Source organism: Leucoraja erinacea, unplaced genomic scaffold, assembly GCF_028641065.1.
Source record: "Leucoraja erinacea ecotype New England unplaced genomic scaffold, Leri_hhj_1 Leri_700S, whole genome shotgun sequence".
Classification (NCBI taxonomy): Eukaryota; Metazoa; Chordata; class Chondrichthyes; order Rajiformes; family Rajidae; genus Leucoraja; species Leucoraja erinaceus.
This window is the reverse complement of record NW_026576620.1, coordinates 389-72,477: the sequence shown is the minus strand read 5'-3', so window position 1 is coordinate 72,477 and position 72,089 is coordinate 389. Positions and strand designations below refer to the sequence as shown.

General features: G+C 47.3%; 2 protein-coding genes across 3 annotated transcripts in view; one reads left to right on the top strand and one right to left on the bottom strand.

Moving 5' to 3' along the window:
- LOC129694539 (tyrosine-protein kinase-like otk) overlaps positions 1-4,068 on the bottom strand; it is a 12,296-nt gene extending 8,228 nt beyond the window's left edge. The window contains exons 1-2 of the mRNA XM_055631266.1: positions 3,888-4,068; positions 2,078-2,186 (exon numbers count right to left, since the gene is read on the bottom strand). Of these exons, the coding sequence (XP_055487241.1) occupies positions 2,078-2,138 (61 nt within the window). The 5' untranslated portion in view covers positions 2,139-2,186; positions 3,888-4,068. The remainder of the gene's footprint in view (positions 1-2,077; positions 2,187-3,887) is intronic.
- Positions 4,069-15,092: 11,024 nt separating this feature from the next.
- On the top strand, positions 15,093-42,724 carry LOC129694538 (uncharacterized). Of its 2 annotated transcripts, XM_055631263.1 has the most exons (11): positions 15,093-15,150; positions 17,954-18,114; positions 23,610-23,939; positions 26,666-26,923; positions 27,914-28,030; positions 29,478-29,582; positions 31,992-32,117; positions 32,206-32,301; positions 33,878-33,976; positions 39,147-39,193; positions 41,677-42,724. In XM_055631263.1, exons 2-11 carry the CDS (start codon positions 18,057-18,059, stop codon positions 41,725-41,727), a joined length of 1,287 nt encoding a protein of 428 aa, XP_055487238.1. In that variant the 5' UTR covers positions 15,093-15,150; positions 17,954-18,056; the 3' UTR covers positions 41,728-42,724. The 2 variants fall into 2 exon arrangements, with proteins under 2 accessions (XP_055487238.1, XP_055487239.1); XM_055631264.1 differs by lacking the exons at positions 15,093-15,150; positions 29,478-29,582 and having other exon boundaries at positions 17,364-18,114.
- The last annotated feature ends 29,365 nt before the right edge of the window (positions 42,725-72,089 follow it).

Genomic DNA, 72,089 nt, shown 5'->3' with positions numbered 1-72,089 from the left:
GGGTATAACCCCATTGATCCCCCCCACCTACCCCCCACCTCACTGAATCATCCTACCACAACCAGAGAGCAGTCCTGAACTACTATCTACCTCATTGGTGACCCTCGGACTATCCTTGATCGGACTTTGCTGGCTTTACCTTGCACTAAACGTCATTCCCTTATCATGTATCTGTACACGGCTGTACATATAAATGGCTCGATTGTAATCGTGTATGGTCTTTCCGCTGACTGGTTAGCGCGCAACAAAATAATTTTCACTGTACCTCGGTACACGTGACAATAAACTTAAGTGATGTTTGGGATCGGGGTGCTGATGAAGGGTTCTGACTTGAAACGTCACCTATCCACGTTTTCCGGAGATGCTGCCTGGCCCGCTCAGTTTACTCCAGCACAGGATGGTGAGTCTACTCTGGACTTTGGTGAAGTTACATTTGCTCGGCTGGGTGGACCAGCGGTGATGTTGCTGCCTCACAGCGCCAGAGATCCGGGTTTGATCGCGACTACGGGTGCTGTCTGTACGGAGTTTGTACGTTCTCCCCGTGACCTGCGTTGGTTCTCTCCGAGATCTGTGGTTTCCTCCAACACTCCGAAGACGTGCAGGTTTGCAGGTTAATTGGCTTGTTGTAAATGTAAATAGTAAATAGAAGATTGAGGGGGGAATCTTATAGAAACTTACAAAATTCATAAGGGGTTGGACAGGCTAGATGCAGGAAGATTGTTCCCGATGTTGGGGAAGTCCAGGACAAGGGGTCACAGCTTAAGGATAAGGGGGAAATCCTTTAAAACTGAGATGAGAAGAACTTTTTTCACACAGGGAGTGGTGAATCTCTGGAACTCTCTGCCACAGAGGGTAGTTGAGGCCAGTTCATTGGCTATATTTAAGAGGGAGTTAGATGTGGCCCTTGTGGCTAAGGGGATCGGGGGGTATGGAGAGAAGGCAAGTACGGGATACTGAGTTGGATGATCAGCCATGATCATATTGAATGGCGGTGTAGGCTTGAAGGGCCGAATGGCCTGCTCCTGCACCTAATTTCTATGTTTCTATGTTTCCCTCGTGTATGTAGGGCAGTGTTAGTGTGTGGGGGTCGCTGGTCGGCGCGGACTCAGTGGGCCGAAGGGCCTGTTTTTGTGCTATATCTCTAAACTATATGAATCCAGCCACAAACCTATATCTGCACCCTCTCCAGAGCCTCCCCTTCCCTCCTGTAACGGGGGGGTGCAAAGATCGCTTGTCGGCACGGACTCGAAGGGCCTGTTTCCGCGCTGTATCTCTAAACTAAACTGTAGTAATACTCAAGGAAAGGTATTTCAATGCTTTAGTCACAACACGGAGACTATCGGGCCAATTAATTTGCTCATCCAGCTCATCCAGCGACGACTGGCCTCATAGTCAAACTAGGAAACAAATTAGAGCCCTTGGCATGGAACACTGTGTGCAGGTATTCGGTGGGAGGTTTGCTGGATGTACGCTGAGCCTTGCACAACGTTAAGGAATAAAACCTCGTGTACTAAAGTGGAACCACACACGTTGCCCAAAGGGTCCAGGTGGCAGTGTGGGTGGATGAACTGAAGAGGGTGAGAGAGGGGGGGGGGGGGGGGGGGGGGGGGGGGGGGGGGGGGGGGGGGGGGGGGGGAAGGGGGGGAGGGGGGGGGGGGGGGGGGGGGGGAGGGGGTGGGGGGGGGGGGGGGGGGGGGGGGGGGGGAAAGGGAGGGAGAGGGACGAGGGAGAGAGGGAAGGAGGGAAGAGAGAGAGAGAGAGAGAGAGAGGTAGAGAGAGGAGAGGAGGGGGGGAGGAGAGGGGAGGAGAGAGAGGAGAGGGGAGGAGAGGGAGGGGGAGGGAGAGAGAGATAGAGAGAGAGAGAGAGAGAGAGAGAGAGAGAGAGGGGGAGGGGGGGGAGAGAGGGGGGAGGAGAGAGGGGGAGGGGAGAGAGGGGGAGAGGGGGGAGGGAGGGGGGGAGGGTGGGAGAGGGGGAAGAGGGGGAGGGAGGGAGGGGGGAGGGAGGGGAAGGGAGGGGGGGGAGAGGTGAGAGGGGGGGGGGGAGAGAGAGAGGTGGGAGAAGGAAAATAATACTTACGTGTGGTTTTAGTGGGGACAAATAGTACAAACACCAGCTGAACAGCCTTTGGAGAGAACATTCTGCCTTTGGAGAGGAGGACCAGAGGTGAAGATCTGAGTTCTAGACGCTGTGGGTAAAATGGCACGTCAGAGGATGTTAGAGAGGGCAGAGAGAGGGAGAGGAAGAGAGTGTGTGTGAGAGAGAGAGAGACGGAGAGAGATAGAGAGAGAGAGAGAGAGAGAGAGAGAGAGAGAGAGAGAGAGAGAGAGAGAGAGAGAGAGAGAGAGAGAGAGAGAGAGAGAGAGAGAGAGAGAGAGAAGAGAGAGAGAGAGAGAGAAAAAGGGAGATAGATAGAAAGAGAGAGAGAGACAGAGATGGAGACAGAGAGAGACACAGAGAGAGAGAGAGAGAGATAGAGAGATAGAGAGAGAGAAACAGGGACAGACACAGAAACAGAGAGAGAGAGAAAGAGAGAGACAGAGAGAGAGAGAGAGAGAGAGAGAGAGAGAGAGAGAGAGAGAGAGAAAAGAGAGAGAAAGAGAGAGAAAGAGAGAAAGAGAAAGAGAAAGAGAGAGGCAGGCGCTGAATGAAGGCCAGAATCTGAAACAAAGGAACTGCAGGTGCTGGATAATACAACAAAAAGGACACAAAGTGCTGGAGTAACTGTGCGGGTCGGGCAGCATCTCTGGAGAAAAGGGGTAGATGACATTTCGGGTTGGGACCCTTCTTCAGACTGAAGACAGGGGAGTGAGGTGATGAACTGCTGGATTATGCTGCCTGACCCGCTGAGTTACTCCAGCACTTTGTGTCTTTTCTCCAGCGCGGAAACAGGCCCTTTGGCCCACAGAGTCCGCACCGACCAGCGATCCCCGCACATTAACACTATCCCACACACACCAATTGTACAGAAGCCAATTAACATGCAAACCCGCGCCGTCTTTGGAGTGTGGGAGGAAACCGGAGCACCCGGAGAAAACCCACGCAGGTCACGGGGAGAGAACGTGCAAACTCCGTACAGACAGCACCCGTGGATGGGATCAAACCCGGGTCTCTGGCGCTGTGAGGCAGCAACTCTACCACAATGTACCTTTAATGCAGGGATACAAGGAACTGCAGATGCCGGAGGAACTCAGTTGGTCAGACAACGTCCGTGGACCCGACTCGAAACGTCACCCATTCCTTCTCTCCAGAGATGCTGCCTGTCCCGCTGAGTTACTCCAGCATCTTCGGTCTAAACCCGCATCTGCAGTTCCTTCCTTCACGTCCACTAACTAGGCTGGCTGGCAATTACCAAGCACTGCTGGACTTACATTCACCAGCTTCTCGTTCTCACCCAACAATCACCTAACAATGGCCTGTTTCCTTTATCATCGTTACATTTTGCATATCTTTAATTCATTATTCTTTATCTCTCCACATCATCGTCTATATCTCTCCTTTCCCTTATCCCTCACCAGTCTGAAGAAGGGTCTCGACCCGAAACTTCACCCATTCCTTCTCTCCAGAGATGCTGCCTGTCCCGCTGAGTTACTCGATCATTTAGTGTCTATCTTACATTCACAAGCGCTGGACTTACATTAACAAGCGCTGGACTTACATTCACAAGCGGTGGACTTACATTCACAAGCGGTGGACTTACATTCACAAGCGCTGGACTTACATTCACAAGCGCTGGACTTACATTCACAAGCGATGGACTTACATTCACAAGCGCTGGACTTACATTCACAAGCGCTGGACTTACATTCACAAGCGCTGGACTTACATTCACAAGCGCTGGACTTACATTCACAAGCGCTGGACTTACATTCACAAGCTGTGGACTTACATTAACAAGCGCTGGGTCTACATGTTTGCGTCTGCAATGGTTTCTTCGTTGCAATGGTTTAAAAAAATATCCTTCCTGAACTTCCCCAGAGTTCTTTGCCGTGAACGTCCCAGTCACACAGTGAGAAATCCCTGGGCGAGCTGCAAAAATGCGCGCACCCGAGACACACCCGCGCGCGTGCACGAGCGCACTGTAAAACTGGCAAGCGATTGCACACAAACTACGCGTGCACGTAAGCAAGGGCTTACACACGCACACACACACACACACACACACATACACACACACATACACACACACACACACACACACACACACACACACACACATACACACACACACACATACACACACACACACACATACACACACATGCAATTTGTACTGGGCCCCCCCGTCACACATTTGAAGAGAATTCGGAAATAGGTCTGTCAGAGGTTACTTTCGTTTCGTTTCCAGAAACTGCGCGGAGCCAACATTCATCCCACCGAGTTTGTGCCGCCCAGTGACCGGCTGAGTTACTCCAGCATTTTGTGTCTCTCTCCTTGTTACTAATGCCCTTTAAAATTGGGCGGCGCAGCGTAACACTCTGGACAATTTACAATTCTTACAGAAACCAATTAGCCGACAAACGTTTCGGCCCCAAACGTTACCTATTTCCTTCGCTCCATGGATGCTGCTGCACCCGCTGAGTTTCTCCAGCATTTTTGTGTAGCCGACAAACCCCTGTGTTTAAGAAGGAACTGCAAATGCTGGAAAGTCCCAGGTACACAAAATGCTGGTGAAACACAGCGGGTGCGGCAGCATCTATCTAGCGAAGGAAATAGGCAACGTTTCGGGCCGAGACCCTTCTTCAGATCTCCACGTCTTTGGAGTGTGGGAGGAAACCGGAGCAGCCGGAGAAAACCTACTGAGAGAGCGTCCAAACTCCGTACAGACAGCACCCGTGGTCAGGATCGAACCCGGGTCCCTGGCGCTGTGAGGCAGCAACTCTACCACCGTTCCACCCAATTTTAGAGGGCATCGGTAACAAGGAGAGAGACACAAAAATGCTGGAGTAACTCAGCGGGACAGGCAGCATCTCTGGAGAGAAGGAATGGGTGTGACGTTTCGGGTTGGGACCCTTCTTAAACAGAGGGGTTTGTCGGCACACTTCACAGACACTAAGGACCCCAAGCGCCTGTGGCAAGGCATCCAGTCTATCTCCGGCCACAGGCCAACACCCCCACCGTGCGAGGACAACACAGACTTCCTCAACAGACTTAACACCTTTTTCAACCGGTTTGAGGCGGACAACACCACCACACCAACAAAAGCCCCTCCCTGCCCAGACCATGAAACACTTCACCTGGACCCAGCTGATGTGCGGAGGACCCTACTCAAGGTGAACCCCAGAAAAGCTGCAGGTCCTGACAACATACGGGGCGTGTGCTCAGAGACTGTGCTGACCAACTCACAGATGTTCTCACGGACATTTACAACACCTCTCTGAGCCAAGCCATCATACCAGCATGCTTCAAAGCCACAACCATCATACCGCTACCCAAGAAATCCCCAGCCTCAACACTGAACGACTACCGGCCCATAGCACTCACGTCCATCATGATGAAGTGCTTTGAAAGGTTGGTTAAGGCCCATATAACATCCAGTCTCCCCTCTACACTTGACCCATACCAGTTTGCTTACCGCCCCAACCATTCCACTGATGATACCATAGCAACAGTACTCCACCTAAGCCTGGCTCATCTGGAAACCAAAAACAGTTACGTGCGGATGCTGTTTATCGACTTCAGCTCCGCCTTCAATACAGTCATCCCCCAACATCTGGTGAATAAACTCGGCGAAATAGGCATCAGCACCCCACTATGCAACTGGTTACTGGACTTCCTCACTGACAGACCACAGACAGTAAGAGTTGGCAAAAACTCATCAGAGACCACCATCATGAACACCGGGGTCCCACAGGGATGTGTGCTGAGCCCTCTGTTGTTCACGCTGATGACTCATGACTGTAGTGCCAAACACAATTCGAACCACATCATCAAGTTCGCAGATGACACTACAGTGGTGGGCCTCATCAGCCACGATGACGATTCAGCCTACAGAGAGGAGGTTCAACAACTCATCAACTGGTGTGATATCAACAACCTTCAACTCAATGTCAATAAAACAAAAGAAATAACTGTGGACTTCAGGAAGAAACAGACAACACACACCCCACTTACCATCAATGGCAGTGCAGTGGCGTCTGTGAAAAGCACCAAGTTCCTGGGAGTGCACATCACAGATGATCAGACATGGTCCACCAACACCATCTCCATAGTCAAGAAGGCACAACAACGCCTCCACTTCCTTCGATGGATGAGGAGAGCTGACCTCCCCCCTTCTGCCCTCACGACCTTTTACAGGGGTGCCATTGAGAGCATTCTTACCAGCAGTCTCTCAGTCTGGTACGGCAGTTGCTCTGCTGCTGACCAGAAGGCCCTAGAGAGAGTGGTGAGGACAGCGGAGAAGATCACCAGATCACCCCAACCAGCAATCCAGGACCTATACCCATCTCGCTGTCACAAGAGAGCAAGCAATGTCATCAAAGACACCACCCACCCAGCACACAAACTGTTCACCCTCCTACCTTCCGGTAAGCGCTACCACAGCATGTGGAGCAAAACCACCAGATTCAAAAACAGCTTTTTTCCCTCAGGCCATCAGACTACTCAACACACTTAAGTAAATTCCATGAACAGTACCCAAACAAAGACAACCAACTGTGAAAATAACTTTGGCTCAATGTCTCCAGTACGGAATTTGCACTTTTTCTATATTGCACCTTTCATTGTTGCACCCTGTGTAAAATACCTCAAAGATTTTGCTACATTTTGGCATACTGTGAATATTTTAATATTTTAAACAATGTATGTCTATTGTCTATTTTTATTGATATGTTGGTTGTCTGTGTTTTTAATATTACTTGCACATTTGGAGTGTGGGGAAACGTAATTTCGATCCTATGTGTAACTACTGTTGCATAATTGAATTGACAATAAAGTTACTTTGACTTTGACTTTGACTTCTTCAGACTGAGTTACTCCAGCATTCTGTGTCTATCTCCGATTTAGATCAGTGTCTGCAGTTCTTCCCTGCACAATAACATGGAGAAGTTGGACACAGTTGGATTGTTTCCTCTGGAGTGTGGCAGGATGGTAGAAGAATATAAAATGATACGAGGCCCAGATTGGGTCGACTGTCAGAGCATTATCCCCAGCATGGATATGTCAAAGACTAGAGGGCATGGCTTCAAGGTGAGGGGGGGCAAAGGTTAAAGGTGATGTGCTGGGCAGAGGGTGGTGGGTGCCTGGAACGTGCTGGTGGAGGCAGATATGATGGAGGGGTTTAAGAGGCTTTTGGATAGGGACATGGCAGCGCAGGGAATGAAGGGATATGGATCACGGGCAGGCAGAGGAGACATCCTCTGGCACAAACATTGTGGGCTGAAGGGCCTGTTCCCATGCTGTACTGTTATAGAATTATAGAGGCATACAACACAGAAACATGGCCTTCAGCCCATCCAATCCATGCCGACCAAGATGCCCCATCTAAGTTTAGTCTAGTTTAGAGATACAGCACGGAAACAAGCCCTTCAGCCCACCGAGTCTGCACAGACTAGCGATCCCCGCACAGTAACACTATCCTACACACTCCAGGCACATTTTATTTGACATTTATACCAAGTTAATTAGCTTACAAACCTGTATGAATTCTGAGTGTGGGAGGGAACCGAAGATCTCAGAGAAAACCCACGAAGGTCTAGGCCTGGATAGTGGATGTGGAGAGGATGTTTCCACTAGTGGGAGAGTCTAGGACCAGAGGTCACAGCCTCAGAATTAAAGGACGTTCCTTTAGTTGGATGATCAGCCATGATCATATTGAATGGCGGTGCAGGCTCCAAGGGCCAAATGGCCTACACCTCCACCTATTTTCTATGTTTCTATGTTTCTATATTTAGGAAGGAGAGGCCGAGGAATTTCTTCAGTCAGAGGGTGGTGAATTTCTGGAATTCGTTGCCACAGAAGTCTGTGGAGGCCATCAATGGATATTTTTTAGGCAATGGATATTTTTTAGGTACAGACATCTGGGGTTACTAGGAGAGGGCAGGAGAATGGGGTGGGAGGGAAAGATAGATTAGCCATGATTGAATGGCAGAGTAGACTTGATGGGCCGAATGGTCTTATTCTGCTCCCATCACTTATGCACTTATGAGAACTAGTGTATGAGTGATCGCTGGTGGGCACAGACCCAGTGGGCCGAAGGGCCTGTTGCCTCGAAACTAAACTATTTTGAGTACCATTGACTAGGATTACCAGAAATCACCTTTTATGAAATAAGATTTGAATATATCTTTGGAAATAATGTCCTCGCTATTTGTCAGATCACATTTGAATGCATGTGTTGAGCATCAGTCAAGGGGAGGAAGACTGCATTAAATACTTTTGTTGCTTTGTCGGTACCCTTTAGGTGGCTCCTCCTTGCATACTGCATGCAAAACTGAGAATTACATGGTACCAATAAAATATCTATCAATTTAGGGGGCACAGTGGTCGAGTTGCTGCCTCACAGAGCCAGAGACCCGGGTTCGATCCCAACTACGGGTGTTGTCTGTATGGAGTTGGTACGTTCTCCCCGTGACCTGCGTGGGAGTTCTCCGGGATCACCGGTTCCCCCCCTCCCCATACTGCAAAGACAGGCAGGTTTGTAGGTTAATTGGCTGTGGTAAATTGTAAATTCTCCCTAGGATATAGAAACATAGAAACATAGAAAATAGGTACAGGAGTAGGCCATTCGGCCCTTTCGAGCCTGCGCCACCATTCAATATGATCACGGCTGATCATCCAACTCAGTATCCTGTACCTGCCTTCTCTCCATACCCCCTTATCCCTTTAGCCACAAGGGCCACATCTAACTCCCTCTTCAATATAGCCAATGAACTGGCCTCAACTACCTTCTGTGGCAGAGAATTCCGCAGATTCACCACTCTCTGTGTGAAAAAAGTTTTTCTCATCTCGGTCCTAAAAGATTTCCCCCTTATCCTTAAACTGTGACCTCTTGTACTGGACTTCCCCAACATCGGGAACAATCTTCCTACATCTAGCCTGTCCAACCCCTTAAGAATTTTGTAAGTTTCTATAAGATCCCCCCTCAATCTTCTAAATTCTAGCGAGTACAAGCCGAGTCTATCCAGTCTTTCTTCATATGAAAGTCCTGACATCCCAGGAATCAGTCTGGTGAACCTTCTCTGTACTCCCTCTATGGCAAGAATGTCTTTCCTCAGATTAGGAGACTAAAACTGTACGCAATACTCCAGGTGTGGTCTCACCAAGACCCTGTGCAACTGCAGTAGAGCCTCCCTGCTCCTATAGGGTGATTTCACGAAAGGTCACTGGATCGTAGATCCTCACCCATGTGACCGCAAAATCCAACTGGGGTACAAGCGTCACTTCCGGTACGTTAGTGATGCTGAAAACGCACACTTTCACACCCGTTAAAAACCGCGCAAACGGCCCGTTTTTGAGCTGTAAATAACTGTGCCAGTCGGGGTGACCGTGAGGCACAGCTATCTAACTTTACAGTCCAGAAGATAGATAAAAAACGAAGGTAAATACAAGAGGGAGCTGAAGGGGCAACAACAGCGGAAGTGGTTAGCGGACATTCGCCGTGGAGATATAAATATTGAAAATATCGGGAATTATCGCATTTGCTCGCTGCATTTCATCAAAAGTAAGGCATTATTGATGTTTTATCTTTATTCATTTGTTATATGAAAAGTTTTAAAAGTGAAAAATCCGGCAGTAAAATTGCAAAATCGCCCATGGTTCTCAGGTGGGTTTTAACATGCAAAATGAAAACGCTTCTGAAGCTACATTTACCATTTAAATAATCGTAAACTATCAATGTGTTTTGAAATCAATTTTACTCAGTTGCAAGCTAAGGAATGTGATAATTGTCAGCTGTTAATTGGATAATAATAATAAATGTCCTGATTTTGTCCAATTAACAGCTGACAATTATCCCATAAAAAGTCTTCTCACCCACCACTCCACCTCCAGGCCACTCAGACCGGCCGACTTGGGGTTGCTGAATATCCCGCGGTCTAGGCATAAGCTCAGGGGTGACCATGCCTTTGCGGTTGCAGCCCCTAGACTGTGGAACAGCATCCCCCTTCCCATCAGAACTGCCCCCTCCATTGAATCAGCCATGATCATATTGAATGGCGGTGCAGGCTCGAAGGGCAGAATGGCCTACTCCTGCACCTATTTTCTATGTTTCTATGACTCCTTTAAGTTAAGACTAAAGACTTATCTATACTGCCAAGCCTTTCCTGACATCCACTGAGTGAGGGCTACATGTATATATGTATGTAGTTAGTCAGCTAGCTCCAGTGCTCACTACATTATTCAACCTCTCCCTGGACAAGTCCGTGGTCCCTGCCTGCTTCAAAAAATCCATCATTGTACCGGTGCCAAAAAATGCCTCACCAGCCTGTCTGAATGACTACCGTCCCGTGGCTCTTACCTCGGTAGTCATGAAATGCTTTGAGAGGCTGTGAAGAAACACATCTCCGCCTTCCTCCCTCGGAACATGGACCCGTTGCCGTTCGCATATAGTCCGAACAGATCCACGGACGATGCGGTCTCCCAGGTCTTGCACACCGCTCTCTCCCATCTGGACAGCCAGAAGGGGGGCTACGTGAGGATGCTGCTCATAGACTACAGTTCAGCCTTCAACACGATAGTCCCCACCAGACTGGCCGGGAAGCTAATGGAATTGGGGCTCAACACCTCCCTGTGTGCCTGGGTCCTGGACTTTCTCACCGCCAGGCCCCAGGTAGTCAAGATGGGAGGGAATACATCGAAGTCCCTCACCCTGAGCACAGGATCGCCCCAGGGTTGCGTCCTCAGCCCCCTATTGTACTCCCTGTACACACATGACTGTGTGGCTAGGTTCAGCTCCAATTCAATAATTAAGTTTGCTGATGACACTGTGGTGGTGGGCCTGATCTCAGACAATGATGAGAAGGCCTACCGGGAGGAGGTGGCTGATCTAGCACTCTGGTGCCAGGATAACAGCCTCCTCTTGAACATCAAAAAAACGAAGGAGCTGATCATGGACTTTAGGAGGGCACATCATCCGAGGACGTACACTCCATTGAGGATAAATGGGGATCCTGTGGATAGGGTGAACTGTTTTAAATATCTGGGAGTCCACATCTCTGAGGATATGACATGGTCATCACACGCCTCAGCACTGGTGAGTAAGGCAAGGCAGCGCCTTTACCACCTCAGGCAATTGAGGAAATTCAGAGTGTCTCCGAGGATCCTCCAGTGCTTCTACGCAGCGGCGGTGGAAAGCATCTTGTCCGGGAACATTACCATCTGGTTCGGGAATTGCTCTGCCAAGGACAAGAAGGCTCTGCAGAGAGTAGTGCGTTCGGCCGAACGCACTATGGGAACTTCACTCGCCCCCCTGCAGGAACTATACAACAGGAGGTGCAACTCCAGAGCAAATAAAATCATGAGAGACCTCTTCCACCCCTGCAACGGACTGTTCCAGCTGCTACGGTCAGGCAAACGCCTCTGTTACAATGCTGTGAGAATGGAGAGGTTGAGAAGGAGTTTGTTCCCAGAGGCAATTCGGACTGTAAACGCCTATCCCACCAGGGACTAACTCTACTGAACGTTTTTCCTTCCATTATTTATTATGTAAAAGAATATGTGTGTTATGATTGTGTTTATAATTTGTTTGGTAGTTTGGTTGTTTGTCTTTTGCACAAAAGTCCGCGAGCATTGCCACTTTCATTTCACTGCACACCTCGTATGTGTATGTGACAAATAAACTTGACTTGACTTGACTTGACTTGTTTATACTATTCTTATAACAATTTGCACTTTGGCCAATGGGAGTTGTTTTTTAAATGTGACTTGACTTGAAATGGACTCTTTTATCATGGTTACTTTTTTGCACATTTTTCATTCATTGTGTTGTGTCTCTCTACGTCATTGGCTATATCTCTCATTTCCCCTTCCCTGTGAATCTATGCAAGTTTGCAAATCTCAAACAAATGCCCTCATCTTTTAATGCTAATATTAACATATCTACAGTGGTTTACAATTCAGGCTTTGATATCTGTACCAATCGGTGCAGATGACAACAAAGGTAACTTGAACTAGAATTCAGTGATCATAAAAACGCATTCAGGAAATAAGTTAATAAAGTAAGACAACAATATTTCACAATGTCTCTTTTGGTATAAAGTTATTGTAACAGTTGTGGTTTCTGGTGACTGGAACAGACGTCATCATAAATTAATGCGTGGAGTGGAGTGGGGGGGAGGTAATTTAGTTTAGTTTAGAGATACAACACGGAAACAGGCCTTTTGGCCCACCGAGTCCGCAGCGACCAGCGATCCCCGCACACTAACACTATCCTACACACACTATGGACAATTTACATTTTACTCCCAAGCCAATTTACCTACAAACCTGTTCATCTTTGGAGAGCCGAGTTCAATCCTGACTACGGGTGCTGCCTGTACGGAGTTTGTACGTTGTCCCCGTGACCTGTGAGGGTTTGCTCCCAGATTTCCCTTCCCTCCCACACATCCACAGATTTACCCCAGGGGGTACATTTGTTGATTTTGGATTTGTACATGTTTGTTCTCATTGACTGACTGTGTTTGGTTCTGGTATACTGGTACCTGCTCATCATTAGTTGTTCATAAATAAGTGAAATAACATTGTTATGTGCTATTAAAGTTGCCGGGGGTAAACGGGACGAAAAAAGGTTGGGAACTCCTGCCCAAGTGTGTGGAGAATATTGTTAGTGTGCGGGGATCGCTGATCAGTGCAGACCACTACACTAGGGACAATTTACAATTTTTACCAAAGCCAATTAGCGTACAAACCTGTACGACTTTGGAGTGTGGGAGGAACCTGGAGCACCCGGAGAAAACCCACACGGGTCACAAGGGAGAACATGCAAACTCGGTACAGACAGCACCTGTGGCCAGGATTGAACCAGGGTCTCGGGCGTTGTGAGGCAGCAACTCTACCGCTGCGCCACCGTGCCGCCCACAATTGCTAGGAGACCGCAGGTAATCATGTGATGGGCGAGACATTCAGATCACTGAATTCTTCGTGATTTGCCAAGTCCAGTGGTAGCGTTTAAAATTGGAGGAACAGCGCCTCATATTTCGCTGGGGCAGCTAACACACAAAAGGTATGAATATTGACTTATCTAACTTTAGGTAACCCTTCCTTGTTTCCCCACTCTCTCCATCCCTCCCTCACTCAAGTCGTACCAGCTTCAGTCGTCTTGTTGAGTCTCATTGTCTGTAACTCGTTTTCACCCAGCCCACAGCGAACAATGGCCTGTTTCCCTTTTCATCGTTACTTTTTTTGCATATATTTCAATCATTTGTTCTATACCTCTCTACATCACCATCTCTATCTCTCGTTTCCCTCTCCCCTGACTCTCAGTCTGAAGAAGGGCCTCGACCCGAAACGTCACCCATCCCTTCTCTCCAGAGATGCTGCCTGTCCCGCTGAGTTACTCCAGCACTCTGTGTCTACCTAAAAGTAAACTTATACCAAGCATCTTTCGACTCTGTGGGCAGCGACAGAAACAAAGACTGAACCAGCGACCGATTCAAAGATAAAGTTGGGCTGAAGAATGGATGTGTGTGTGTGTGTGGGCAATGCTTCAATGAATCATTCTGATTATGTGTCAGAAATTGTCTTCTCTGTAGACACAGAAGTGCTGGAGTAACTCAGCGTGGTGGAGCTCAAGGCAGGAGAGCCACTATATAAATAGAGATGATCTGAGCAACTTTTATAAACCCGGACATCCATCCACCACCGAGTGATTATTTTTTACTTTCCTCCACGTTTAAAGTCATGTTTCCAGTCGCTAGAATTTGGAAGATTGAGGGGGATCTTATAGAAACTTACAACATTCTTAAGGGGTTGGACAGGATAGGTGCAGGAAGATTGTTCCTGATGTTGGGGAAGTCCAGAACAAGGGGTCATAGTTTAAGGCTAAAGGATAAAGGGGAAATCTTTTTGCACTGAGATGAGAAAAACATTTTTTCACACAGAGAGTGGTGAATCTGTGGAATTCTCTGCCACAGAAGGTAATTGAGGCCAGTTCATAGGCTATATTTAGAATAGAATAGAATAGAATAGTTTCTTTATTGTCATTGTAACATGAACCATGTACAACGAAATTTAAAATGTCAGCCAGTCAGTGCAGCATTCAAACATTTCTAAAAGCTAACGATACATACAAGGTAAAATATTAAAAGATAAACAACTAAATAAATATCACGAACAAAGCACGCATACACACCCAACCCTCCATCCTTCTGTCGATTTCACAGTGTACCACAGTCCCTTAGTCTGTATCGCCCCTGCGTTCCTTGGCGGCTACATTTAGTGCTTTTATAGCAGTGGGGTAAAAACTGTTTTTTAGTCTATTTGTCCTTGTCCTTGTAGATCTGTACCGTCTGCCTGACGGCAACAGTTCAAACAGGGAGTGTCCGGGGTGGGAAATGTCCTTTATGATATTCTGGGATTTTTTGGTGCAGCGGGAACTGTGTAAGTCCTCCAAGGTAAGGAGATGGAGATAGATGTGGCCCTTGTGGCTAAAGAGATCAGGGGGTAAGGAGAGAAGGCAGGTACAGGATACTGAGTTGGATGATCAGCCATGATCATATTGAATGGCGGTGCAGGCTCGAAGGGCCGAATGGCCTACTCCTGCACCTATTTTCTATGTTTCTATTGTACTTGTTAGACGACAAGGAATCTCAGATAGACACAATGTGCTGGAGTAACTCAGCGGGCCAGTCAGCATCTCCGGAGACACAGACACAAAGTGCTGGAGTAACTCAGCGGCTCCCTCGGATGCTGTGTATGTGTCCGTGTGCCAAGTTTGTTCGTTCTCCCTGTGGCCGTATGGGTTTTCTCCGGGTGCTCCGGTTTGCACCCACATCTGCAAGACGTGCAGGTTTGCACGTTAATTTGGCTGGGTCGCCTATTCCTTCTCTCCAGAGATGCTGCCTGATCTGCTGAGTCATTCGAGTACTTTGTGTCTAACCCCGTGTGTACGCTTTTCTATTAAGGCCAGCGTGGGTGGAGCTTAAAGCAGGAGTGCACAATATATGCAACGTAAATGATCCGAGCACATTTTTATCAACCCGGATATCTACCGCCGAGTGAGTATTTTTACTCTTTAATACAAATTAGAGCACTGACTGAATCTATAGTGGGGGGATTTCTGGATGGAAGGACTTATCCCCCGGCGTCTGGTAGTTCTTGTGAAACATTTACACGAGTCCACGTTAAGCTGCTTGTAAATAATGTAGCAGTCTGTCTCACTGGAGATAGACTATCCAGTCTTTCTCATTGGAGAGAGATACAAAAATGCTGGAGTAACTCAGCGGGACAGGCAGCGTCTCTGGAGAGAAGGAATGGGTGACATTTCAGGTCAAGTCTGACTTGGTTCTGAAGAAGGGTCTCGACCCGAAACGCCACCCATCCCTTCTCTCCAGAGATGCTGCCTGTCCCGCTGAGTTACTGCAGCATTTTGTGTCGATCTCAAGGTAAACTTAAACCAAACGCCTTTCGACCCAGTAGGGGGCGAGTGACCCAAAGGTAAATTTGGAGTGAACCAGCAACGCCTGTGTGTGTGGGTGTGGGTGTGGGTGGGTCGACGATGTTTCAATCATTTAATGCACCTTTCTGACTTGAGAAATTGTCATATTTGACAGAGGGAAGGCTTTCAAACCTGTTGCGTTTTTATAAGGAGCTTTCAAATCCATTCACGGTAAGTAGGTTTACTAAGACAAAAATGCGGGAGAAACTCAGCGGGCGCAGCAGCATCTATGGAGCGAAGGAAATAGGATGAAGAAGGGGATCGGCCCGAAACGTTGCCTATTTCCTTCGCTCCATAGATCCTGCCGCACCCGCTGAGTTTCCCCAGCATTTTTATCTACCTTCGATTCTACCTGCCATCTGCAGTTGCTTCTTAAACAACTAGATTTACAATTTCAATCTTTGCGAAAGTTATCCCGGACTCTCTCAAAGTCTGGCTCAACTTTCTCCTCAAAGTTTAAAGTCATTTATATAGTACTTGTAAGACAACAAGTGAACTCATATAGACACAAAGTGCTGGGGTAACTCAGCGGGTCAGGCAGCATCTCTGGAGATAGACACAGAGTGCTGGAGACCCGAGTTCGATCCTGACCTCTGGTGCTGTGTGTGTGTGGCTGTGTGTGCCACGTTTGTACGTTCTCCCTGTGACCGTGTGGGTTTTCTCCGGGTGCTCCAAATGCTCCCACGCCTCAAAGACGTACAGGTTTGCAGGTTAATTCGGTAAAAATTGTGAACTGTAAACCTAGTGTGTGTTGGATAGTATTAGCAGGGGCGATACATACTAAGGGACTGTGGTACACTGTGAAATCGACAGAAGGATGGAGGGTTGGGTGTTTATGCGTGCTATTTTCGTGATATTTATTTTAGTTGTTTATCTTTTAATATTTTATCTTGTATGTATCGTTAGCTTTTAGAAATGTTTGAATGGTGCACTGACTGGCTGACATGTTTAAATTTCGTTGTACATGGTTCATGTTACAATGACAATAAAGAAACTATTCTATTCTATTCTATTCTAGTGTGCTGGGTGATCGCTGGCCAGCATGGACTCGGTGGGCCGAAGGGCCTCTTTCAGCCCTTTAACTCTGAAGTCTGAGGTCGCAATCATACAACAGACAATAGACGATAGGTGCAGGAGTTGGCCATTTGGGTGGTCACTGCTCCGCACGGCTATGTACACGGTTGTAGGGCATGTTTCCACGTTGTATAATAAATATATCTATGTAGGATAATGTATAATAATAAAAACACATAGCTGTCCATGTTATCTTGCGAAACAGACTGATTTCTGGGATGTCAGTACTTTATGAAGAAAGACTGGATAGATTCGACTTGTACACGCTAGAATTTAGAAGATTGAGGGGGGATCTTATAGAAACTTACAAAATTCTTAAGGGGTTGGACAGGCTAGATGCAGGAAGATTATTCCCGATGTTGGGGAAGTCCAGAACAAGGGGTCACAGTTTAAGAATAAGAGGGAAGTCTTTTAGGACCGGGATGAGAAAAACATTTTTTACACAGAGAGTGGTGAATTTGTGGAACTCTCTGCCACAGACGGTATTTGAGGCCAGCTCTTTGGTTATATTGAAGAAGGAGTTAGATGTGGCCCTTGTGGCTAAAGGGTCAGGGGGTTTGGAGAGAAGGCAGGTACAGGATACTGAGTTGGATGATCAGCCATGATCATATTAAATGGCGGTGCAGGCCCAAAGGGCTGAATGGCCTACTCCTGTACCTATTTTCTATGTTTCTATGTTTCTATAAGTGATAGGAGCAGAAAATAGGCCATTCGGCCTATCAAGTCTACACCATTCAATCATGGCTGATCTATCTCTCCCTCCTAACCCCATTCTCCTGCCTTCTCCCCATAACCCTTGACACCCGCACTAATCAAGAATCTATCCATCTCTGCCTTAAAAATATCCACTGACTTGGCCTCCACAGCCGTCTGTGGCAAATAATTCCACAGATTCACCACCCACTGACTAAAGAAATTTCACCTCATCTCCTTTCGAAAGCAACGTCCTTTAATTCTGAGGCTGTGCCCTCTGTGGATGTTTTCAAGAGAGAGTTAGATTTTGCTCTTAGGGCTAAGGGAATCAAGGGATAGTCAAGGGATATGGGGAAAAAGCAGGAACGGGGTACTGATTCTGGATGATCGGCCATGATCATATTGCATGGTGGTGCTGGCTCGAAGGGCCGAATGTCCTACTCCTGCACCTATTGTCTATTGTTTCCATGTTTCTATGACCTCTGGTCCTAGACTTTCCCACGAGTGGTAACATCCTCTCCCCGCCCACTCTATCCAGGCCTTTCACTATTCTGTATGTACAGTAAACTCCCTCTCCCCATCTCTTTTCTCCACAGCTAATAAAAGGCTCCACAGTTAACCTTGCACATGAAGAAGATTCAACTACCAACAGCTGATCCATAGCAACTGTGAAATACAACGACCTTCTACCCAGGCGATATGTTTAATTTGCTTCTCTACCTCAGCATCCTGCATTATTGTGTATCCTTCATACAAGGTGAGTTATAGTGAGAGACGGAGGCAGGGTGCGACTCGATGGGCCGAAGGGCCTGTTTCCACGCTGTTTCCCCCAGGTCTAAAGGACGATCATAGGTCATAAGGTCACAATTGATAGGAGTAGAATTATGCCATCCGGCCCATCAAGTCTACTCCATCATTCAATCATAGAAGTATAGAAAATAGGTGCAGGAGTAGGCCATTCGGCCCTTCGAGCCTGCACCGCCATTCAATATGATCATGGCTGATCATCTAACTCGGTATCCTGTACAGGATCCTTTGGAGCATGGGAGGAAACTGCGTGGGTTTTCTCCGGGTGCACCGGCTCCCTCCCACACTCCAAAGACGTACATGTTTGTACGGGGAGCACGGACAAAATTGTGGGGGGTGGAATAGAAAAATAGAAACATAGAAAATAGGTGCAGGATTAGGCCGTTCGGCCCTTCGAGCCTGCACCGCCATTCAATGTGATCATGGCTGATCATCCAACTCGGTATCCCATCCCTGCCTTCTCTCCATAACCCCCGATCCCTTTAGCCACAAGGGTCACATCTAACTCCCTCTTAAATTAGATAGCCAATTAACTGGCCTCAACTACCTTCTGTGGCAGAGAGTTCCACAGATTCACCACTCTCTGTGTGAAAAAAGTTTTTCTCATCTCAGTCCTAAAAGATTTCCCCCTTATCCTTAAACTGTGACCCCTTCTTCTGGACTTCCCCAACATCGGGAGCAATCTTCCTGCATCTAGCCTGTCCAACCCCTTAAGAATTTTGTAAGTTTCCATAAGAACATCCCTCAATCTTCTAAATTCTAGCGAGTACAAGCCGAGTCTTTCTTCATATGAAAGTCCTGGAATCAGTCTGGCGAACCTTCTCTGTACTCCCTGTATGGCAAGAACGTCTTTCCTCAGATTAGGAGACCAAAACTGTACGCAATACTCCAGGTGTGGTCTCACCAAGACCCTGTACAACTGCAGTGGAACCTCCCTGCTCCTATACTCCTAAATCCTTTTGCTGTGAATCATGGCTGATCTATCTTTCCCTCCGAACCCCATTCTCCTGCTCTCTCTCCCCATAACCTCTGACATCTGTACTAATCAAGAATCTATCCCTGCCTTAAGAATATCCATTCATGTGGCCTCCAGAGTCTTCTGTGGCAAAGAATTCCACCGATCCCATCCTATTCTGCAGTTCTATCCCTACACACAATTTACAGACATAAATCAACCTACAATGAACCTTCTCCTGCCTTCTCCCCATAACCTATGACACACGTACGAATCAAAAATATTAAACTGCTTTCAAAGGATAGTATTTTCAAACTATCCTGTGCCTTGCCCCTTTTATGACTTGGCATTTTCTCACTTTTAATCCTCCCTTTAGTTTAGTGGAGAGATACAACGCGGAAACAGGCCCTTCGGCCCACTGAGATCGTGCCGCCCAGCGATCCCCGCACATTAACACCATCCTACACACACTGGGGACAACTTCACCGATCTAATTAACCTACATACCCGCACCTCTTTGGAGTGTTCTTTGGAGAGAACACGGACAAACTCCGCACAGACAGCACCCGTAGTCAGGATCGAACCTGGGTCTCCGGCGCTGCAAGTGCTGTAAGGCAACAACTCCACCGCCGTGCCATCGTGCCCCCCCTTTTTTGTTAAACTTTTTTTATTTGGCCAAACCCCAGCCCAAATCCCCAAATCTCCCTGTTGATTCACCCCCCCCCCCCCCCCCCCCCCCCCCCCCCCCCCCACGGTACCTGATGCACCCCCCCCCCATTTTTGTTAAACTTTTTTTATTGGCAACACCTAGAAGCTGGATCTAATCCAGCAAATCTCCCCCGCGCTAAGGGGATCTGCAAGACTTGGCATCTATCTCAGCATTCCAACACCACATCACAGAGCCTGGCCAACATGTTAGAAGGGATGGGTGATGTTTCTTCAGAGTCAGGGGAGAGGGAGTCTAGAGATATGGAAGGGTAAGGTGCTGACAAGGAAATGTAGAAGGTTCATTGTTAGCTGAAGGGAAGGTGACAACGAGGTGTACAATCAGTAATATTTAATCAGGAGGACAGTGAAATTAGTCGGAGGACTAGGGTGGGGGAGGGATGGAGAGAGAGGGAAAGCAAGGGCTACTTGAAGTTAGAGGTCAATGTTCATACCGCTGGGGTGTAAGCTGCACAAGTGAAATATGAGGTGCTGTTCCTCCAATTAGCGCTGGGCCTCACTCCGACAGTGGAGGAGGCCCAGGACAGAAAGGTCAGTGTGGGAATGGGCAGGGGCGTTGAAACCGTGACCATTTTCTGATCATAGGGTTGATGTTGGTTTCCAGAGGCCGGAACCTCATCCATCCCCCGACCCGCGACTAGATTAGATGATTGGATTGCATGGCGCAGCGGTAGAGTTGCTGCCTCACGGCGCCAGGGACCCGGGTTCGATCCTGACCACGGGTGCTGTCTGTACGGAGTTTGTACGTTCACCCATCGTGGGTTTTCTCTGAGATCTTCAGCTTCCTCCCCTACTGCAAAGAGTTTGTAGGTTAATTAGCTTTGGTATAAATGTAAAATTGAAAATGTGTGTGTAGGATAGTGTTAGTGTGCAGGGATCGCTGGTCGGCAAGTGTTTGGCTACGGGAGATCTGGTAGGTTTAGGTGGACTGACTGAGTGGAGGTGTTCAGCTAAACAATTGCCAAGCCTGCACTGGGGTCACTGATGTATAGGGAGGTTTCACGGCAGTGGGGTCACGACCCATGACCCGTACTGTTGCTACGCTACTCCAAGTGGATTACACGCGATGAACTGCAGGTAGGCACTTACCATTGTTTCCAGCGTAGCGGGCCCGTTAAAACCCGCTGAAATTGTCAATTTTTGCGCTGTAAATAATTATGGAAATCGGGATAAGCGTGTGAGACATTTAGCCTACTTCAGAATTCCAAAAGTGAGGAGAAATGACGGTAGATAGAAGTGAGAGCTGAAGGGACAACAACAGCCAGAGTGCTTAGCGAACATTGGCCGTTTGCTCACTGCATTTCATCAACTAAGGCATTATTTGTGTTTTTTTCTTGATTCCTTTGGCATCTAAAAAGTTTCAGAAGTGATAAATCTGGCTGTAATTTTTTTAAATCGCCCATAGTTCTCGTGGGTTTTTACATACAAAATGAAAACGCATCTGAAGAAACATTTACAGCCAGATTTATCACCTGAGAATTTTTAGATACCAAAGGAATCAAGAAAAAACAAATAATGCCTTACTGTTGATGAAATGCAGTAAGCAAACGCGATAATTCACAATATTTTCAATGTTTATCAAGCACTTTAGCTGCTGTTGTCCCTTCAGTTCTCGCTTCTCTATACCTTTATTTCGTTTCACGTTTGGAATTCTAAAGTTGGGTACATGTCTCTCACATTTACCCCGACTCCCACAATTTTTTACAGCACAAAAGTTCAACATTTTGGCGGTTTTTAACAAGTAGGAAAGTACGCGTTTCTAGCATTAATAACATGTACCGGAAGTGACGGATGTCCTCCAGTTGGATTGAGCGGCTCCGTGCGTCGAGCCCTATGACCTTGTGACCTTACGTGCAACCCCCCTATAGGAGTCCAGAACTGTAACACAATATATGCAGGATTCTCTCTTGAAACTTTTTAACTCTTGAAGTTCTTTAATTCCTGAACCTCTATTTTCTTCCCCAAGGTGAAGCGAATGGTAGAAGCATGTTTTAATATAAGTTTCATCTCTAACAACAACTGGCAGCAATTCTGCCACCGCGCCCTCCAAAGTTAGCCAGAGCATTCTTCTAAAACATCTACTTGTTTTCATAAGCAGGCTTTGAAATGCGTTGCTGCTAATTTAGCAGAACAGTCGCGTGGTGGTGCAGCAGTAGAGTTGCTGCCCTGCAGCACTTGCAGCGCCGGAGACCCGGGTTCGATCCTGACTACGGGTGCTGTCTGTACGGAGTTTGGACGTTCTCCCCGTGACCTGCGTGGGTTTTCTCTGAGAACTTCGGTTTAATTGGGACACTTGTAAATTATCCCTCCAGTGTGCGTAGGATATACGGATTCTCTTGCCCAGAGTAGGGGATTTGAGGACCATATATAACATATATATAACAATTACAGCACGGAAACAGGCCATCTCGGCCCTACAAGTCCATGCCGAACAAATGTTTTTTCCCCTTAGTGCCACCTGCCTGCACTCATACCATAACCCTCCATTCCCTTCTCATCCATATGCCTATCCAATTTATTTTTAAATGATACCAATGAACCTGCCTCCACCACTTCCACTGGAAGCTCATTCCACACCGCTACCACTCTCTGAGTAAAGAAGTTCCCCCTCATATTACCCCTAAACCTCTGTCCCTTCATTCTGAAGTCATGTCCTCTTGTTTGAATCTTCCCTATTCTCAAAGGGAAAAGCTTGTCCACATCAACTCTGTCTATCCCTCTCATCATTTTAAAGACCTCTATCAGGTCCCCCCTTAACCTTCTGCGCTCCAGAGAATAAAGACCTAACTTATTCAACCTATCTTTGTAACTTAGTTGTTGAAACCCAGGCAACATTCTAGTAAATCTCCTCTGTACTCTCTCTATTTTGTTGACATCCTTCCTATAATTGGGCGACCAAAATTGTACACCATACTCCAGATTTGGTCTCACCAATGCCTTGTACAATTTTAACATTACATCCCAGCTTCTATACTCCATGCTCTGATTTATAAAGGCTAGCATACCAAAAGCTTTCTTTACCACCCTATCTATATGAGATTCCACCTTCAAGGAACTATGCACGGTTATACCCAGATCCCTCTGTTCAACTGTATTCTTCAATTCCCTGCCATTTACCATGTACGTCCTATTTTGATTTGTCCTGCCAAGGTGTAGCACCTCACATTTATCAGCATTAAACTCCATCTGCCATCTTTCAGCCCATTTTTCCAAATGGCCTAAATCACTCTGTAGACTTTGGAAATCCTCTTCATTATCCACAACACCCCCTATCTTGGTATCATCATCAGACCAGAGTTCATAAGTTCAAGGTTGAATGGGAAAAGATTCAATAGGAATCTGAGGGGTATCTTTTTCACACAAAGGGTGGCGGGTGTATGGAACAAGCTGGCTTAAGAAACAGTTAGACAGGACCGTGGATAGGACAAGTTTGGAGGGATATGCAGGAAGGTGTGACTTGTGTAGCTGGGACATGTTGGTCGGTTTGGGCAAGTTGGGCCGAAGAACCTGTTTCCACACCGCGTCACTCTATGACTCTATGATAGTGTTAGTGTGCGGGGATCGCTAGTCGGCGCAGACTCGATGGGCCGAAGGGCCTGTTTCCGCTCTGAATCTCCAATCCAATCCAAACTCAACTGAACTCCATTTTAGCTGGCATAGTCTGTTTAGCCCTTGTTTTACCTGAACCAGGAACCGCGGATACAGTAGATGAGGTTGGAAGAGTTTCCATGTACCTGATCCGATGTTCTAAATATATTTCACAGCACAAGATGAAGCAGAGATTTACCTGGCACCTGGCACCTCGGCGATGTTTCTCGGAGTGGATGAAGAGGTCATGAATATTACGCGGGTTTTCCAATGGGAAAAAATTGACAAACGCTCAGGGAATCAGCCCACCACGGAACACGTTCTCCAATTCCATGTTGGATCTCCAAAACATGCCGTTATACAAAAATACACCGGGCGCATCCACTTCAACCCTCTCAATGGTTCATTTCTCTTCAGTAATCTGACCTCCGCAGACACTGGCCTTTATAGACTGTCCATCAATCTACGGACTCGGATCATTCGGCAGGTTCGGCTTTGGATAATGGGTATGTTTGTCACGCATGTTGAAGTAAGAATAATGAAAGGCTTGGATAGAGTGGATGTGGAGAGGATGTTTCCACTGGTGGGAGAGTCTCGGACCAGAGGTCACAGCCTCAGAATTTTAGGATGTTCTTCTCGAAGGAGATGAGGGGGAACTTCTTTTAGGAAAAGCTAAAAAAAATAATTACTGAGGAGAAGCTGCTCTTGAGTCTGGTGGTGCACCCCTTCAAGCTTCTGGACAAGTCTTTGATTATGTTGGCTGCTTTTCCGAGGCAGTGTGAAGTGTAGATGGTCGATGGTGGGGAGCCTGGTCTGTGTGATGGTCTGGGTGACATCCACAACTGTCCACAATGTCTTGCAGTCTTGGGCAAACTGTTCCATCAGCTGCCAGGATTTGACAGCATTGGGCCACACCTGTATTTGCTGGAGTTTAGAAGGATTAGGAGGGGGGGGGGGACCTCATTGAAAGTTAAGGGTACTTAAGGAAGTGGCTCTAGAAATCGTGGATGCATTGGTGATAATTTTCCTACAGATTCAGGATCAGTTTCTGTGGATTGGAGGGTAGCTAAAGTTATCTCACTTTTTAAGAAAGGCGGGAGAGAGCAAACAGGGAATTATGGACCAGTTAGCCTGACATTGGTGGTGGGGAAGATGCTGGAGTCAATCATAAAAGATGAAATAGCGGCACATTTGGATAGCAGTAACAGGATCGGTCCGAGTCAGCATGGATTTGCGAAGGGGAAATCATGCTTGACTAATCTGCTGGAATTTTTTGAGAATGTAACTAGGAAAATGGGAATGAGAGTCAGTGGATGCAGTGTACCTGGACTTTCAGAAAGCATTTGATAAGGTCCCACATTGAAGATTAGTGGGCAAAATTAGGGCACATGGTATTGGGGGTAGAGTGCTGACATGGATAGAGGAGTGGTTGGCAGACAGGAAACAAAGAGTAGGGATTAACGGGTCCCTTTCAGAATGGCAGACAGTGACTAGTGGGGTACCGCAAGGCTCGGTGCTGGAACCGCAGCTGTTTACAATATATATTAATGATTTAGATTAAGGGATTCAAAGTAACATTAGCAAATTTGCAGATGACACAAATCTGGGTGGCAGTGTGAACTGTGAGGTGGATGCTATGAGAATGCAAGGTGACTTGGACAGGTTGGGGGAGTGGGCAGATGCATGGCAGATGATGTTTAATGCGGATAAATGTGAGGTTAACCACTTTGGTAGCAAAAACAGTAAGGAAGATTATTATCTAAATGGGGTCAAGTTGGGAAAAGGGGAAGTACAACCGGATCTGGGTGTCCTTGTTCATCAGTCAATAAAAGTAAGCATGTAGATACAGCAGGCAGTGAAGAAAGCGAATGGCATGTTGGACTTCATAACAAGAGGAGTTGAGTAAAGGAGCAAAGAGGTCCTTCTGCAGTTGTACAGGGCCCTAGTGAGACCACACCTGGAGTATTGTGTGCAGTTTTGGTCTCCAAATTTGAGGAAGGACATTCTTGCTATTGAGGGAGTGCAGCGTAGGTTCGCCAGGTTAATTCCCGGGATGGCAGGACTGTCATATGCTGAGAGAATGGAGCGGCTGGGCTTGTACACTCTGGAATTTAGAAGGATGAGAGGGAATCTTATTGAAACATATAACATTATTAAGGGTTTGGACATGCTAGAGGCAGGAAACATGTTCCTGATGTTGGGGGAGTCCAGAACCAGGGGCCACACAGTTTAATAATAAGGGGTAGGCCATTTAGAACGGAGACGTGGAAACACTTTTTCACACAGAGAGTTGTGAGTTTGTGGAATTCTCTGCCCCAGAGGATGGTTCTCTGGATACTTTCAAGAGAGAGCTAGATAGGGCTCTTATAGATAGCGGAGTCAGGGGATATGAGGAGTAGGCAGGAACGGGGTACAGATTCGGGGTGATCAGCCAGGATCACATTGAATGGCGGTGCTGGCTCGAAGGGCCAAATGGCCTACTCATGCACCTTTTGCCTATTGTCTATTATCTAATACCAAATAGTGAAGGGCCTGGATAGAGTGGATGTGGAGAGGATGTTTCCACTAGTGGGAGAGTCTAAGACCAGAGGGCACAGCCTCAGAATTAAAGGACGTTCCTTTCGGAGGGAGAGAGGAGGAGGAGTTTCTTTAGTCATGGCGTGGTGAATCTGTGGAATTTTCCACAGAAGTCAATGGATATTTGTAATGCAGAGATAGATAGATTCTTGATTGGTTTGGGTGGCAGGGGTTATGGGGAGAAGGCAGGGGAATGGGGTTAGGAGGGAGAGATAGATCAGCCATGATTGAATGGCGGAAGAGGTTGGATGGGCCGAATGGCCTAATTCTGCTCCAATAACCTATGAACTTATGAAGTCTCTTACATGGAATAGACTTCAGTGGAAAAATTGCATGTGTAATTTTAAGAGAGAGTTAGATAGAGCTCTAGGGGCTAGTGTAGTCAAGGGATATGGAGAGAAGGCAGGCACGGGTTATTGATAGGGGACGATCAGCCATGATCACAATGAATAGCAGTGCTGGGTTCCTCCTACACCTATTTTCCATGTTTCTATGTTTCTATGTAGGAAGGAACTGCAGATGCTGGTTTACACCAATGATAGACACAAAATGCTGGAGTAACCCAGCGGGCCAGGCAGCATCTCTAGAGTTAAGGAATGGGTGACGTTTCGGGTCTAGACCCTTCTTCAAACATTGCATCTCGTTTCTCCACCAGAGAGGCTGTCGAAACCATCGATACGGAGCAACGGCAGTTCTCCCGGCGCCACCATCCAGCTTGAATGTAACGTGGAGGGAGATGCTCGTGGATATCAGTGGCAGAAAGACGGAATGGACATCCCTCATCCACACCTGATAGAGGGGAACAGAAGCCTGGTGCTGCTGCATGTGGCCAGAAAGGACTGCGCCATTTACACTTGTACTGCCAGCAATCCTGTCGGCTCTGTCTCAGCAGAGTACATCCTCACCATTCTCGGTAACCTTGCTCTGTCGATGATACGTTACTTCCGACTTTAGAGATACAATGCAGGAATGGGCCGTTCTGCCCACCGAATCCGCACCAACCAGCGACCACCCCGCACACTAGCACTATCCCACACACACTTCCTGAAGAAGGCGAATGGTATGTTAGCGTTCATAGCAAAAGGATTTGAGTATAGGAGCAGGGAGGTTCTACTGCAGTTGTACAGGGTCTTGGTGAGACCACACCTGGAGTATTGCGTACAGTTTTGGTCTCCAAATCTGAGGAAAGACATTCTTGCCATAGAGGGAGTACAGAGAAGGTTCACCAGACTGATTCCTGGGATGTCAGGAGTTTCATATGAAGAAAGACTGGATAGACTCGGCTTGTACTCGCTAGAATTTAGAAGATTGAGGGGGGATCTTATAGAAACTTACAAAATTCTTAAGTGGTTGGACAGGCTAGATGCAGGAAGATTGTTCCCGATGTTGGGGAAGTCCAGAACAAAGGGGTCACTTCCAAGGAAGTAGAGGTGCTGGTGTGATTTCTCACATTCTTGCCTTCTCCCTCCACGGCAAGAATGTCCTTCCTCAGATTAGGAGACCAAAACTGTACGCAATACTCCAGGTGTGGTCTCACCAAGACCCTCTACAACTGCAGTAGAACCTCTCTGCTCCTATACTCAAATCCTTTTGCTCATAGGGCTCAATCCTCATAGGGTGCCTAATCTGTGGAATTCATCGCCACAGAAGGCAGTGGAGGCCACAAGTCAATGGATATTTTTAAGGCAGAGATAGATAGATTCCAAATTAAGATGTCGGGGGTTATGGGGAGAAGACGGGAGAGTGCGGCCTCACCAACGTCTTATACAACTGCAACATGACCTCCCGACTTCTAAACTCACTGCTCTGACTGATGAAGGCCAAAAGCCTTTATGACCACCTTATCTACCTATTTTCTCTAGATATCCCTTTATGATGCTAACATGGATGTTTTACTTTGCAGGCCTTCATCGAATGGATATCATTGTTATTGTGGCATCTAGTGTGGGAATAACATTCTCTATAACATCGTTGGTTGGATTGCTGGTACTCTGCATCATCAGGAAAAAATTGCCACGAGGTATTTGTTAAATGAGTCTAGTTTAACCAAAGGGACCAGATCAATTCATCTGATCGTAAGATGCTGATTTACAAAACCTGTACACAGTGCTGGAGTGAGTCAGCGAGTCAGGCAGCATCTCTGGAGAACGTGGACAGGTGACTCTCTGGGTTCAGTTTAGAGATACAGCGCGGAAACAGGCCCCTCAGCCCACCCAGTCAGCGCCGACCAGCGATCCCCGCACACTAACACCATTCTCCATACACTGGGGACAATTTACATTTCTTACCAAAGCCAATTAACCTACAGACCTGCACGTCCTTAGAGTGTGGGAGGAAACTGGAGATCTCGGGGTAAACCCACACAGGTCACGGGGAGAACGTGCAAACTCCGTACAGACACCACCCGTAGTCGGGATCGAACCCGGGTCTCTGGCGCTGTGAGGCAGCAACTCTACCGCTGCGCCACCGTAACGCCTCTATTTCTGGAGAAAGACTGAGGAAATTTTGCGGAAAATGAGTCTCCAATGACTCTTAAGACATCTACAGATGCACCGTAGAATATATACTGTTCAAGTTGCATCACAGCTTGGTTTGGGGACAGCTCTGCCCAAAACCACAAGAAATTGCAGACAGTTGTGGATGTTGCCCAGTCCATCACACAGACCAGACCCCCCACCATGGACTCCATCTACACCACGCTGCCTCGGAAAAGCAACCAACATACTCAAAGACTTGTCCCTCCCCAGTCATTCCTTCTTGCCCCCCGCTCCAGTCCAGCAGAAGGTACAAAAGCTTGAAAGCGCGCACCACCAGACCCAGGAACAGCTTCTTCCCCTCTGTTATCAGGCTTCTGAACGGTCCTTCCATAAGCTAGGGTACTGTCCGATTCACCTCTGCCCCATTGCGGACATTGGACTTTGTCTCTGGAACTGATGCACTACAATGCTGATTGACTGGAGCAACTCAGTGGGTTAGGCAGCATCTCTGGAGAGAAGGAATGGGTGAAGAAGGGTCTCGACCCGAAACGTCGCCCATTCCTTGTCTCTGGAGTTGCTGCTTAACCCGTCGAGTAACTCCAGAATTATGCGTCAATCTTCGGTGCAAACCTGCATCTGCAGTTGCTTCCTACAATGCTGAGAACTATATTCTGCACTCTGCATCTTCCCCTTTGCTCTACCTATTGTACTTACGTTTGGCTTGAGTGCGTTTGTGCATAGTACAGGCTGAAGAAGGATCTCGACCCGAAATGTCACCCATTCCTTCTCTCCAGAGATGATGTCTGTCCTGCTGAGTTACTCCAGCATTTTGTGTCTATCTTCGGTGTAAACCAGCATCTGCAGTTCCTTCCTACACATGATCTCATTTTTATTGGGTAGCGTGCAAAAAAAAGCTTTTCACTGGACCTCAGTATACGTGGTAATAACGAACCTCAACTTCAACCTACCTTTGTGTTTGTTTCTCCATAGTTTCATTGAAGCAACACAAACGATTATTGCTACTCTTGTTTTCATCAAACACTATCTCTCTTGTCGCCATCTTCATTGCCCTTATTTTCTGGATGGTGATCAGAGGTATGTGCCCAATTATTGACCTGAAACACATGGCCTGTTTCCGTGCTGTAATGTGAGAGGAATAGATCGGGTAGACGCACAGAGTCTCTTGCCCAGAGTAGGGGAATCGAGGACCAGAGGACACAGGTTCAAGGTGAAGGGGAAAAGATTTAATAGGAATCTGAGTTGGTAACTTTTTCACACAAAGGGCGGTGGGTGTATGGAACAGGCTTCCAGAGGAGATAGTTGAGGCTGGGACTATCCCAATGTTTCAGAAACAGTTGGGCAGGTACATGGATAGGACAGGTTTGGAGGGATATGGACCAAACACAGGCAGGTGGGGCTTGTGTAGCTGGGACATGTTGGCCGGTGTGGGCAAGTTGGGCCGAAGGGCCTGTTTCCACACTGTATCACTCTATGACTCTATGATGCTAAGAGGAACAATGGCCTTCTCAGTCACAGTATTGAGCATAGAGGTTGGGAGGTCATGTTGCAGTTGAGTAAGATGATGGTGAGGCCACATTGAGAGTACTGTGTTCAGTGTTGGGCACCATGCTGTAGATCTAGTTTAGGGATACAGGGCGGAAACAGGCCCTTCGTCCCATGGAGTCCGTGCTGACCAGCGATCCCCATGCAATTACACTATCCTACACACACTAGGGACAATATATATATATAGTTTAAGCCAATTAACCTGCAAACCTGTACATCTTTGGAATGCGGGAGGAAACCGGAGCACCCGGAGAAAACCCACGCAGGTCACGGGGAGAATGTACAAACTCCATACAGACAGCACCCAAGGTCAGGATTGAACCCTGGACACTGGCTCTGTAAGGCAGCAACTCTACCCGCTGCGCCACCGTGCCACCCGATGTTGTACATTTGGAAAGTGTCCAGAGAAGATTTACGAGGATGTTGCCAGGGTTGGCTACAGGGAGAGGTTGAGTAGGCTGGGTACTCTAATGGTGGAGTAGCAAGGAGGGTTCAGGGTGGATCTGAATGGGAGGTGCCATTAGAGTAATGAGAGGTTTGTTTGTCAGGTTCGAGACACACAGGGTCTCAGGGATCAGTGTTTGGGAATCACTGTTGTTTGTTTGTACATCAATGATCTGGAGGATTTGGTGTCAGAGTAATTGTGGATCTAGTAATTCTTCGCCACAGATAGCTGTGGAGTTGCGGTCAGTGGAGTAGAGTTTCAAGTCGGAGATAGATTTATGCCAGTTGAAGAGTGGGCTGAAAGATGGCAGATGGAGTTTAATGCTGATAAGTGTGAGGTGCTACATCTTGGCAGGACAATTCAAAATAGGACGTACATGGTAAATGGTAGGGAATTGAAGAATGCAGGTGAACAGAGGGATCTGGGAATAACTGTGCACAGTTCCCTGCAAGTGGAATCTCAAGTAGATAGGGTGGTAAAGAAAGGTTTTGGTGTGCTTGGCAATTTTTAACTCAGAGCATTGAGTATATTAGTTTTAGTTAATGTTTAAATTGTACAGCATTGGTGAGGCCAAGCCCTCGGATATGGTGTACCATTTTGGTCCGCCTTATTAATAGGAATCCCGCACACAACAAGGACAATTTTTAGATTACAGAGAGCCAATTTACCTAGAATGTTGCCGGGTTTGGAGCAACTATTCAATCCAGACTACGGGTGCTGTCTGTACGGCTTTTGTCTTTGGACTCCGCAGAACAAACATGGGACTTGATAGAGGTTTTTAAAATGATGAGAGGGATAGACAGAGTTGACGTGGAAAAGCTTTTCCCACTGAGAGTAGGGAAGATTCAAACAAGGGGACATGACTTGAGAATTAAGGGACAGAAGTCTAGGGGTACATGAGGGGGAACTTCTTTACTCAGAGAGTGTATCTGTATGGAATGAGCTGGTGGTGAGGGTGGAAGGGAGGCAGGTTCATTTTTATCTATTTTCTAAATTGGATAGTTTATATGTTTGGAAAGATGGAGGGTTTGTAGGTTGATTGGTTTGGTATAAGGGGAAAAATTGTTCCTAGTGTGACTGTGAAGGGTGTGTAAGGCCCGTTTCCGTGCTGTAATTGTTATATGATGTTGCCTGGCCCGAGCTGTATCTCTAAACTAGGCTAACCTACCAACGCTGGAGGATGAATTTACACTTACACCAAGTCAATTAACCTACAAACCTGCACGTGTTTGGAGTGTGGCTGGAAATCGACAATCTCGGAGAAACCCCACTCAGGTCACGGGGAGAACGTACAAACTCCGTACAGACAGCGCCCGCAGTCGGGATCGAACCCGGGTCTCTGGCGCTGTGAAGCAGCAACTCTACCGCTGTGCCACAAATGTTCCAGTTTGAGCAACAACTAGCGACAGTGAAGTGTGAGTAGGTGTTGATGAATGGTATTAGTGCAGCCTATTGATTTAACCTCCCTTCCATTGCTGTGCATCATTTACTAGGACCAGCCTCAGTGTCTGTGGTTGCTTTCTGCACTGCATCTGTCTTCCTGGTTTTCAACCTATCCTTGGCCATCACTGTTGGGAACTTGGGCTGCCAATGCATCGCGGGCCTCTTGGACTCCACAGGTAAGGAGAAGGCCATTAACCGGGTAGAAAGCCACTCTCGAACAGCGAGACTGTTCTCCTAACCCACTCCGCCCTCTGCACCCCGCAGGTCTACGGGCCTGGATGGACGTCTGTGGTATCGTCAGCTCTTTCCTGGTTCTGGTCACCTCGATTGTCACTCTCTTTGAAGAAGGTCAGCAGAGCAGTAAGTTTGGCATCAGCCGACTGTTACACATGAAACTGGCCCTTTAACCCAACTCACAAGTCATTAGGTCATAGGTTGTAGGAGTAGAATTAGGCCACTCAGCCCATCAAGTCTACCATCCCATGGCTGACTCATCTCTCCCTCCTAACCCCATTCTCCTGCCTTCTCCCCATAACCTGCACGTCTTTAGAGTCTCCCCATTCGCCACAGAAGGTAGTTGAGGCCAGTTCATTGGCTATATTTAAGAGGGAGTTAGATGTGGCCCTTGTGGCTAAAGGGATCAGGGGGTTTGGAGAGAAGGCAGGTACGGGATACTGAGTTGGATGATCAGCCATGATCATATTGAATGGTGGTGCAGGCTCGAAGGGCCGAATGGCCTCCTCCTGCACCTATTTTCTATGTATCTATGTATAACCCCTGACACCCATTGGAATTCATAGGATGAGCGGGGATCTTATAGAAACATATACAACATATATGTTGGACAGGATAGATGTAGGAAAAATATTCCCGATGTTGGGGGAGTCCAGAACCAGGGGTCACACGGTTTAAGAATAAGGGGTAGGTCATTTTCGACTGAGATGAGGAAGAACTTTTCCACCCAGAGTGTTGTGAATCTGTGGAATTCTCTGCCACAGAAGGCAGTGGAGGCCAATTCTCTGGATGTTTTCAAGAGAGAGTTAGATTTAGCTCTTAGGGCTAATGGAATCAAGGGATATGGGGAGAAAGCAGGAACGGGAAACTGATTTTGGATGATCAGCCATGATCATATTGAATGGCGGTGCTGGCTCGTAGGCCATTCATCCATTCATGCCAGCACCGCCATTCAATATGATCATGGTTGATCATCCAAAATCAGTACCCCGTTCCTGCTTTTCCCCCATATCCGTTGAATCCTTTAGCCCGAAGAGCTAAATCTAACTCTCTATTGAAAGTGAAGAAAACCCACGCAGGACACGGGGAGAATGTAAAGACAGCACCCGTGGTCAGGATCGAACCTGCGACTCTGGTGCTGCAAGCACTGCAAGGCAGCAACTCTACCGCTGTGCCACCATGCAACCCTATTGTTTCTGTCCTCAAGCTGCAGTGTAGATTGAGCTGACAATACTACTGCTAACCTTCAACCTCCCTTCCATTGACTCCATCTACACCTCACGCTGCCTCGGCAAGGCCAGCAGCATCATCAAAGACCAGTCTCACCCCGGCCACTCCCTCTTCTCCCCTCTCCCTTCAAGCAAGAGGTACAGAAGTGTGAAAACAAACGCACACCTCCAGATTCAGGGACAGTTTCATCCCCAGCTGTAATCGGGTAACTGAACCACCCTACCACAACTAGAGAGCGGTCCTGACCTCCTATCTACCTCATTGGAGATCTATAGTTGATCGGACTTTACCTTGCACTAAACGTTATTCCCTTTATCCTGTATCTGTACACTGTGGAAGCTTGATTGTAATCCTGTATAGTCTTTTTCAACAAATAGCTTTTCAAAGTACTATGGTACACATGACAATAATTAAACAAACAAAACTGAACACATACATTTTGCACGATTCATTGATGTATTTTTAATTTCAGAACAAGGATGCTACGAGACTATTCTAACCTGGAGCATACCGGTCCCAATGTTCATCATTGTGGTCATAATCTTCTTAACCTTTTTCGCAGTATGGCATAGTGAGTATTAACCATTTAAACATCTTTTTATATAAGGACTACAGTCATGGTTCATAAGTGATAGGGGCAGAATTAGGCCATTCGGCCCATCAAGTCCACTCTACCATTCAATCATGGCTGTTCTATCTCTCCCTCCTAACTCCATTAGAAACATAGAAACATAGAAAATGGGTGCAGGAGTAGGCCATTCGGCCCTTCGAGTCTGCACCGCACCGCCATTACATTTCGTTGTAAATGCATTTCGTTGTCACTGTACTGTACACTGACAATGACAATTAAAATTGAATTTGAATCTGAATCTGAATCAATATGATCATGGCTGATCATCCAACTCAGGATCCTGTACCTGCCTTCTCTCCATACCCCCTGATCTCTTTGGCCACAAGGGCCACATCTAACTCCCTCTTAAATATGGCCAATGAACTGGCCTCCACTACCTTCTGTGGCAGAGAGTTCCACAGATTCGCCACTCTCTGTGTGAAAAATGTTTTTCTCATCTCGGTCCTAAAAGATTTCCCCCTTATCCTTAAACTGTGACCCCTTGTCCTGGACTTTCCCAACATCGGGAACATTCTCCTGACTTCTCCCCATAACTCCTGATACCCAACCTGATCAGGAATCTATCTATCTATCTCTGCCTTTAAAACATCCATTGACTTGGCCTCCACAGCCTCCTGTGGCAATGAATTCCATAGATTCACCACCCTCTGAGTAAAGAAATTCCTCCTCGTCCCCTTCCTAAAGGAACGTCCTTTTATTCTGAGGCTGTGACCTCATTGTGAATGAGTTTGCCAACAAATCCCACGCTTTTAACAACGTTAACTTGAAGTGAAAGGCTTGGATAGAGTGGATATGGAGAGGGTGGGAGAGTCTTGGTCCAGTCAAAGCCTCAGAATTAACCATATAACCATGTCACAATTACAGCACGGAAACAGGCCATCTCGACCCTTCTAGTCCGTGCCGAACACTTATTCTCCCCTAGTCCCATCTACCTGCGCTCAGACCATAACCCTCCATTCCTTTCCCATCCATATAACTATCCAATTTATTTTTAAATGATAAAATCGAACCTGCCTCCACCACCTCCACTGGAAGCTCATTCCACACAGCTACCACTCTCTGAGTAAAGAAGTTCCCCCTCATGTTACCCCTAAACTTTTGTCCCTTAATTCTCAAGTCATGTCCTCTTGTTTGAATCTTCCCTACTCTCAATGGGAAAAGCTTGTCCACGTCAACTCTGTCTATCCCTCTCATCATTTTAAAGACCTCTATCAATTCCCCCCCCTTTAACCTTCTGCGCTCCAAAGAATAAAAACCTAACTTGTTCAACCTTTCTCTGTAACTTAGTTGCTGAAACCCAGGCAACATTCTAGTAAATCTCCTCTGTACTCTTTCTATTTTTTATACAAAACAAATTGCATTAATAAACAAATTAAAGAACGTTCCTTTGGAAGGGAGGTTAGAAGGAATTTCTTTAGCCAGAGGTTGTTGAATCTGTGGAATTCATTGCCACAGAGGCTGTGGAGGCCAAGTCAGTGGATATTTTTAAGGCAGAGATAGATAGATTCTTGATTAGTGGGGGTGTCAGGGAAGGTTCATTAGACAGACAATGAAACCCACCAGAACGACAGTGAAACTAGTAACATGACCATGGTGGGGGAGGGGATGGAGAGAGAGGGAAAGCAAGGGCTACTTGAAGTTAGAGAAGTCAATGTTCATACCGCTGGGGTGTAAGCTGCCCGTGAAATATGAGGTGCTGTTCCTCCAATTAGCGCTGGGCCTCACTCTGACAGTGGAGGAGGCCCAGGACAGAAAGGTCAGTGTGGGAATGGGAGGGGGAGTTGAGGTGTTTGGCAACCGCGAGATCAGGTAGGTTTAGGCGGACTGAGCGGAGGTGTTCAGTGAAACGATCGCCGAGCCTGCGCTTGGTCTCGCCGATAGCAGAGTCAGCGGAGTCAGGGGATATGGGGGGAAGACAGGAACGGGGTACTGATTGTGGATGATCAGCCATGATCATATTGAATGGCGGTGCTGGCTCGTAGGGCCAAATGGCCTACTCCTGCACCTATTGTCTATTGTCTATTAATATATACTCAGATCCTGGTGAACTTCTACCGCTGCACCATCGAGAGCATCCTTACCAACTGCATCACAGTATGGTATGGCAACTGCTCTGTCTCCCGACCCGGAAGGCATTGCAGAGGGTGGTGAAAATTGCCCAACGCATCACCGGTTCCTCGCTCCCCTCCATTGAGTCTGTCCAAAGCAAGCGCTGTCTGCGGAGGGCGCTCAGCATCGCCAAGGACTGCTCTCACCCCAACCATGGACTGTTTACCCTCCTACCATCCGGGAGGGGCTACAGGTCTCTCCGTTGCCGAACCAGCAGGTCGAGGAACAGCTTCTTTCCGGCGGCTGTCACTCTACTCAACAACGTACCTCGGTGACTGCCAATCACCACCACCCCCCCCCCCCCCCCCCCCCCCCCCCCCCCCCCCCCCCCCCGGACATTTATTATTATTTATTCAAATCGTTTGCTATGTCGCTCTTCAAGGGAGATGCTAAATGCATTTCGTTGTCTCTGTACTGTACACTGACAATGACAATTAAATTGAATCTGAATCTGAATATAGGAGTCCACATCTTGAACAACAGATTCAGTCGATGAGGTTGGAGGAGGTGCAAGTGAATCTCTGCCTCACACTATCTACCTATACTCCAAGATCCAGTACTGCAAGTACTATATGTGGAAGGAACTGCAGATGCTGGTTTAAACCAAAGATAGACGCAGAAAGCTGGAGTAACTCAGCGGGTCAGGGAGCATCTCTGGAGAGAAGGAATGGGCAACTTTTCGGGACGAGACACTTCTTCAGACGAAGGGGTAACGTTCAGAAGAAAGGTCTCGACCCTGAAACATCACCCATTCCTTCCCTCCAGAGGTGCTGCCCTGTCCCGCTGAGTTACTCCAGCTTTGTGTGTCCATCTGCCAGAACTATGTACCTGTACTCCAAGATCCCTCTGCTCTGCCTCTTTCACACAGAGAGTGGTGAATCTCTGGAACTCTCTGCCACAGAAGGTAGTTGAGGCCAGTTCATTGGCTATATTTAAGAGGGAGTTAGATGTGGCCCTTGTGGCTAAAGGGATCAGGGTGTATGGAGAGAAGGCAGGTACAGGATACTGAGTTGGATGATCAGCCATGATCATATTGAATGGCGGTGCAGGCTCGAAGGGCCGAATGGCCTCCTCCTCAGATTCAGATTCAGATTCAATTTTAATTGTCATTGTCAGTGTACAGTACAGAGACAACGAAATGCATTTAGCATCTCCCTTGAAGAGCGACATAGCAAACGATTTGAATTTAAAAAAAAAAAAAAAAAAAGTGCGGGGGGGGGGGGGGTGGTGATTGGCAGTCACCGAGGTACGTTGTTGAGTAGAGTGACAGCCGCCGGAAAGAAGCTGTTCCTCGACCTGCTGGTTCAGCAACGGAGAGACCTGTAGCGCCTCCCGGATGGTAGGAGGGTAAACAGTCCATGGTTGGGGTGAGAGCAGTCCTTGGCGATGCTGAGCGCCCTCCGCAGACAGCGCTTGCTTTGGACAGACTCAATGGAGGGCAGCGTGGAACCGGTGATGCGTTGGGCAATTTTCACCACCCTCTGCAATGCCTTCCGGTCGGAGACAGAGCAGTTGCCATACCATACTGTGATGCAGTTGGTAAGGATGCTCTCGATGGTGCAGCGGTAGAAGTTCACCAGGATCTGAGGAGACAGATGGACCTTCTTCAGTCTCCTCAGGAAGAAGAGACGCTGATGAGCCTTCTTGATCAGAGTAGAGGTATTGTGGGTCCAAGAGAGGTCATCGGAGATGTTGACTCCCAGGAACCTGAAGCTAGAAACGCGTTCCACCTCCGTCCCGTTAATGTGGATGGGGGTGTGCGTGCCGCCTCTGGACTTCCTGAAGTCTACAATGAGCTCCTTGGTCTTCTTGGAGTTAAGGGCCAGGTTGTTGTCAGCGCACCATGCTGCTAAGTGCTGGACCTCCTCCCTGTAGGCCAGCTCATCGTTGTTGCTGATGAGGCCAATCACCGTTGTATCATCTGCATACTTGATGATGGTGTTAGTACCATGTACAGGTGTGCAGTCATAGGTGAAGAGGGAGTAGAGGAGGGGGCTCAGCACACAGCCCTGAGGAACGCCGGTGTTCAGGGTGAGGGTTGAAGAGGTGTGCTTGTCTAACCTCACAGACTGGGGTCTGTTGGTTAGAAAGTCCAGTATCCAGTTGCAGAGGGAGGGGTCGATGCCCAGGTTACCGAGTTTGGTGATCAGTTTTGATGGAATAATGGTGTTGAATGCTGAGCTGTAATCGATGAACAGCATTCTTACGTAAGTGTCTCTGTTGTCGAGGTGGGAGAGGGCGGAGTGAAGTGCCGTTGAGATGGCATCCTCCGTACTCCTGTTCTTACGGTAGGCAAACTGATAGGGATCCAGTGTGGGGGGTAGGCAGCTTTTGAGGTGTGCCAGGACCAGCCTCTCGAAGCACTTGGTGATGATGGGGGTAAGTGCAACTGGGCGGAAGTCGTTGAGGCTTGCCGCAGTGGAGTGTTTTGGCACCGGCACGATGGAGGTGGCTTTAAGGCAAGTGGGGACAACTGCTTGGGCAAGTGACAGGTTGAAGATGTCAGTCCAGACGTCTGTCAGCTGCGCAGCACAGGCCCTGAGCACGCGCCCGGGGATGCCGTCAGGGCCAGCAGCCTTACGTGCATTAGTCCTACTCAGTGCCACGTACACGTCGTAGGGGGTGAGTGTGAGGGGTTGGTGATCGGCAGGTAGCACAGCCTTGATGGCTGTCTCTAGATTGTCCCTGTCGAAGCGGCCATAGAAGTGATTAAGCTCCTCAAGGAAGGAGGCGTCGCTGGATGTGGGGGTGATGTTGGAGGGTCTGTAGTCCGTGATGGCCTGGATGCCTTGCCACATGCGTCGGGGGTCGGAGTTGTTGTTGAAGTGCTCCTCAATCCTGAGCTTATGGCAGTGCTTGGCCTTCCTGATGCCCCTCTTCAGGTTAGCCCTGGATGAACTGTAGGCTCGAGCATCCTGCACCTATTGTCTATGTATCTATGTAATCTACCTCCCTCTGCTTCACAATGTGAAAGGATTAAGAAACTTGTTTTTCTTTACAGCTGGAAACGACGACGTGAACAATATCAGAAATATTGACGAACAACCGGTAATTAATTGCTGTTAACTCAGTAGAACATAGAACAGTACAGCACAGGACCAGGCCCTTCAGCCCACAATATCCATGCTGGACATGATGCCAAGTTAAACTGATCTCCTCTGCCTGCATGTAATCCTTATCCCCCCCATTCCCTGCATTTCCGTGTCCCTATCCAAAAGCCTCTTAAACGCCACTATTGTATCAGCCTCCACCACTACCCCTGGCAGCACGTTCCAGGCACCCACCACCCTCTGTGGAAAAACAACTTGCCCCACACATCTCCATTAAACTTTCCCGCTCCCACCTTGAAGCCATGTTGGACATTTCTACCCTGGGTAACAAAGGTTCCGTTTGACTACCCAGCCTATCCACGCCTCTCATCATTTTATATACTTCTATTCCGTCTCCCCTCAACCTCCGACATTCCAGAGAAATTGTTCTAGGTATCTAACTTGCGGTCTAATGCTGATTTAATATGAGAGTGTATTGTCACACGTTTACAGAGCAAAATGTTCCCCATGTTGGGGGAGTCCAGAACCAGGGGCCACACAGTTTAAGAATAAGGGGTCGGCCATTTTGGACAGAGATGAGGAAAAACGGTTTCACCCAAACAGTTGTGAATCTGTGGAATTCTCTACCACAGAAAGGAAGCCAATTCACTGGATGTTTTCAAGAGAGAGTTAAATTTAGCTCTTAGGGCTAAGGAAGAAAGCAGGAACGAGGTACTGATTTTGGTTGATCAGCCATGATCATATTGAATGGTGGTGCTGGCTCAAAGGGCCGAGTGGCCTACTCCTGCACCTACTTTCTATGTTTATAAAACTTTAGTGGGCTTTTAATCTGTGCTATTAACCAACACAGGGGTACAGTTGTGTTTAGGAAGGAACTGCAGATGCTGGTTTACACCGAAGATGTATACAAAATGCTGCAATGACTCAGCGGGACGGGCAGCATCTCCGGAGAGAAGGAACGGGTGACATTTTGGGTTGAGACTCTACTTCAGACCGAGAGTCAGGGGAGAGGGAGATACAGAGAGAGAGAAGGAAGGTTCAGGTGTGAAAAGGAGACATCAATAGAGATGTGGTTCAAAGAAAATGTAGAATAGATCATTGTTAGCCAGGAGAAGGTGACAACAAATCAAACAGAGATATAAATTGCTCTCCCTCTCTCTCCATCGCTGCCCCTTCCTAGTTTTCCGACCAGCCTGACTGTCCACCGATTAGATTTTATCTCTGTTTGCTTTGGGAAGATTTCGGACAGAACCGACGCAGGTCACGGGGAGAACATACAAACTCCGTACAGACAGCGCCCCTAGTCAGGATCGAACCCAGGACTCTGCCGCTGCAAGCGCTGTAAAGGGTCTGTCCCACTGAGGCGATTTTTCAGCGGACTGCCGGCGACTGACACACACACACACACACGCGCGCACACACACACACACGCACGCACGCACACACTCACACACACACACACACACACACACACACACACACACCCACACACACGCACACACACACACACACACACACACACACACACCCACACACACACACAGACACACACACGCACACACATCGCAAAGGCAGAGGCCAGGGGCGGGGGAACGCTGTCTGAAATTCACATGGTGCAAAGCCAAGGTGAGACAGACACACACCGCGATGAACAGGAAGGTTAAGACGGCTAACACAGTGTACAGTACATCCTTTAAAAGAGGGGGGAGGGGAGGGGAGGGGAGAAGGGGGGAGAAGGTGGGAGAAGAAGAGAGACACACTATTAAGAATCCAGGCAACTTTTAATCAGCCAGAGATACACAGCTGTGAGGTTCGGCGGACATTTAGCATTACCGGTCGGTTATCCTTGGTTCTGAAAACTCGTGCTTACGTTTTTGTTCCCCAATGAGCCAATGCCCGGTCAGCAAAGGCGATGAACTAAATCTACCTAAGACTATCTCGACTGCCCATAACTACATGGTGAACCCCACTACAACTGCACCCTCGACCACAGGATTATCCATTTTCTCCATGGCGACCAAAGTTGTGGTCGCAGAAAATGTTTCAACATGTTGAAAAATGAGTGAGGCCGCGACTAGTTCCCAGAATGCGGGAACTCCTCGCGACCATGAAGGAGACTCGCTAGAGACCACCAGCGAACATGTGGCGAGCGCAGAGTCTCCTGCACTCGCATAAATAGTCGCCAAAGTGGGACAGCCCCTTCAGGCAGCAACTCTACCGCTGCGCCACCCAAAGTGTCGCCCAAAGTGCTGGAGCAACTCGACAGGTCGGGCAGCATCCGTAGATGGACAGGTGACGTTTGGATGGGTCGCTCCCCGAAACGTCATCAGTCCCTCTCCCTCCACATGTTACTAACTGTAGGATCGTGTTAGTATACTCGGTGGGCTGAAGGGCTTGTTTCCGCGCTATATCTCTAAAGTCTACAGTTTCTGTGCTGATATCCCATTATTGCATCTTACAAGTGCATTGTATTTATTTCAGGAAGTGATGCAATTGAACAACATCAACCCTGAAGATGAGGGTGGCAACTGAAATCTTTGAGCCATCGTGCCACGGTTCGCTATCTCTCCACTGGGAAAAGCAGAGCCACTGTAACAATTACTGATCCATCATTTGGTGCTATTCCAACTGTATTATTTTAGTTCAGTTTAGTTTAGTTTAAAGTTACTTTTTTGCATATCTTTCATTCATTTTTCTCTCTACAATACATCAATGCCGAAACGGAGTCATAGAGTGATACAGTGTGGAAACAGGCCCAACTTGCCCACACCGGCCAACATGTCCCAGCTACTCTAGTCCCACCTGCCTGCGTTTGGCCCATATCCCTCCAAACCCGTCCTATCCATGTACCTGTCTAACTGTTTCTTAAACATTGGGATAGTCCCAGCCTCAACTACCTCCTCAGGCAGCTTGTTCCATACACCTACCACCCTTTCGGCCCACCGAGTCCGCGCCGACCAGCGATCCCTGCGCACTAACACTACCCTACACACACAAGGGACAATTCTCATTTATACTAAGCCAATTGACCTACAAACCTGCACATCTTTAGAGGGTGGAAGGAAATTAGGGCAGTCGGAGAAAACCCGGGGAGAACGTACAAACTCCGTACAGACAGCACCCAGGGCCGGGTTTAGATGAAGAGAGGCCCTAAGCTATTTCACTTGTGAGCCCCTCTCAGTAACCTGCTGCTTTACATTCAAGTTAAATGGGAGCCTTGCCAGTGTGAGGGCATTGTGTTTGACACAGCTTCTGGTGATAGTGTGTGTGGGGTGTAATCGCTGGACAGCACGGACTGGGAGGGTCGAAGGGCCTGTTTCTGTGGTGCATGTCTGAACTCTGAACTCTGAACTCTAATCAGTGTTTGTTGCATTGTGAAACAACAGTAAATTTATGGTGCAAGAGATGAAGAAAAAGATGTTGAAATTATGTATGAAATATATTTTTGACCAAAAAAAGATGCAATATTTTTATGCTTCATAATAACTTTATAATAAATTTATTTTTATAGCACTTTTCATGTAATTGAATGTAACCCAGTGTTATTCATGTTATTTAAATTTTATAGAATTAAATTTAAATTACACATTCAATGTATTGTTAATATTATTTATTATAGCACTTGGTGTGTTATGCGAAAGTGGGATAACGTAGAAACATAGAAAATAGGTGCAGGAGTAGGCCATTCGGCCCTTCGAGCCATCACCGCCAGCCAATATGATCGTGGCTGATCATCCAACTCGGTATCCTGTACAAGCCTTCTCTCCATACCCCCTGATCCCTTTAGCCACAAGGGTCACATCTAACTCCCTCTTAAATATAGCCAATGAATTGGCCTCAACTACCTTTGTGGCAGAGAATTCCACAGATTCGCCACTCTCTGTGTGAAAAATGTTTTTCTCATCTCGGTCCTAAAAGATTTCCCCCTTATCCTTAAAATGTGTGACCCCTTGTCCTGGACTTCCCCAACATCGGGAACAATCTTCCTGCATCTAGCCTGTCCAACCCCTTTCAATAAGATCCCCCCTCAATCTTCTAAATTCTAGCGAGTACAAGGTCACGGCTGTAGACCATTCACGAGGTTGACTACGAGTTAAGATCAAAATGTACTTAAACAAGTAGAAGTTTGGATGAATGTCTCACAGATTTTACTATGACAAGAAAGAAACTAATAATGAGGAGTCTGTGTTTTGAAGATCTATCTTTGGACGGCATTGAATGTCTCGTGGACAGCTCGTGGATGTGTATCGATATAATCTCCTAACCCCTGTCTCCAATCATAGTGTCTAGAAGAAAGATTCCTTGAATGATATAATAATCTGCCATTACAGCATCTCATATTTCGCTTGGGTAGTGGTATGAACATTGACTTCTCTAACCTCAAGTAACCCTTGTTTTCCCTCTGTCTCCATCCCTCCACATCTTAGTTCCACTGTCCTCCTGATTAAATATTACTAACATGTGCCTCGTTGTCACCTTCCCCTCAGCTCACAACCATCCTTTCCATATTCTCCTTCCCACCTCGAAACGTCACCCGTTCCTTCCCTCCAGAGATGCTGCCCGTCCCGCCGGGTTACTCCAGCACATTTGCGTCTGTCTTCGGTGTAAACCAGCTCCTGCAGTTCCTTCCTGCACATGACTCTAAATGAGAACTTTTGCAACTTGGTCGGCACCAGAAACTTGGCGACACTTTTGTTTACTTTGTGTATCGTGCGTGAAGACTAAGGGCTGGGCTGCACGGTGGCGCAGAGGTAGAGTTGCTGCCTTACAGTGCTTGCAGCGCCGGAGACCCAGGTGCAATCCCGACTACGGGTGCTGTCTGTACGGAGTTTGTACGTTCTCACCAAGACCAACTTGGGTTTTCTCCGAGATCTTCAGTTTCCACCCACACTCCAAAGACGTGCAGGTTCATTGGCCTGGTATAAGTGTAAATTGTCCCTAGTACTGCACCATCGAGAGCATCCTTACAACTGCATCACAGTATGGTATGGCAACTGCTCTGTCTCCGACCGGAAGGCATTGCAGAGGGTGGTGAAAATTGCCCAACGCATCACCGGTTCCACGCTCCCCTCCATTGAGTCTGTCCAAAGCAAGCGCTGTCTGCGGAGGGCACTCAGCATCGCCAAGGACTGCTCACACCCCAACCATGGACTGTTTACCCTCCTACCATCCGGGAGGCGCAACAGGTCTCTCTGTTGCCGAACCAGCAGGTCGAGGAACAGCTTCTTTCCGGCGGCTGTCACTCTACTCAACAACGTACCTCGGTGACTGCCAATCACCACCCCCCCCCCGCCCCCCGGACACTTATTATTTTTTTAATTCAAATCGTTGCTATGTCGATCTTCAAGGGAGATGCTAAATGCATTTCGTTGTCTCTGTACTGTACACTGACAATGACAATTAAAATTGAATCTGAATCTGAATCTAGTGTGTGTGTAGGATAGTGTTAGTGTGCGTGGATCGTTGGTCAGCCCAGACTTGGTGGGCCGAAGGGCCTGTTTCCGCGCTGTATCTCTAAACTAAACTACACTTCACTGTACCTCTGTACACGTGACAAGTATCATTAAATCAGTGCATGGGTCAGTCAAGTTTGCAATGTTTTTGTGTTTCATATCATCTTGTTCAGCCAGTGAACAGAATACTGTGGAGTTTCACATCGAAAGAGGAACGTTGACAGATTGCACAGATTGGTTTCAGTAAACAGACCGCAAGGGTGGAAGCATCCTTGACAAGGATTACAACATAGTTAGGAAGGGTCTCAACCCGAAACGTTAGTTTGGTTTATTTTATTTTAGTTAGGTCCTTATTCTTTGGAGCGCAGAAGGTTAAGGAGGGACTTGATAGAGGTCTTTAAAATGATGAGAGGGATAGACAGAGTTGACGTGGATAAGCTATTTCCATTGAGAGTAGGGAAGATTCAAACAAGAGGACATGACTTGAGAATTAAGGGACTGAAGTTTAGGGGTAACATGAGGGGGAACTTCTTTACTCAGAGAGTGGTAGCCGTGTGGAATGAGCTTCCAGTGAAGGTGGTGGAGGCAGGTTCGATTTTATCATTTAAAAATAAATTGGATAGTTATATGGACGGGAAAGGAATGGAGGGTTATGGTCTGAGCGCAGGGAGATGGAACTAGGGGAGAATAAGTGTTCGGCACGGACTAGAAGGGCCGAGATGGCCTGTTTCCGTGCTGTAATTGTTATATGGTTATATGGTGATAAACCAGGCCTTTCGGCCCATTGAGTATGCTTGCTCCTACTTAATCTGAAGAAGGGTCTCGACCCGAAACGTCACCCATTCCTTCTCTCCAGAGACGCTGCCTGTCCCGCTGAGTTACTCCAGCATTTTGTGTATACCTTTGATTTAAACCAACACTTGCAGTTCCTTCCTACACATTGTAACATAGTTGTTCAATTTTCAGTAGATATATTTGAATTTAATACATTTTATTAGTCATGTATGTATACATACAAGGAATTTTCCTTGGTGCTTTGCTCACAAGTAATAACACGATATACAGTCGACATTTACAAATAAAATATTACCATTGAAGAATGTAATTAAAAAAACTGTGCAAAATGAGGCTACAGACTTTTGGCCGTTTAGAGCTACTTACTGCTTGTGGACCTAAACCTGTATTCATGTCTTTGACAGTCCGGAGTCGCCTCCCTGAGGGAAGTGCCACTTTATGCTCGGGTGGTGGGTTTGTGGCCACGACCACGGATGAACAAAGGAGGAGACTGAACTTTGTGCCTTCCACCCCAGTGAAGAATGCTGTGGTGGATGTTTGTGTTCAATTCTATTGTGTATTGTGTGTTCTTTTTTTTAAGTGTGTCGCTGCTGGCAAATTCAGTTCACTGCACCTTCGATGGTGCATGTGACGAATAAATTTGACTTTGACTTTGTTGCATTGTACATATTATTCTTGTTCACAATTCATTTAAAAAAAAATAAAACAGGCTGCGGGAGGAACTCAGTGGATCGGGCAGCATCTGTGGAGGAAGAGTTTTGGAGACTACATCGGTACTGCAGTGGCCCTGCCCGAAACGTCGACTAGCCTTTCGCCTCCACAGATGCCGCTAAGTTCTTTGTTTTTGTCATCCTGGTCGTCTCCTGTGACTTGGTTGATTCGAGGGAAACCGCGTTGGGGAGTGGATAGCGAGCAAGGGCAAGGATTCCGTGCTCTAGGCTCAGAAACGTTGCACTCTCTCTCCCCCCAACCCCCTCCCAAACTCTCCCCCACCCGCGGGCGGAGAGGGTCACTGCTCCTTTCCCATCGACCCAGAGTAGGGGACTCAAGGACCAGAGGACATTGGTTCAATGTGAAGGGGAAAAGATTTAATAGGAATCTGAGGGGTAACTTTTTCACAGTGGGTGTATGGAACAAACTGCCAGAGGAGGTAGTTTAGGCTGGGACTATCCCATCGTTTAAGAAACAGACAGGTGAGTGGATATGACGCGTTTGGAGGGATATGGACCAAGGGCAGCAAGTGGGACTAGTGTAGCTGGGACATGTTGGCCGGTGTGGGCGAGTTGGGTCGAAGGGCCTGTTTCCACACTGTATCACTCTATCACTCTATGACTGTGACTCTGTGACTCTGACTCGATGACTCGATGACTCGGTGACTCTGTGTCTCCGTGACTCTGTGACTCTGTCTCCGTGATCTCGGCGCTCCGTATTTCTCCTCCATGCAGCGATCCAAAAATGCCGACACACTGACTGCCAGCAACAGCTCCCGTAACCTGGACAACCAAGAGATGTTACAGTGAAGGAGGCTGTGGAGACCACAAGCCAGTGGATAGTTGGAACGCAGAGCTGGATAGATTGTTGATTAGTACGGGTGTCAGGGGTTATGGGGAGAAGGGGGTGAGGAGGGAGAGATAGATCACCATGACAGAGACATGGAGAGATACGTCATCCAGAACAAGGGGTCACACAGTTTAAGGATAAGGGGGAAATCTTTTAGGACCGAGATGAGGAAAACATTTTTCACACAGAGACTGGTGAATCTGTGGAATTCTCTGCCACAGAAGGTAGTTGAGGCCACAGTTCATTGGCTATATTTAAGAGGGAGTTAGATGTGGCCCTTGTGGCTAAAGGGATCAGGGGGTATGGAGAGAAGGCAGGGATGGGATACTGAGTTGGATGATCAGCCATGATCATATTGAATGGCGGTGCAGGCTCGCAGGGCCGAATGGCCTCTACTCCTGCACGTATTGTCTATGTTTCTATGTTTCTATGACTAAAGGGCTCAATTCTACCCCTACCCCTTGTGACTTATGACCTGAATGGACATTCTCCCAACTCCCCCACAACACCTCGAACAATAGGTCTTTATTCTCTGGAGCGCAGAAGGTTAAGGGGGGACTTGACAGAGGTCTTTAAAATGATGAGAGGGATAGACAGAGTTGATGTGGACAAGCTTTTCCCTTTGAGAATAGGGAAGATTCAAACAAGAGGACATGACTTCAGAATTAAGGGACAGAAGTTTAGGGGTAACATGAGGGGGAACTTCTTTACTCAGAGAGTGGTAGCGGTGTGGAATGAGCTCCCAGTGGAAGTGGTGGCGGCAGGTTCGTTGGTATCATTTAAAAATAAATTGGATAGGCATATGGATGAGAAGGGAATGGAGGGTTATGGTATGAGTGCAGGCAGGTGGGACTAAGAGAAAATAATTGTTCGGCACGGACTTGTAGGGCCGAGATGGCTTGTTTCCGTGCTGTAATTGTTATATGGTTAATACAATTATGAGAGGCGTAGATAGGGTAGACAGTCAGAACCATTTTTCTCAGGGTAGAAATGTCCTGCATTGGAGTAAAATTGAAGTAAAGATCCAGAGTCACAGAGGGTGGAAACAGGCCCATCGGTCCAACATGCCCTATCCGCACTAGTCCCACCTGCCTGCGTTTGGCCCATAACACTTTCCTTTTAGTTTAGTTTAGTTTAGTTAAGGCCCCATAGCAGAAGCGCCAACATCGTGGGGCTGGAGACTGGAAGTATCATGAGCTAATTCTGCTGCCAACATCATCATGTATTGCAACAAGTGATGGCTCCCACTGATGGTCACCGGAAGCCCGTGTCCTTTTCCGGACAGAAGATGACATAGTGGTCAACATTTGAAACACGGACGATGGACACGGAAGAAGCAGAAGTTTAGTTTAGAGATACAGCGCGGAAACAGGCCCTTCGGCCCATTGAATGGAAACAGGGTGACCAGTGATCCCCGCACACTAACACTATCCTACACACACACACACACACACTAGGGACAATTTACAATCTTTACCGAAGCCAATTAAACCTGCAAACCTGCACGTCTTTGGAGTGTGGGAAGAAAGCGGAGAAAACTCACGGAGAGAACGTGCAAACTCCGTACAGACAGCACCCGTAGTCGGGATCGAACCCGGGTCTCCGGCGCTGTGAGGCAGCAACTCTACCGCTGGGTCACCGTGTGACCTCACATCTCACCTGCTCCACTGGTCCTGTGCCCATTTCTTGCTCTGTCTTGATGCCACTTTGTGACCTGTGACAAACGTATCAAATGTTAAATTATTGCCCACTCTCCCCTTCCATCACCCGTGGCTCCCCACCAGCCCCTCTCCCTCTCTCTCCCTCTCACCCTCCCTCTCTCTCTTCCTCTCTAGCCCCTCTCACTCTCCCCCTCTCTCCTCCCCCTCTCTTCATCTTCTCTTTCTCCCCACCTCACTCTTCCCCTCTCTCTCTCTCTCCCCCTCTCCCCCTCTCACTCTCTCCCTCTCTTCCCCCCTCATCTCCCTCTACCTCTCTCTCCCTATCCTTTGTTCCCTCCCTCCCTCTCCCTCTCCCCTGTCCTTCCTTCCCTCCCTCCCTCTCTCTCTCTCTCTCTCTCTCTCTCTCTCTCTCTCTCTCTCTCCCTCTCTCCCTCTCTCTCTCTCTCTCTCTACCTCTCTCTCTCTCTCTCTCTCTCTCTCTCTCTCTCTCTCTCTCTCCCTCCCCCTCTCTCTCTCTCTCTCTCTCTCTCTCTCTCTCTCTCTCTCTCTCTCTCTCTCACTCTCTCTATCTCTCTCTTTCTCTACCTCTCTCTCTGTCTCCCCCTCTCTCTCTCTCTCTGTCTCTCTCTCTCCCTCATTCCCCTATCCTTCATTCCCTCTCTCCATCTCTCCGTCCCCCCCCCCTCTCTCTCCTCTCTTTCCCTCTCTCATCCAGATACCATCTTCACTGTGACCATTTTCATTCACCCTGCTCTATGAAAGACCCTTCTAAGCCGTGTAGTAAAGAACTGCAGATGCTGGTTTAAATCGAAGGTAGATACAAAATGCTGGAGTAACTCATCGGGTGATGCTGCCTCACCCTTCTAAGCTGGTCCCATTTGCCTGAACCGTCCTCTCACCATCTAGAGAGCGGTCCTGACCTCCCATCTACCTCATTGGAGAGCTTCAGACTATCTTTAATCTTTATTGCACTAAATATTCTCCCCTTTATCTTGATAGTAATCATGTATAGTCTTCCCACTGACTGGACATCACACAACAAAAAGCTTTTGATTTCAAAAAGTCCATTGGATACATTCAGAGTGGATGTGGAGAGGATGTTTCCACTAGCGGGAGAGTGGGAGAGTCTAGGACCAGAGGGCGCAGCCTCAGAATTAAAGGTCGTACCTTTAGAAAGAAGATGAGGAGGGATTTCTATAGCCAGAGGGTGGTGAATCTGTGGGATTCTTTACCACAGACGGCTGTGGAGGCCACAAGTCAGTGGATATTTTTAAGGCAAAGATAGATAGATTTTACTTCGGAGTCACATGAGTGACTACATGAACATGAAGAGCCCTGCCCAGTGCGCAGGTGCGGGAATGGAGGGTTATGGTACGAGTGCAGGCAGGTGGGACTAAGGGGAAAAACATTTGTTCGGCATGGACTTGTAGGGCCGAGATGGCCTGTTTCCGTGCTGTAATTGTTATATGGTTATATGGTTATACTTCGAAGCAGCGGTGTGGAATCACAGGATAGACACAATATTTGAAGTAACATAGTAAAGATCAGTGAGACATCAGTTTATTAGTTTGATCTATATAATGAGGGTGGGAGCGGAGGGCACGTAATCCCTCATCGTAACTCCTCATAAATACAGATCAAACTTCATACTGGTAAGTACTCGTTTAATCTTACTATCCTTGATTAGTGCTGGTGTCAGGGGTTATGGGGAGAAGGCAGGAGAATGGGGTTAGGTGGGAGAGATGGATCAGCCATGATTGAATGGGGGAGTTGACTTGATGGGCCGAATGGCCTCATGCTGCTCCTAGAAACTACAAACAATTCCTTCTCTCCAGAGATGCTGCCTGTCCCGCTGAGTTACTCCAGCATTTTGTGTCTCTCTTCGGTGGAAACCAGCATCAGCTGTTGCTTCCTACACATGGAGAATCTTCCTTTTCCTCAGCATCTGAAAATAGCAAGTTTTACCTTTCTTTTGTTGGCTGTCGTGTCCGTTTGACGTTTCTGCAACAAGTCCCGGCATCCTACAAGTAACAGAGTGTCAGTGTAACACTCAAGTCAAGTCAAGTCACATTTATTTATATAGCACATTTAAAAAACAACTCTCGTTGGCCAAAGTGCTTTACATTTGTTATAAGAATAGCACAACAAAACAGACTACATACATATATACATGTAGCCCTCACTCAGAGGACATCAGGAAAGGCTTGGGAGTATAGATAAGTCTTTAGTCTTGACTTAAAAGAGTCGATGGAGGGGGCTGTTCGTTCTGATGGGAAAGGGGATGCTGTTCCACAGTCTAGGGGCTGCAACCGCAAAGGCACGGTCGCCCCTGAGCTTATGCCTAGACCGCGGGATAGTCAGCAACCCCAAGTCGGCCGATCTGAGGGGCCTGGAGGTGGAGTGGTGGGTGAGAAGACTTTTTATGTAGGTGGGGGCAAGCCCATTGAGGGCTTTGTAGACATGGAGGAGGATCTTGAAGTTTATACGGAACCGCACAGGGAGCCAGTGGAGAGAGGCCAGGATCGGGGTGATGTGGTCCCTTTTTCGGGTGCCCGTCAGGAGTCTCGCTGCGGCGTTTTGGACCAGTTGCAGGCGGGACAGGGAAGATTGGCTGATGCCAGTGTAAAGGGAGTTGCAGTAATCTAGGCGGGAGGAGATGAATGTGTGGATGATCTTTTCCAGGTCATCAAACTGGAGGAATTGTTTTATTTTAGCTCTCGTCCGAAGCTGAAAGAAACTCGCTTTTACCACGGCATTGACTTGTTTGTCAAATTTCAGTGCTGAGTCAAATATCACGCCAAGGTTTTTGACGTGAGGTTTGAGCAGTGGGGTAAGGCTTCCAAGGCTGCCTGCTATCATTTTGATTGAGTCCGAGGGGCCGAGAAGGATGACCTCAGACTTACTCTCGTTTAGTTGGAGGAAGTTCTGGGCCATCCAACACTTTATATCCTCGAGGCAGTGGGTAAGGTTAAGCAGATTAGATTGTTTTTTGGGCTTCGGGGGGAGATAGAGTTGGGTATCGTCTGCGTAGCAATGGAAGGAAATGGAAGAAACAGAATTTAGTTTTGCAGGAAGGAACTGCAGATGTTGGTTTAAACCGAAGATAGACGCAAAAAGCTGGATTAACTCAGCGGGACAGGCAGCATCTCTGGATAGAAGGAGCGGGTGACATTTCTGGTAGAGACCCTTCTTCAGACTGAGAGTCAGTGGAGAGGGAGACACAGAGACAAGGAAGTGTAAGGTGTGAAAATGAGACAAAGTGGATGGAGATCAAAGAAAATGTAGAATAGATCTTTGTTTGCTGGGAGAAGGTGACAACGAAGCAAACTGAGATAAAATGTAAACAAGGACAGTCAGACTGATCGGATAATGGGAAGGGGGAGCGATGGAGAGAGAGGGAATGCAACGATTTATATCCTCGAGGCAGTGGGTAAGGTTAAACAGATTAGATTGTTTTTTGGGCTTCGGGGGGAGATAGAGTTGGGTATCGTCTGCGTAGCAATGGAAGGAAATGGAAGAAACAGAATTTAGTTTTGCAGGAAGGAACTGCAAATGTTGATTTAAACCGAAGATAGGCGCAAAAAAGCTGAAATTAGAGAAGTTAATATTAACTTGGTTAGAGAAGTCACTATTTACTTGAAGTTAGAGAAGTTAATATATATTTGATTAGACAAGTCAATATATACTTGAACTTAGAGAGCTCACTATTTACATGAAGTTGGCAAAGTCAATATTGTAGGACGTGCTTTGAATGCTATTGACCTACTTCAAGCAAAGTCACTTGAAGTTCACCACTTGATCAGTTCCGTGTGGACACAAGAACTGCAGATGCTGCAATCTTGAGCCAAAGATAAAGTCATGCACGGATTAGTCTGAAGAAGGGTCCCGACCCAATACCTTGTCTGTCCACTTCCCTCCACAGATGCTGCCCGACCCACTGAGTCGTTGAGTGATATAGTGTGGAAACAGGCCCTTTGGCCCAATTTGCCCACACTGGCCAACACCCAGCTACACTAGTCCCACCTGCCCAGCATTTGGTCCATATCCCTCGTCTCAACTCGAAAAGTCACCTATTCCTTTACATAAGTTCATGAGTGATAGGTCAGAATTCGGCCATTCAGCCCATCAAGTCTACTCAGCCATTCAATCATGGCTGATCTATCTCTCATTCCTAACCCTATTCTTCTGCCTTCTCTCCATAACCCCTGACACCCGTACTACCAGTGGCCGTACAGTGTTGCAGTTGAACAAAAGGGACTATGAAGGCATGAGAGGGGAGCTGGCCAAGGTCGACTGGAAAAGGATCCTAGCAGGAATGACGGTGGAACAGCAATGGCAAGAATTTCAGGGCATAATTCAGAAGTTGCAGGATCATTTAATTCCAAAGAGGAAGAAAGATTCTAAGGGGAGTAAGAGGCAACTGTGGCTGACAAGGGAAGTTAGGGATGGAATGAAACTAAATGAAAAGATGTATAACATAGCAAAGATTAGCAGGAAGCCAGAGGATTGAAACATTCAAAGGCCAACAGAAGGAAACAAAACGGGCAATACGGGCTGACAAGTTGAAGTACGAGGAGAAGCTGGCCAGGAATATAAAGAAGGACAGTAAAACCTTCTTTAGGTATGTTAAGAGAAAAAAGTGAATAAAGACAAATGTGGGTCCCTTGAAAGCAGAAACAGGTGAAATTATTATGGGGAACAAGGACATGGCAGAAGAGTTGAATAGGTACTTCGGATCTGTCTTCACTCAGGCAGACACAAACAATCTCCCAGATGTACTGGAGGACAGAGGATCTAGGGAGACAAAGGAACTGAAAGAAATTTGCAATGGGCGAGAAATAGTATTGGGTAGACTGATGAGACTGAAAGCTGATAAACCCACAGGTATGCAAGGAGGTGGCTCTAGAAATAGTGGATGCATTGGTGGTCATTTTCCAATGTTCTGTAGATTCAGGATCAGTTCCTGTGGATTGGAGGGAAGCTAATGTTATCCCAATTTTTAAGAAAGGAGCGAGAGAGAAAACGGGGAATTATAGACCAGTTAGCCTGACATCAGTGGTGGGGAAGATGCTGGAGTCAATTATTAAAGAGGTAATAATGGGGCATTTGGATAGCAGTAAAAGGATTAGTCCAAGTCAGCATGGATTTATGAATGGGAAATCCTGCTTGTCCTTCGGGAATTTTTTGAGGATGTGACAAATAAAATAGATGAACGAGAGCCAGTGGATGTAGTGTATCTGGGCTTTCAGAAAACTGATAAGGTCCCACACAGAGATTGGTGGGCAAAATTAGAGCACATGTTACTGTCATATGAGGAAAGATTAGAAAGGCTGGGATTGTATTCACTGGAGTTTAGAAGGATGAGAGGGTATCTTATAGAATGGTATAAAATTATAAAAGTACTGGACAAGCTAGATGCAGGAAAAATGTTCCCAATGTTGGGGGAGTCCAGAACCAGGGGCCACAATCTAAGAATAAAGGGGAGATCATTTAAAACTGAGATGAGAAAAAACGTTTTCACCCAGAGAGTTGTGAATGTGTGGAATTCTCTGCCACAGAGGGCAGTGGAGGCCGATTCACTGGATGAATTTAAAAGAGTTAGATAGAGCTCTAGGGGCCAGTGGAATCAAGGGATATGGGGAGAAGGCAGGCACGGGTTACTGCTTGTGGATGATCAGCCATGATCTCAATGAATGGCGGTGCTGGCTCGAAGGGCCAAATGGCCTCCTCCTGCACCTATTTTCTATGTTTAATCAAGTATCTATCTATCTCTGCCCTAAAAATATCCATTGACTTGGCCTCCACAGCCTTGAATGGCAATGAATTCCACAGATTCACCACCCTCTGACTAAAGAAATTCCTCATCAAGTCCTTCCTAAAGGAACATCCTTTAATTCTGAGGCTGTGACCTCTGGTCCTAGACTCTCCCACTAGTGGAATCAGCCTTTGCTAACCAGTGATCATGCCGCCCAGCGACCCCGCATACTAGCTCTATCCTACACCCACCAGGGACAAATAATTATATTTCAACGAAGCCAATTAAAAAACCTGGAGGTCTTTGAAATTTGGGGGAAAACCCGGAGAAAACCCCACACGGTCACAGCGGAGAAGGTACAAAGTCTGTACAGACAGCACCCGAGGTCAGGCTGGGACCCGGGACTCTGGAGCTGTGAGGCAGCAACTCCAGTCTAGTTTCATCTTCAAATCCAGGAACTCAGCTGAGAGACGCTGAGACTCTGAAGAAAGGTCTCGACGCGAAAGGTCATCCATTCCTTCTCTCCAGAGACGCTGCCTGTCCCGCTGAGTTACTCCAGCATTTTGTGTCTCTCTCCGGTGAAACAGACTGGATAGTCTATCTCCCGTGACACACACACACACACTCCAAGTTTACCTTTGGATCACTCGCCCTCTACTGGGTCGAAAGGCGTTTGGTTTAAGTTTACCTTGAGATCGACACAAAATGCTGGAGTAACTCAGCGGGACAGGCAGCATCTCTGGAGAGAAGGGATGGGTGGCGTTTCGGGTCGAGACCCTTCTTCAGAACCAAGTCAGACTTGACCTGAAATGTCACCCATTCCTTCTCTCCAGAGACGCTGCCTGTCCCGCTGAGTTACTCCAGCATTTTTGTATCTCTCGCCAGTGAAACAGACTGGATAGTCTATCTCCAGCGAGACAGACTGCTACATTATTTACAAGCAGCTTAACGTGGACTCGTGTAAATGTTTCACAAGAACTACTAGAAGTCCTTCCATCCTGGAATTCCCCCACTATAGATTCAGTCAGTATTAAAGAGTAAAAAATACTCACTCGGCGGTAGATATCCGGCTTGATGAAATTGCTCAGATCATTTCTACGTTGTATATATAGTGCGCTCCAAAGCTCCACCTCCGCTGCACACACACGGGGTTAGACACGCACAATGCTGGAGTAACTCAGCGGGACAGCCAGCATCTCTGGAGAGAAGGAATGGGTGACCTTTCGGGTCGAGACCCTTCTGGAGACGATTCCTTCTCTCCAGAGATGCTGCCCGACCCGCTGAGTTGTTCCAGCACTTTGTGTAAACCAGTATCTGCAATTCCTTGCTCCGAATGCGCCTCTCATGATGTCTAGGAGGGAACTGCAGATGCGGGTTTACACCGAAGATAGACACAAAGTGCTGGAGTAACTCAGCGGGACAGGCAGCATCTCTGGGGAGAAGGAATGGGCGACGTTTTGGGTTGAGACTCTTCTCCACATTATTCTTTGACTTTGCCACCAGCTACAACCCAATCCCACCACGGTTTGGTGTTGTGTTCTCCCAAAAGAGCACTCTCTCTGTAATTCACTGGTTGTCCCATCCTCTCCCGCTCCCCCCCTCCCCCCCCCCCCCCCCCCCCCCCCCCCCCCCCATACATCCATCTCTCCCCCTCATCCTACCCCATCCTTCAGACAGTCTACCCCATCCCCTCCCCTCCCCTCCACTCCCTCCTATCCCCCCTCCTCTCGTGTGCGTACAGTCAGGAGGCCATCCCCTCCGTTCATATAGAGGTGTACAAAATCATGAGAGGAATAGATCGGGCAGATACACAGAGTCTCTTACCCAGGGTAGGGGAATCGAGGACCAGAGGACATAGGTTCAAGGTGAAGGGGAAAAGATTTAATAGGAATCTGAGGGGCAACTTTTTCACACAAGGTAAGGGGCGCAGCAGTAGAATTGCTACCTCACAGAGGCAGAGACCCGGGTTCGATCCCAACCACGAGTTGCTGTCTGTGCTGAGTTTGTACCTTCTCCCCGTGACCTCTGTGGGTTTTCTCCAGGTGCTCCAGTTTCCTCTCACACTCCAAAGACGTACAGGTTTGTCAGTTAATTGGCTTCGGTAAAGATTTTTAATTGTCCCTAGTGTGTGCAGGATAGTGCAAGTGTGCGGGGTGATCGTTGGTTGGCACAGACTCGGTGGGCCGAAGGGCCTGTTTCCACACTGCATCTCTGAACTAAATATGAGATCAATTTTATTCTCACCATGGTTCAAACAACATGTTGCTGTGTATTCCAAGATGCAGCACAGAAGGGCACATGAGGTTATCAAACTGTACAACTCCTCCCCCTTCTGTCTTTGGGCAGACTGACTCACATCCCCCCCCACCCCCCCACCACACCCCCAATATTTGCACACCCCCAATCCTTTCCACTCGTCACTTTAATTTCATGTTTACATCTTATTGTGTCTTTATGGCTGTTGGCAAATCAATTTCCCTCCTGAGATAAATAAAGTTCTATTGTAACATATCATATATCTATACTATGACTAAAAGTCTCATCTTGACCACTACCTGCCTACGTTGTAAATACATTATAGAAAAATCGCTACCCTATATAGCTATGATTTTTTTTTTGCCATCTTACTAGCCGTGCTCCTCTCCTTCAACCGCACCAAGGATATTTCCGATCGGTGAAATAATAAAAAAGTTATGAATGTTTAAAAAATCGTGAGAACAGCTGATTGGTCTTCTCGCCTGTCATGATGAAAGTAACGCCCCTTACGGGGGCCAGGGGAATAAAGCCCCAGAGGCCGGACGTGAGTCAGTCACCCCGGAAGATCGTGAGTGAGAGTTGAGTCAAGACCTGTGAGTCTACGCCGTGAGTGAACTGAACTGTGAGTCTGCACTGTGCTTGAAATGAAATGTTAACCTGCACTCTGCTTGAAATGAAATGCATTGTTCGCTTGCATTCTGCCTGAAATGAAATGAATTGTTGGCCTGCGCTGTGCTTGAACTGCCAGCCCACAAGCCCTGAGTCAACTGCCAGCCCACCAGCCGTGAGTCAACTGCCAGCCCACCAGCCATGAGTCAACTGCCAGCCCACCAGCCATGAGTCAACTGCCAGCCCACCAGCCATGAGTCAACTGCCAGCCCACCAGCCATGAGTCAACAGCCAGCCCACCAGCCCTGAGTCAACTGCCAGCCCACCAGCCCTGAGTCAACTGCCAGCCCACCAGCCATGAGTCAACTGCCAACCAGCCATGAGTCAACAGCCAGCCCACCAGTGACTGAACTGCCAGCCCACCAGCCATGAGTCAACTGCCAGCCCACCAGCCATGAGTCAACTGCCAGCCCACCAGCCATGAGTCAACTGCCAGCCCACCAGCCATGAGTCAACTGCCAGCCCACCAGCCGTGAGTCAACAGCCAGCCCACCAGCCCTGAGTCAACTGCCAACCCACCAACTGTGAGTGAGTGAACTGCCAGCCCACCTTTGGCCAATCTGAAGCCACTCATTTCGACCCACAAGGCCCCTATTAGCCCAGAAACCAGTTGCTTTTGCCCAAAATGCCCATATTAGACCAGGATGAACATTTTGGCCCAAAAGGCTAGCGCCAGGCCAGGAAAAGTCCAGAAAAAGTACCTTTCACTGAGATTGCCCAGATTTTTTTTTACAGGCCCATCAAGTCTGTACCAGCCCATGAAGAGTCCCTTAGGCCCATCAATAAGTATTCCCCTGTAAGTATTAAACTTCACCCCAGTATTTGTCTTCCTTCCTTCATTGGCTCCCTGTGGGATTCAGGCCAGGATATACATTCCTCCTTCATTGCTGTGATCTGTAGAAAAAGATGAAAAATGTCTAAAATTGATTTTCCACCCTCTCCCCCTTCTCTCTCACAGAGTCTCTCGCCTGTTTTGGGCAGAATTTCTGGCAGTTTCCGAGCTAGCAGCCCACCAGCCCTGAGTGACTGAGCTGCCAGCCCACCAGCCCTGAGTGACTGAGCTGCCAGCCCACCAGCCCTGAGTGACTGAACTGTCAGCCCACCAGCCCTGAGTGACTGAACTGCCAGCCCACCAGCCCTGAGTGATGAGCCACCAGCCCACCAGGCCTGAGTGACTGAACTGCCAGCCCACCAGCCCTGAGTGACTGAGCTGCCAGCCCACCAGGCCTGAGTGACTGAGCTGCCAGCCCACCAGCCCTGAGTGACTGAGCCGCCAGCCCACCAGGCCTGCCAGCCCACCAGGCCTGATTGACTGAGCTGCCAGCCCAAGAATCAATTCAGCCCACAATTTCCTTACTAGCCCTCTGAAAACCAGTCTCTTCGGCCCAAAACACCCATACTAGAGTTCCAGAAAGCCCCCCCCCCCCCCCCACCTCCACTGGCCACCAATATTGGAATTGGGGGAGAAGTGGAATATTGCTTTGCGAGACCAGCCCTCCCGTGTGAACATGGGACCCAATGGGTCCCACTTAGTCTAGTCTAAAATTAAAACCAAATTCAGCAGGTCACATTCAGCAGGTCAGGCAGCATCTCAGGAGAAAATGGATCGGGGACATTTCAAGTTGAGTCACTTCTTCCAATCTGCGGTAGTTTGTTTATCATTATTCAGGTTCATAAAATCAGTTTCAGTTTTGAAACTCAATCGACCAACAATCTAAATGGTGTGTAGGGAGGAAGTGCAGCTGCTGGTTTAAACCGAAGCTAGAAAGAAAAAGCTGGTTTAACTCAGCGGGACAGGCAGCATCTCTGGAGAGAAGGAATGGGTGACTTTTCATGTCGAGACCCTTCTTCAAACTGGTTAGGGAAAAGGGAAACGAGAGATAGAGACAATGATGTGGAGAGATAAAGAACAATGAATGGAAGATGTGCAAAAATGTAACGATTAGAAAGGAAACATAGAAACATAGAAAATAGGTGCAGGAGTAGGCCATTCGGCCCTTTGAGTCTGCACCGCCATTCAATATGATCATGGCTGATCATCCAACTCAGTATCCCAGACCTGCCTTCTCTCCACAACCCCTGATCCCTTTAGCCACAAGGGCCACATCTAACTCCCTCTTAAATATAGCCAATGAACTTAGGGCTTTATTCTTTGGAGCGCAGAAGGTTAAGGGGGGACTTGATAGAGGTTTTTAAAATGATGAGAGGGATAGACAGAGTTGACGTGGAAAAGCTTTTCCCACTGAGAGTAGGGAAGATTCAAACAAGGGGACATGACATGAGAATTAAGGGACTGAAGTTTAGGGGTAACATGAGGGGGAACTTCTTTACTCAGAGAGTGGTGGCTGTGTGGAATGAGCTTCCAGTGAAGGTGGTGGAGGCAGGTTCGTTTTTATCATTTAAAAAATAAATTGGATAGCTATATGGATGGGAAGGGAATGGAGGGTTATGGTCTGAGCGCAGGTATATGGGACTAGGGGAGATTATGTGTTCGGCACGGACTAGAAGGGTCGAGATGGCCTGTTTCCGTGCTGTAATTGTTATATGTTATATGGTTATATGGAACTGTGGCCTCAACTACCTTCTGCGGCAGAGAGTTCCACAGATTCACCACTCTCTGTGTGAAAAAAGTTTCCTCATCTCGGTCCTAAAATATTTCCCCCTTATCCTTAAACTGTGACCCCTTGTTCTAGATGAAACAGGCCATTGTTAGCTGTTTGTTGGGTGGAAACGAGAAGCTGGTGTGACTTGGGTGGGGGAGGGATAGAGAGAGAGGGAATGCCGGGGCTGCCTGAAGTGAGGGGACTAACTTGTGTTCACGAGCAGAGCTTGGAGCAATGGGAAACAGGCAGATGCAGACGGAAATATTGTCATTAAAAATTGGACACAAAGTGCTGGAGTAACTCAGCGGATCAGGCAGCATCTCTGGAGAACATGGTTAGGATCTGTGTCGGAAGGAACTGTAACCCTTGCATCCTCTCTCCCCGTCTCTCCCTCACCCTAGTTGTTGCAGTTTCATTGTCGTCCTGCTGAGTCTCATTGGCTGTAACTAATTTTCACCTAGACCAGTGTGTTGGGCATGTAAGCAATATGGTGCAGAACAAAACAGATCCCTAGGTCCCCAGTGCAACCAAGGCAGTTTGTAGTTTGGACTTTACTTGCAGTTCATAGCGTTCAAGAGACTGGTGGTTGTAGGGAAGAAGCTGCTCCTGAATCTGGACATTACAGTTTTCAGATTGCTGTACCTTCTTCCCAATGGCAGGGGTGAAATGAGAAATGAGAGTGTGGCCAGGGTGGTGTGGGGTCTCTGGTGATGCAGGCTGCCATTTTCATAAGATATAGGAGCAGAATTAGGCCATTCGGCCCATCAAATCGACTCTGCCATTCAATCATAGCTGATCTATCTATTTTTTCCTCTCAACCCCATTCTCCTCATAACCCCTGACACCCGTACTAATCAAGAATCTATCTATCTCTGCCTTACAAATAACAATTGATGGCCTCCACAGCCGTCTGTGGCAATGAATTCCACAGATTCACCACCATCTGACTAAATAAATTCCTCCTCATCTCCTTCCTAAAGGAACGTCCATTAATTCTGAAGCTATGGCCTGTGGTCTTAGACTCCCAGTAATGGAAACATCCTCTCCACATCCACTCTATCCAGGCTTTTCATTATTCTGTATGTTTCAATGAGACCCCCCCCTCATCCTTTCAAACTTACTTTAAGACTAAAATAGATGGTTTTTTAGCTGCCAAGGGGATAAGGGGCTACGGGGAGAGGGCAGGGATATGGACCTAGGTATGGTTAGTATAGTAAGACCTGAGTGATCTCCTGGACAAGTGTCGATCGCCTAGATTGGGGTCGGAGAGGAATTTCCCGGATTTTTTTCCCGAATTGGACCTGGGTTTTTATCCGTTTTTTTGCCTCCCCCAGGAGATCACGAGGTTCTTGGGGTGGAGAGGGGTGATAGCGGTATAAAGGGGAGGGTAGTGTCTTGTGTTCTGTGTCTTGTGTCTACTGTTTGTGGGTAAGTGTGTCTGTTTAGTGTTCAGCCATGAGCGAATGGCGGTGCGGGCTCGATGGACCTGGTGGTCTGCTCTCGCACCTACTTTCTATGTTTCTATGTTTCTATGTTTCTAAACTCCAGTGAGTACAGGCCCAGTGCTGACAAAGGCTCATCACATGCCAACCAAATCAATCCTGGGATCATTCTCGTGAACCTACTCTGGATCCTCTCCACATCCTTCCTCAGATATGAGGCCCAAAACTGCTCACAATGCTCCTGATGCGGTCTGATCAGCGCCTTATAGAGCCTCAACATCCCTAGTATTTGGCGATCAGTTCATTGAGGCAGGGGCAGGCAGACACTGGTTTGTCTGGGCAGTCCTGCTTAATCATAGAATTGTAGTGTCATAGAGTGATACAGTGTGGAAACAGGCCCTTCAGCCCAACTTGCCCACAAATGCCAACATGTCCCAGCTACACTAGTCCCACCTGCCTGTGCTTGGCCCATATCCCTCCAAACCTGTCCTATCCATGTACCTGTCTAACTGTTTGTTAAACATTGGGATAGGCCCAGCCTCAACTACCTCCTCTGGCAGCTTGTTCCATACACCCACCACCCTTTGTGTGAAAAGGTTACTGCTCAGATTCCTATTAAATCTTTCCCCCTTCACCTTAAACCTGTGTCCTCTGGTCCTCGATTCCCCTACTCTGGGCAAGAGACTCAAACAACCTCAACTACCTCCTCTGGCAGCTCGTTCCATACCCGATCTATTACTCTCATGGTTTTATACACCTCTATATGATCACCCCTCACCCTCCTGCGCTCCAGGGAATAGTCCCAGACTCAACTTCTGCCTATAGCCCACACCCTCTAGTCCTGGCAACATCCTTCCTGTACCCTTTCCAGCTTGACAACATGTTTCCTGTAACACGGTGCCCAGAACTGAACACAATACTTTAAAAATAGAGCCTCACTAATGTCTTATACAACTGCCTGTCCCGCTGAGTACGTGTCAGATTTGTTTATGAACAGTCTTAACATTTGTTTATTCAACTGGTCTATTTTTGAAGATTAAGTAAACAAGATGCCTTCCTTGGGATTGGCCCCAGGAAAGACATGGGCTTGGTTGGCATTTACAGACATCACTAAATCAATTTATTTGGCTCTACACAAAAATAACAAGATTGTGACGAATGGCTAATGCAGCCATGAAGAATGGTCCCGACCTGAAACGTTACCCATCCCTTTTCTCCAGAGATGCTGCTTGAGACGCTGAGTTACTCCAGCATTTTGTGTCCAAAAGAGCAATTGCCAATGTTAGAGAGGAGGAAGGAACAAGGGGCAGCAGAGATTTGCAGATGTACAGAGTATTTAACAACTGGGACTTGAAAGTGGCGCCAAACTGGTGACCCTGTGCACTGTCTCAGTGTACTACTGTAAGAAGATGGACTTACGAGGATGTTGCCAGGACTAGAGGGTGTGAGGTATAGGGAGAGGTTGAGCAGGCTGGGTCTCTATTCCATGGAGTGCAGGAGGATGAGGGGTGATCGTATAGAGGTGTATAAATCATGAGAGGAATAGATCGGGTAGACGCACAGAGTCTCTTGCCCAGAGTAGGGGAATCGAGGACCAGAGGACAGAGGTTCAAGGTGAAGGGAAAAAGATTTGATACCAATCTGAGGGGTGACCTTTTCACACAAAGGGTGGTGGGTGTATGGAACGAGCTGCCAGAGGAGGTAGTTGAGGTTGTTTGTTTGGTTGTTTGTCTTTTTGTACAAAGTCTGCAAGCATTGCCACTTTTCATTTCACTACACATCTCCTATATGTATGTGACAAATAAACTTGACTTGACTTGACTCTAACATGCTGGCAGTCACCCAGACAGACTTCAGGTCATGTGATTTACAAGAACCTTCCTTTCAATTTCTCAGAACCTGGTCGCTGACTTTTAGTTGAGCAACATTTCCGTTCAGCTCATTGTGTTTATTCAGTGGGATTTCTAATCAGTTCCTCATTTTATACAATGATTAATATCCCCGTGTGTTATTCCGTGGGATTTCTAATCAGTTCCTCATTTTATACAATGATTAATATCCCCGGGTTATATGGTGTCAATTCTCTGAAATGTTTATGTGGACAGATCAGTTTAGTTTAGTTTATTTCAGTTTCGTTTAGTTTAGTTTAGAGATACAAGGCAGAAACAGGCCCTTCGGCCCATCGAGTCTGTACTGACCAGCGATCCTCACACACTTACTCTATCCTACACTCACCAGGGATAATTTGCATTTTATACAATGCTAATGAACAGAATGTTGGAAGAATTTTTGCACAGTTCTTGCTCAGTATATATTTTTTATTCTGAATAAAGAATATTTTGTATGGAGTTTATTTTGATTTTTTTTTAAAAACAGGGACACTGTCCTGTGGTCACAGCTCTCTCACCGACACTAAATAAAACGACAAAGAGCTTTATTTAAAGGCACAGTGGCGCAGTGGTAGAGTTGCTGCCTCACAGCGACAGAGACCCGGGTTCGATCCTTACTGCGGGTGCTGTCTGTGCGGAGTTTGTACGTTCTTCCCGTGACCTGCGTGTGTTTTCTCCGGGTGCTTCAGTTTCCTCCCACACTCCATTGACGTACAGGTTTGTAGGTTAATTGGTGGGGTATGATGGCACAATGTCCCTTGTCTGTCTGTGTAGGATAATAATATTAATAATAAATTTTATTTATGGGCGCCTTTCAAGAGTCTCAAGGACACCTTACAAAAATTTAGCGGGTAGAGGAAAAACATGTAAGGGGAATGAAATAAATAGTAGAGACATGACTAGTACACAAAGTAAAGACAGATTTCAATACAAAACACAATATGAGGCAATTAATGCACAGATGAAAAGGGAGGGGGACGTGGGGCTAAGGATAGGCAGAGGTGAAGAGATGGGTCTTGAGACGGGCCTGGAAGATGGTGAGGGACACGGAATTGCGGATCAGTTGGGGGATGGAGTTCCAGAGCCTGGGACCTGCCCTGGAGAAGGCTCTGTCCCCTAAACTGCGGAGGTTGGACTTGTGGATGGAGAGGAGACCGGCTGATGTGGATCTGAGGGACTGTGAGGGTTGGTAGGGGGAGAGGAGGTCAGTGAGAGATATGGGGGGGCAGATGGTGGAGGGCTTTGTAGGTGAGGACCAGGATTTTGTAGTTGATCCGGTGGGAGATGGGAAGCCACTGAAGTTGTTTGAGGACTGGAGTGATGTGATGCCAGGATTTGGTGTGGGTGATGAGTCGGGCGGCTGCGTTCTGGACCAGCTGGAGTCGGTTGATGTAGGTGGAGCTGATGCCAAGGAGAAGTGAGTTGCAATAGTCCAGTCAGGAGGAGATGAAGGCATGGATGAGTCTTTCAGCAGCGGGCGGTGTGAGAGAGGGTCTGAGTTTGGCGATGTTGCGGAGATGAAAGAAGGAGGTTTTAATGACATGGCGGATGTGAGGCTCAAGGGAGAGGGTGGAATCAAAGATCACGCCAAGGTTGCGGGCCTGGGGAGATGGGGAGACAGTGGTGCCGTCGATGGTGAGAGTGGGGTTATTGATTTTGCTGAGTGTGGCTTTGGAGCCTATGAGGAGGAATTCTGTAGGATAATGTTAGTGTGCGGGGAACGCTGGTCGGCACGGACTTGGTGGGCCGAAGGGCCTGTTTCCGTGCTGTATCTCTAAACTACATTGAACCTGAACTAAACGTTTAGTTTAGTTTAGTTTAGTTTAGTTGACTTTGCCCCACAGAGTCCACACAGACTAGTTATCCCGCACATTAACACTATCCTACACACATTAGGGGCAATCTTACATGAGCACAAATATATGTACGATTCACACCAGCATAATGATCTTTAGAATTGTTTGAATTACTGTCATTCCCAATAGTTCAGTCCCACCTTGTTTACGGTAAAGCAAACATACCACAGAGGGCATTGATGGTGATCAAGGTTTAAAAACTGTTTGGAATTTTGATGCATAGATCATGTCTTCTGAAGGCAAGAATGTGGAACGATAACTTTTTAAATAAAAATAGATTGGTAACTTATTTTTCCTTAGTGGCACGCAGTTTGGTGTTTAGAGTTTACTTCTGGAAGTTCTGTTTAGTTTAGTTTAGTTTAGTTGAGTTGAGTTTAGTTTAGTTTAGTGTAGTTTTTATGATACAGGACCTTCGGCCCACCGAGTCCGCACTGAGAATCGATCACCCGTCCACACTAGTTCTCCGTTATCCCACTTTCACATATACTCACTACACACTAGGGGCAATTTACAGAATGGCCAATGAACCTACAAACCTTTGGGAATCTTTGGAGTGTGGGTGGAAACTGGAGCTCCCGGATAAAACCCACGCAGGTCACGGGGTGAACGTACAAACTCCGTACAGACAGCACCCGTGGTCAGGATTGAACCTGGGTCTCTGGCGCTGTGAGGCAGCAACTCTACCGCTGCGCTACTAAAAATGTAACTATTCAGGTTTACAACCTTACTTCCGAAACAATGAAAGATCATTCACTCCAGAATGTTACCTCTTATTACAGATGATTTTCATAACTTCGTAAGTGATAGGAGCAGAATTAGGCCATTCGGCCCATCAAGTCTACCCTGCCATTTAATCATGCCTGACTATCTCTCCCTCCCAACCCCATTCTCCTGCCTTCTCCCCATAATCCCTTACACCCGCACTAATCAAGAATCTATCTTTATCTGCCTTAAATATTGTAGATTGGTTATTTCCTACTAGCCAATTGTAGTGCTTGTAGTAGTTGCTCTGCCTAATATGTGTTTTATATTAGCAAGAGTTTGCCTATGTTATTCAGTATGAGTAGCTGCTAGGAATGAAATGTCCTGCAGACTGATTCTGTAAGCACATTTAATAAACATGTGTTGTGTCCTGATATGTGTTTGACTCCACTCATTACAAATATATCCACTGACTTGGCCTCCACAGCCATCTGTGGCAAAAATTCCACAGATTCACCACCCTCTGACTAAAGAAATTCCTCATCTCCTTCCTAAAGATACGTCCTTTAATTCTGAGGCTGTGCCCTCTAGTCCTAGAATCTCCCACTAGTGAAAACATCCTCTCCGCTTCCACTCTATCCAAGCCTTTCACCAGGATAGAATGAGTGTACAGGGTAAGCGCTGGTCGGCGTGGAATCGGTGAGTCAAAGGGCCTGTTTCCAACTGTGTCTCTATACTTAAAGTTGAAGAAACCTATACACAAACCAGCTTGCTGCATCTGGTGTGTAAAACCCTCGTTTGTGGCCAGGTACTATGTGCGCGACTCTTCATCGTTTCTGTACATGAAGTGAAATTTCATGGAATTCATTCCAATCTCCGGTGTGGAGATCACTGAAGAATAAATAGCCTTTCTCTGCAGATACCGCCACTGTCGTTGGAGTCGATTCTTGTGTTTGCTGAAAGGAGTCTTGGTACATCTCAGCTATAGCGCCGGGGGTTGTGATCGGTCCAGTGAGGTTCGGTGTCTGCACGCAGCACTGATTGTGCCGGGGGAGCTCCAAGCAAGACCATTCGTCCCATCGCCAATGCTGCAATCCCCTTACAGCTGCAGATCGGTGAGTGATGCAGGTTCGTTTCCCAGGAATGGACAAGAAACTAAATATGCAGGAATCTTCAGCTAAAGGGTCTCAACCCGAAACGTCACCCATTCCTTCTATTCAGAGATGTTGCCTGTCCCGCTGAGTTACTCCAGCTTTTTATGTATAAACGGCTGGACGAACTTAGATAACTTCAAATAACCCTTGCTCACCATCCCTCCCTCCTTCACAGTTCTCCGACCAGTCTGTCTGTCCCCGTTTACATTTTATCTCTGCCTTGTTTTCACTAGCTAACAACGATCTATTCTACATGTTCCATGATCTCCAACCCCTTTGTCTCGTTGTCACACCTTAACCTTCCTTAGCTCTGTGTCTCCCTCTCCCCTTACTGACTGAAGAAGGGTCGCGACACGAAATGTCACCCATTCCTTGTCTCCAGAGATGCTGCCTGACCCGCTGAGTTACTCCAGAATTTTGTGTCAATCTGCAGTTTAAATCAGCATCAGCATTTCCTTCCTGCACCTTTGTAAGTTTATATGGGTTAGCACCGGAGTCGGGGGTTATGGGGAAAATGGAGAATCGGGTTAAAAGGAGAGGGAGATAGATCAGCCATGATTGAATCGTGGAATAGACTTAATTCTGCTCTTATCCCATATTGTCTTTACAGGCCAAACTTTACAGGCCCGTACGAAGCTTTTCAAAAATGGGGGTGGCATGACAGGATTACAAAAAAAATCTTAATGTGAAATAATGTGCGCGCTGCGCACATCACGTGCGCGCTAAGTCCCTCGATGCTAGGGTTTTTAGATGCTCTCTGATGCATTCTGAGCCTTATTTTGGAGCATTTTTGCACCAAATTTATGACCAATATTTCAGAAATTAACAGGAACCTGAGAGGTAGCTTTTTCACACAAAGGGTGCTGGGTGTATGTAACGAGCTGCCAGAGGAGGTAGTTAAGGCTGGGACTATCCTAATGTTTAAGAGACATTTGGACACGTACACAGATAGGACAGATTTAGATGGATATGGGCCAGACGCGTGTGAGTGGGACTAGTGTAGATGGGACATGTCGGTCGGTGTGGGCAAGTTGGGCTGAAGGGCCTGTTTCCACACTGCATCATTCTATGACTAAAAAGTGAAGAAGAAAAATGCATGTAGATAAGTAGAGCAGATTTGAAAGAGGAGTGAAATGTAAAGGCAGAGAGAGGTTTATGGGTGGAAAGGAACATAGGAAAGGAGGGGGGAGAGTGGGCTTGGGCAGATGGGTGAAGGGAAAATAGTCACAAAGTGCTTTGGAGTAACTGGAGTAACTCAGCGAGTCAGGCAGCATCTGTGGAGAACATGGATAGGTGACATGTCACAGAGTGCTGGAGTAACTCAGCGGGTCAGGCAGCATCTGTGGAGAACATGGATAGGTGACATGTCACAGAGTGCTGGAGTAACTCAGCGGGTCAGGCAACATCTGTGGAGAACATGGATAGGTGACATGTCACAGAGTGCTGGAGTAACTCAGCGGGTCAGGCAACATCTGTGGAGAACATGGATAGGTGACATGTCACAGAGTGCTGGAGTAACTCAGCGGATCAGGCAACATCTGTGGAGAACATGGATAGGTGACATGTCACAGAGTGCTGGAGTAACTCAGTGGGTCAGGCAACATCTCTGGAGAAAAGGTATAGATTACATTTTGGGTCAAGACCGTTCTTCAGTTATATTAATGATGTGCCATGCATAGACATTCCTGAATGTTACCCAAACCATCGTGAGCTACTTTGTTACGGTGCTTGCCCTCTCCTATAATGCCTCTGCTGCCTTGGATGATGTAGGACAGGACACAAGCTTTGGGACACGGTGTGAAGCTGTTGCCATCTGTCCCAGCCTGGTAACAACCTGGATGAAGTGGATTTTACCCAAACCATTGGTTACTCAAACAAGAGGACGTGACTTCAGAATTAAGGGACAGAAGTTTAGGGGTAATATGAGGGGGAACTTCTTTATTCAGAGAGTGGTAGCGGTGTGGAATGAGCTTCCAGTGGAAGTGGTGGAGGCAGGTTCATTGGTATCATTTTAAAATAAATTGGATAGGCATATGGATGAGAAGGGAATGGAGGGTTATGGTATGAGTGCAGGCAGGTGGGACTAAGGGGAAAAAAAAATTGTTCGGCACGGACTTGTAGGGCCGAGATGGCCTGTTTCCGTGCTGTAATTGTTATATGGTTATATGATTTGGAGAGGATGTTTCCACTAGTGGGAGAGTCTAGGACCAGTGGCCACAGCCTCGGAATTAAAATACATTCCTTTAGGAAGGAGATGAGCAGGAATTTCTTAAGTCAGAGGGTGGTGAACTGTGGAATTCATTGCCACAGACAGCTCTGGAGGTCAAGTCAATGGACATTTTTCAGGAGGATATTGATAGATTCTTGATTGATACGGGTGTCAGAGGTAATGGGAATAAGGCAGGAGAATGGGTTTGAGAGGGAAAGATATTGAGTCATAGAGTGATACAGTGTGGAAACAGGCCCTTCGGCCCAGCATGTCCCATCTGCACTAGTCCCACCTGCCCACGTTTGATCCATATCATCCGAACCTGTCCTATCCATGTACCTGTCTAACTGTTTCTTAAATGTTCGCGATAGTCCCTGCCTCAACTACCTTCTCTGGCAGCTCGTTCCATACACCTACCACCCTTTGTGTGAAAAATATACCCCACAAATTCCTATTAAATATTTTGCCCTTCACCTTGAACTTATGTCCTCTGCTCCTCGATTCACTTACTCTGGGCAAAAGACTCAACCATATCTATTCAAATCATGATTTTATACACCTCTATTAAATCATCCCTCATCCTCCTGTGCTCTATGAAATAGAGTCCCAGCCTACTCAACCTCTCCCTATAGCTCTGGCCCTCTAGTCCTGGCAACATCCTCATAAATCTTCACTGTACCCTTTCCAGTTTGATGACATACTTCCTATAACACGGTGCCCAGAACTGAATACAATACTCTGAATGCGGCCTCACCAACCTCTTATGCAACTGCAACATGACCTCCCAACCTCCATGATCAGCCTGACCCGCTGAGTTACTCCAGCACTCTGTGAAACGTCACAGAACAGGGCAAGATTAGCAAGTTTGCTGATGATACAGAAGTGAGTGGTTTTGCAGATAGTGAAGATGGTTGTGAAAGATTGCAGCAGGATCTGGATCAATTAGCCAGGTGGGCAGAGGAATGGTTGATGGTTGCATGGTTCCTTGAAGGTCGTGTCGCAGGTATATCAGGTGTTCAAAAAGTATTTTGGCACTTTGGCCCTCATCAGTCAGAGTATTGAGTATAGAAGTTGGGAGGTCATGTTGCAGTTGTATAAGACGTTGGTGAGACCGCATTTAGAATATTGTGTTCAGTTCTGGGCACCGTGTTATAGGAAAGATGTCAAACTGAAAAGAGTACAGAGATCCCCATCCTGGATCAGTCCAATCAGGGTTGTGTCATCTGCAAACTTGAGAAGCTTGACAGAGGTGTCTGTGGAGGTGCAGTCATTGGTGCGGCGAGAGGAGAGGGGAGTGTACGCATCTTACGGTGCTCCTATGCTGAGCGTTTTCAGGGCCGAGATATGCATTCCCGCCTCACATGCTGCTTCCTGTCTGTCAGAAAGCTGGTGATCCACCGACAGAGGGGTTCAGGCACAGTCAACTCAGAAAGTTTGGAGCTATAAAATGAATCCTGCAAAGCTTTCCTGAATCCTGCAAATGTTTCCAAACTTGAAATGTTACATCTGTATATAATGATCCCACTAAAATGTGTATTTATGTCACAAACTATGGAATTCATATTTTTCAGTATTGTTATCAAGGAAAAGAAAGCAGTTCCAATTTGATATTATTTGATATTGTTTAATATTATTCATATGGAGGAGAAAATATAATAGCTCTAAAACCTACCTTAAGTTTGCAATCTCACTAAAGATAATCCCCCTTTCCCTCTCCCCTCCCCCATCTCTCTCTCCCCTGCCTTCCACTCTCTCTCTTCCCCTCCCCCCTCTCATATCCCCCCTCTTTCTTGCGGGGGGGAGATGAAGGTGGCGCGGGCCCAGCGGGGGTGGTGTGGGCGCAGCAGGGGTGGCGTGGGCCCAGCGGGGGTGGTGTGGTCCCAGCGGGGGTCAGCGGGGGTGGCGAGCTGCCAGAGGATGTATTTGAAGCAGGGGCTATCCAATGTTTAAGAAACATATAGATGGGTTCATGGATAGGACACGTTTGGAGGGATAAGGACCAAACGCGGGCAGGTGGCACTAGTGTAGATGGGACATGTTGGCGGGTTTGGGCAAGTTGGGCCGAAGGGCCTGTTTCCACGCTGTAAAATTCTATTGACCCGAAATGTTGTCTGTCCATTTCCAGATGCTGCCTGTTCCTCCAGCACTTTGTGGTCTGCTCATGTGTCAGGGTATCTGCACAGTGGGGGTGTGTATCCATTAACAATGGACCTTTGCCTCAGTGTACAGTAAACCATATAACCATATAAACCATATAACAATTACATCACGGAAACAGGCCATCTCGACCCTTCTAGTCCGTGCCGAACACATAATCTCTCCTAGTCCCATATACCTGCGCTCAGACCATAACCCTCCATTCCCTTCCCATCCATATAACTATCCAATTTATTTTTAAATGATAAAAACGAACCTGCCTCCACCACCTTCACTGGAAGCTCATTCCACACAGCTACCACTCTCTGAGTAAAGAAGTTCCCCCTCATGTTACCCCTAAACTTCAGTCCCTTAATTCTCATGTCATGTCCCCTTGTTTGAATCCTCCCTACTCTCAGTGGGAAAAGCTTTTCCACGTCAACTCTGTCTACCCCTCTCATCATTTTAAAAACCTCTATCAAGTCCCCCCTTAACCTTCTGCGCTCCAAAGAATAAAGCCCTAACTTGTTCAACCTTTCTCTGTAACTTAGTTGCTGAAACCCAGGCAACATTCTAGTAAATCTCCTCTGTACTCTCTCTATTTTGTTGACATCCTTCCTATAATTAGGCGACCAAAATTGTACACCATACTCCAGAATTGACCTCACCAATGCCTTGTACAATTTTAACATTACATCCCAACTTCTATACTCAATGCTCTGATTTATAAAGGCCAGCACACCAAAAGCTTTCT

Excerpts from the sequence above, each read along its gene's own strand:
- LOC129694538 (XM_055631263.1), top strand. The coding sequence starts at position 18,057 with ATGTTTAATTTGCTTCTCTACCTCAGCATCCTGCATTATTGTGTATCC. Across the intron at positions 18,115-23,609 it reads TTGTGTATCCTTCATACAAG|CACAAGATGAAGCAGAGATT; the intron begins GTGAGTTATAGT and ends TATATTTCACAG. Across the intron at positions 23,940-26,665 it reads GGTTCGGCTTTGGATAATGG|AGAGGCTGTCGAAACCATCG; the intron begins GTATGTTTGTCA and ends TTTCTCCACCAG.